This window comes from Thalassophryne amazonica, chromosome 3, assembly GCF_902500255.1.
Source record: "Thalassophryne amazonica chromosome 3, fThaAma1.1, whole genome shotgun sequence".
Lineage (NCBI taxonomy): Eukaryota > Metazoa > Chordata > Actinopteri > Batrachoidiformes > Batrachoididae > Thalassophryne > Thalassophryne amazonica.
Window position 1 is genome coordinate 11,750,465 of NC_047105.1, and position 72,089 is coordinate 11,822,553.

The window sequence follows — 72,089 nt, forward strand, 5'->3', positions numbered from 1 at the left end:
TCTGTTTTAAGAAACATTATAAGAAATTAATAATTTCTGGATATAAAGAAAATCATAATTTAAAAAAAAAAAAAGATGTATACATTTGTGGATGTATGTATTTAATTTGCTTATTTGTATATATAGGAGTGTGAGCATAAGTGTAATGATATGTTGGACTTGGACGTTTGGGATGGGGTATGAGGAGTGGGTAATTTATAAGCTTTGCTTCTTCCCACCCCCTTTTCAGGCACACGGTGTTAAATTTGGTCTTGTTTTTTTGATTTGTTTGATATGTTGTCTTTATGCTGCTGTGTTGTTGCTGAAATAAATAACCTGTTTAATGTTTTAATATCCTGATCAAAAATGACTCCAAGATTTCTCACAGTATTACTAGAGGTCAGGGTAATGCCATCCAGAGTAAGGATCTGGTTAGACACCATGTTTCTAAGATTTGTGGGGTCAAGTACAATAACTTCAGTTTTATCTGAGTTTAAAAGCAGGAAATTAGAGGTCATCCATGTCTTTATGTCTGTAAGACAATCCTGCAGTTTAGCTAATTGATGTGTGTCCTCTGGCTTCATGGATAGACAAAGCTGGGTATCATCTGCGTAACAATGAAAATTTAAGCAATGCTGTCTAATAATCCTGCCTAAGGGAAGCATGTATAAAGTGAATAAAATTGGTCCTAGCACAGAACCTTGTGGAACTCCATAATTAACCTTAATCTGTGAAGAAGATTCCCCATTTACATGAACAAATTGTAATCTATTAGATAAATATGATTCAAACCACTGCAGCGCAGTGCCTTTAATACCTATGGCATGCTCTAATCTCTGTAATAAAAATTTATGGTCAACAGTATCAAAAGCAGCACTGAGGTCTAACAGAACAAGCACAGAGATGAGTCCACTGTCTGAGGCCATAAGAAGATCATTTGTAACCTTCACTAATGCTGTTTCTGTACTATGATGAATTCTGAAACCTGACTGAAACTCTTCAAATAGGTCATTCCTCTGCAGATGATCAGTTAGCTGTTTTACAACTACCCTTTCAAGAATTTTTGAGAGAAAAGGAAGGTTGGAGATTGGCCTATAATTAGCTAAGATAGCTGGGTCAAGTGATGGCTTTTTAAGTAATGGTTTAATTACTGCCACCTTAAAAGCCTGTGGTACATAGCCAACTAATAAAGATACTGTAGATTGATCATATTTAAGATCGAAGCATTAATTAATGGTAGGGCTTCCTTGAGCAGCCTGGTAGGAATGGGGTCTAATAGACATGTTGATGGTTTGGAGGAAGTAACTAATGAAAATAACTCAGAACAATCGGAGAGAAAGAGTCTAACCAAATACCGGCATCACTGAAAGCAACCAAAGAGAACGATATGTCTTTGGGATGGTTATGAGTAATTTTTTCTCTAATAGTTAAAATTTTATTAGCAAAGAAAGTCATGAAGTCATTACTAGTTAAAGTTAAAGGAATACTTGGCTCAATAGAGTTCTGACTCTTTGTCAGCCTGGCTACAGTGCTGAAAAGAAACCTGGGGTTGTTCTTATTTTCTTCAATTAGTGATGAGTAGTAAGATGTCCTAGCTTTACGGAGGGCTTTTTTATAGAGCAACAGACTCTTTTTCCAGGCTAAGTGAAGAGCTTCTAAATTAGTGAGACGCCATTTCCTCTCCAACTTACGGGTTATCTGCTTTAAGCTGCGAGTTTGTGAGTTATACCATGGAGTCATGCACTTCTGATTTAATGCTCTCTTTTTCAGAGGAGCTACAGCATCCAAAGTTGTCCTCAAAGAGGATATAAAACTATTGACGAGATAATCTATCTCACTCACAGAGTTTAGGTAGCTACTCTGCCCTGTGTTGGTATATGGCATTGGAGAACATAAAGAAGGAATCATATCCTTAAACCTAGTTACAGCGCTTTCTGAAAGACTTCTACTGTAATGAAACTTATTCCCCACTGCTGGGTAGTCCATCAGAGTAAATGTAAATGTTATTAAGAAATGATCAGACAGAAGGGGGTTTTCAGGGAATACTGTTAAGTCTTCAATTTCCATACCATAAGTCAGAACAAGATCTAAGGTATGATAAAAGTGGTGGGTGGACTCATTTACATTTTGAGCAAAGCCAATCGAGTCTAACAATAGATTAAATGCAGTGTTGAGGCTGTCATTCTCAGCATCTGTGTGGATGTTAAAATTGCCCACTATAATTATCTTATCTGAGCTAAGCACTAAGTCAGACAAAAGGTCCAAAAATTCACAGAGAAACTCACAGTAACGATCAGGTGGACGATAGATAACAACAAATAAAACTGGTTTTTGGGACTTCCAATTTGGATGAAATTACGTTTACACTCCAATTACCTCAGACAAGATACAGCAATTAATTCACAATTATTACTTGTTTACCGTAATAATGGCACACGTCAAAATTAAAGACAACACATATACATTTGACATTGTTTATGTGCACTGAACTTGAAGTAGTCCGTCTTCTGAATTGAGGCAAAGTGGGTGAAGGCCACAGCAGGAGGGGCCCGCGCCGCCCACCCTGGGGGTTGAAGGCTGCAGCAGTAAGAACCGCGCTGCCTTCGAGGTGGCAAGGAGGAAGCCAGGGTGGGGGGAGTGGAGAGACACGGGAGGGGGGGCAATAGGGATGGAGGGAGGGAGACATGCGTCGTGTGCAGATGAGTTAAATTTCTGTCAATTTCTGTCCGTGTGTGTGTAAAGTCTGACAGTTTCTGTCCGTGTGTGTGTAAAGTCTGATGTTGCTCGGCAACAGCAGGCTGGGGGGGGGGAGATGAGAAGGGGAGGCGAATTCCTTCACCAAGGCTGTAGATCCTTCTGGGGGAAAAGCAGGGAATTTGGCCTTCAGGAGCCGATAAGGCTGCCATGTTGATGTTTGGCATAGAGATACAGAATTCTATTTACTGCACCCCTCACCGTCGAGAGTCCAAATTTATGAAGAATATTCTCTGGTCCTCAGCAGTACAATTCCTTTGCAATGCAGTGATTTGCTCCAAGATTGAATCCATTTTGCATTTGAGTTCAAGAGTTCACGCAGTCTGAGATTACCCAGCATTGCCCAACTCATTAATTATGACGGACTGATAACGGGACAAAATTCTGGAAGCAGCCATCTTGCTAATATTCCTGTGGGTCAGGGCAGTGCACAAACCAATCAGCACCAAACCTCCCACCATAAAAGTGAATACGAATGAATCCTCAACGTCTTCCACAGAGAGTGGAGCAGCATGTCACACTCCATTCTCTCAGCTGTCGAGAGCAAAGCCCGCTGGGTAGGTTCCATCAGGGCACGCAGGGTCCCCAAACCCTGATCTCCTTGTCGAAAACAAATGGTGTCAGTTGCGTTGAGAGACCAGCTGATCAATTCCATAGTTAATCCAAATCATAATTTGAAGAATTCACAGTCTGGTGAAGCTGGGACTTTGAAGGTTGGAGCAGAGATAGAGAGCAGAAAGGAGGAGAGGAGAGAGGAGGAATGCGACTGTCCTTACTGGAGTCCAAGCTGTTCTTATTCCATGTACAATGTAGAAATATTCATTACGGGACCTCTAATTCTATGTAAATAAGCAACAAATTAGTAACAGTTCACAGTATTTATATATTTAAAATGTTCATTATAGTACCTGCCATTATGAATAAGCAACAAATTACTAACAGTTCATACTATTCCTATATATCATAGAAATTTGATTATTTCTTCAAGATCTGTAATCAATGTCACAACAATATATATTATCTATGCCTAATTCAAAAATTTGATGATAAATGACTACCACTGAGCACTTTTTAGGAAGCTGATCCATTATATCAGATTTCAGGTGGATTCCTGGGAAATGTCATCATTGGAAGACTTATGCGACACATGAATAGATTACTAACAGGGCTTTATATTTGACTTTCAGATAAAAACATTACTAACCTGAATGTAGCTTGTTCTCTGTAGTGACAGTGACTAGATGAAATGTATCGATCCTTGGCAGACGACAGCTAATGTCATTTGAAGAGAAACTAAGAATTCTTTGCAAATCCTTTTAATAACCCCTCAGTCGGGTGAGAACAGGTAGTTGTACAAGTCCAGAGGGTAGTTTCATTAATATTCTGTTGCCTTTCATTATTATGTGAATGGCTAATTAATATAGTGTTCATAGCCCGATAATTTTGCTACTTTGTTTCCAAACACTGGAAATGGCTTGTAATAGAATGGAGCCTACGTAGTATAACTACTGACTTTAGAAATGTTTACATACCGTTTTCTGTCCACAGTGTAACTTCTTTTGGCTCTTTAAGCTGTGATTTTGCTTCAAAAACACTGTCTTCTTGCTAGCCTGAATGGCGTTGGCAGCCACTTTGTATGCACTGACCTGTGAACCGGAAGTGTTAGACACATCAGAGTGGCATTGGCGTAACATTGGAATAAGCAGGTATAGAAAATGAAATGTCGTTGTTGGTCTCCACTGGGTCGTAACAAGTCAACTGTCAGAGGCACTAGATCTATAAGACCAAACCTGTTGTTTTTGTACCTCTTGTTTTTTGTTTGTTTTTTGGGGGGCTCCAAATCTCAATAAGGCAGGTCAGACCTCCCCATTACCTCATAATTCACACCATGGCAGATGCTTTATGAGGACTGGGTAGTTTTTCCAGTGTAAACTTTTACTTTGCTCAACAACACTTATTCAGGCTGAAAGATGGAGGCTGTTACCATTTTTTGTAAATTAGATATAATCAGAGGATATAAGAGAAGAAATGGAGACTTGACTTTGCTTACTGGAAGTATACAATGGCTTGCAAATGTAATGGGCCCCTTGGCATTTCATGCATTTAAATTTGTTTATGCCATTTCAAATACAAAAAGTAAATCAGGTTTCTCTGTATAAAAATTTGGAAAATGATGTTCCTTAAACTCAAACTGAAAACAAATATCTACAACTTGATATAAATTATTAAAAAATATAAAAGCCAAGATGATGATTGCATAAGTAAGTTGGAAATGTTCATGTATCCATCCCCTGACTTGTCTGAAGAAAAATGGCAATAAAGCTGATTATTTACAGGTATTATACCAAAGGGGCTGATTACTTATGCAACCCATCATCTTGACTTTTATATTTTTTTTATTAATTTATATCAAGTTGTACAGATTTGTTTTCAGTTTGAGTTTAAGGAACATAATTTTCCAAATTTTTATATTGAGAAACCTGATTTACTTTTTGTATATGAAATGCCATAAACAAATTAAAATGCGTGAAACGTCAAGGGGCCAAATACTTTTGCAAGCTACTGTAAATGTTCAAAGAGCAGGACCGGTAAAAGGCTCGAAATAACAGCTAATAAATCGATTTCCCCAAACAAAAATAAAAAGCAAGATGATTCTTTCAACAACAATAATACCAACATCAAAAAGTCTTTAGCTTCAAAAGTCAAAGTGAAAAGAATTAATGTTTGCTGTTTATTAAACGATGCGGACATGTTGTTTATGGCGCCATCTGGAGGATTAGGAAGGTTCAACTCCTCACCCGGAGCATTCTGGGAACTGCAACAGGTGTTACAGGTTGATAATTGGGTCACACTTTGGTTTGGGACGCGATACGCGTTCTGTGCTGTAATTGTTTAATAAAGACTATTTTCTTTATTTTTATAACTCACACGCCTGGAACATAAGTTTTTAAAAAAACTCTTCTGTGAACATGTTGGATGGAAAACTCGCTGAAGCATTCAGTTCAGGTAAATCAGTGTGGTAACCATAGTAACCATTCAAAGTAATCCTAATCAGAGTGATACATTGTGAAAACATATTTTAAAGTTGGTCTTTTTGTACTCTTTTTAAATTATTATGGATGCAGATTATATATTTGTGCACTTTGAACATTTTTCTAGGTTGTGGTTACTTAGACGTGACTGTAACTTAACATCTACAAGCTATTTTTATGTGACATGCAGTTCCATATGCGCATCTCAAGAATTCACAATTTAGAATTTTTTTGTTTTCTTATTAAATTTGCTTAGAGCTTAATTTTTCTGAAGTATAAGATTTGGAAATTTCAGTAATATTTCTACTTCTTGGCCACGGCTTTGCACACGTTGTTTTGCCCTGTAGCAGAATTCCACTGTGGTCTAGGACCATCTTGGGAATAATTCTAATCTGCAGGTTAGATGTGTACTGATATGAGGTGTTGGACATGGTGCATTGGGTTGGTCAAGCATATAAACGTGTGCTCAAGATGCTAGTTTTTCCTGACTAAAGTCTACGTAGTTTAGGAAACATGTAAACTTAACAAAATTGCTGTAGATCACACAGGTTAAATTAATCAAAGACTTGTTGATGCTGTTTTCACATAAGCTGTGTTGCATGTTTTGGACTCTGGCAGCCAGCTGAAGAAAGTCATCATGTGGCCCCTTCCTGTAAACCATTTCTCCATGCGAGAGCTTCCCAGTCACACAGCTGGTTATGGACAATCTTTGTTTAGGTTGATCCTGATGTTTTCCTGCAAACCTCGAGGTGCTCATTGGCCAGCTTTTGGTTCTGAGTGTTTGGGGAGGTTTTGTGTGTCCGTGTGAATCATCCCTGTTACTTGGTGGGTCCATCTCAGCCTCTCAGTGTTTAATAATGGTGGTGGCAAGCCTGTTTTATTCCTATCTTTCCAGCTGTTATGTGAGACTTTTTTTTGCAAGAATCTCAGGCGGTAACAATCCCAGGCTCTTAATGCCATCTGGAGGCATTGCGTCTCTGCACCATCTAAAAATATGGGCAAAATAACTACCAGGTAGATCAGTTGGGTATTTGCAAGGTAGATTTTTCAGAATCTTCTACAGAACTTTCCAAAAGCCCCACCAGCACAGGAGAACAGATTGCATCTCTGTCTCTGAGGGAGGGTGATTTCCAATGTAGTTGTACTGGCCTTCATTTTCAAAGCTACAGTAAAATGTGCTAAGGGATTAGCTGGGACTGATGAAGAACCTCAGTCTATTTCATGTCCTTGGCCAAAGCAAGGATTGTGTACGCCAAATATTAGGAATGCACTCAAGAGCTTTGTCTGTGTTGACAACAATGCCATTATCATTTGCATATTGCAGCTCCACAGTGGATATGGGTAAAATATCTTGGACTTGGTTTCACTGATCTGAACAGTGACACACAGGGTCAGGCCGTTGATGTCTTCTCCGTGAGAGTTTTGAAACATGCTCCAACTGAAAGTCTGTGGTTCTGAAACAGTCCCTCAGCCTCTCAGTGGCCTCTTCAGTCCAGAGTTTCACCGAGCAAGTAGACGAGGTTGTGATCTGAGCGGGGGGGGGGTGTAAGCGTCCTCCACATTAGCATAAAAAAGGTCCAGTATTTTATTGTCCCTGGTTTTACACATGACGTACTGGGTGAACGTAGGGAGGGTGGCGGAATCCAACTTTTGGCGCTCTGAACTGTGACAAAGCTTCGCACTGTCCAATAGAAACGTGTTGGGTCCAAACATTGGAAGACTCGTGGAAGAAACCACTGATTTCTACAAAACAAACGCGTCACAAGACTGCTCATTTATACAGAGCAGTTTTCTGAAGAAAAATCCTTGCAAGTGTTTTTTAACCCAAAAATTAATTTTATTGTGAAATCAAATTGCTATATTAAAGCTTTTTCTTGGTTCATTGACACATATACAACATGGCAATCATTCAGCTTTCCTCTGGGGGGAAAAAAAAAAAAAAAATCAGAGTGAAAATCTCCACCCCCCTGCTGCATGCGTCACGTCAGGGCGCAGGGAGGCGTTGACACAACGTGACTGATGACACATTGGGAGTTGTTGCCTGACGCATATAAAGCATTAGTTACTAGTTTCCATAAATACAGCATGTTTATAATACACTGTGTAAAAAAAAAAAAAAAAAGGCAAAACTTTATTTAAGTGAAGAGGATCTAACAAACAGAAAACACATTAACTCACTTCTTTGAGTGACTTTACTGGAAGCCCCATTACTAGGCACTGCTTGTAACTGGCTCAAGCACACACTTCTGGTTTAGCTGGCCAACCTTCGGACAATCGTGTCAGCAGCGTCCACACTGTTCTCTCTCCTGGGGTGTCTGGGAACCGACACTTTCAGGGATGGTCCAAGGATGTAGAGCATCAACTTTGTCATTCAGCTGTTCGATACTGTGAATGATGTCATTCTGCTTCTCCTGGAACACAAAATGTATATAGATCCACATGTTACAACCTTAATATAGAAGTTCCCACTTTTTTATTAAATCCTATGCTTCACAAATGATTAAGCCAATGCTGTTGACCTTTCATCATGAGCACGGACAAATCTGTGAATGAACTGAGTGATGAAAGTGAGCTATCAATCAATCAATCAACTTTTTTCTTGTATAGCGCCAAATCACAACAAACAGTTGCCCCAAGGCGCTCCACATTGCAAGGCAAGGCCATACAATAATTATGAAACACAGTCTACGTCTAAAGCAACATAACCAAGGGATGGTCCAGGGTCACCCGATCCAGCCCTAACTATAAGCCTTAGCGAAAAGGAAAGTTTTAAGCCTAATCTTAAAAGTAGAGAGGGTATCTGTCTCCCTGATCTGAATTGGGAGCTGGTTCCACAGGAGAGGAGCCTGAAAGCTGAAGGCTCTGCCTCCCATTCTACTCTTACAAACCCTAGGAACTACAAGTAAGCCTGCAGTCTGAGAGCGAAGCGCTCTAATGGGGTAATATGGTACTATGAGGTCCCTAAGATAAGATGGGACCTGATTATTCAAAACCTTATAAGTAAGAAGAAGAATTTTAAATTCTATTCTAGCATTAACAGGAAGCCAATGAAGGGAGGCCAACACGGGTGAGATATGCTCTCTCCTGCTAGTCCCCGTCAGTACTCTAGCTGCAGCATTCTGAACCAACTGAAGGCTTTTTAGGGAACTTTTAGGACAACCTGATAATAATGAATTACAATAGTCCAGCCTAGAGGAAACAAATGCATGAATTAGTTTTTCAGCATCACTCTGAGACAAGACCTTTCTGATTTTAGAGATATTGCGTAAATGCAAAAAGGCAGTCCTACATATTTGTTTAATATGCGCTTTGAATGACATATCCTGATCAAAAATAACTCCAAGATTTCTCACAGTATTACTAGAGATCAGGGAAATGCCATCCAGAGTAACGATCTGGTTAGACACCATGCTTCTAAGATTTGTGGGGCCAAGTACAATAACTTCAGTTTTATCTGAGTTTAAAAGCAGGAAATTAGAGGTCATCCATGTCTTTATGTCTGTAAGACAATCCTGCAGTTTAGCTAATTGGTGCGTATCCTCTGGCTTCATGGATAGATAAAGCTGGGTATCATCTGCGTAACAATGAAAATTTAAGCAATACCGTCTAATAATACTGCCCAAGGGAAGCATGTATAAAGTGAATAAAATTGGTCCTAGCACAGAACCTTGTGGAACTCCATAATTAACTTTAGTCTGTGAAGAAGATTCCCCATTTACATGAACAAACTGTAATCTATTAGACAAATATGATTCAAACCACCGCAGCGCAATGCCTTTAATACCTATGACATGCTCTAATCTCTAATAAAATTTTATGGTCAACAGTATCAAAAGCAGCACTGAGGTCCAACAGAACAAGCACAGAGATAAGTCCACTGTCCGAAGCCATAAGAAGATCATTTGTAACCTTCACTAATGCTGTTTCTGTACTATGATGAATTCTAAAACCTGACTGAAACTCTTCAAATAGACCATTCCTCTGCAGGTGATCAGTTAGCTGTTTTACAACTACCCTCTCAAGAATCTTTGAGAGAAAAGGAAGGTTGGAGATTGGCCTATAATTAGCTAAGATAGCTGGGTCAAGTGATGGCTTTTTAAGTAATGGTTTAATTACTGCCACCTTAAAGGCCTGTGGTACATAACCAACTAACAAAGATAGATTGATCATATTTAAGATTGAAGCATTAAATAATGGTAGGACTTCCTTGAGCAGCCTGGCAGGAATGGGGTCTAATAAGCATGTTGATGGTTTGGATGAAGTAACTAATGAAAATAACTCAGACAGAACAATCGGAGAGAAAGAGTCTAACCAAATACTGGCATCAATGAAAGCAGCCAAAGAGAACGATACATCTTTGGGATGGTTATGAGTAATTTTTTCTCTAATAGTCAAAATTTTGTTAGCAAAGAAAGTCATGAAGTCATTACTAGTTAAAGTTAATGGAATACTCAGCTCAATAGAGCTCTGACTCTTTGTCAGCCTGGCTACAGTGCTGAAAAGAAACCTGGGGTTGTTCTTATTTTCTTCAATTAGTGATGAGTAGAAAGATGTCCTAGCTTCACGAAGGGCTTTCTTATAGAGCAACAAACTCTTTTTCCAGGCTAAGTGAAGATCTTCTAAATTAGTGAGACGCCATTTCCTCTCCAACTTACGGGTTATCTGCTTTAAGCTACGAGTTTGTGAGTTATACCACGGAGTCAGACACTTCTGATTTAAAGCTCTCTTTTTCAGAGGAGCTACAGCATCCAAAGTTGTCTTCAATGAGGATGTAAAACTATTGACAAGATACTCTAACTCCCTTACAGAGTTTAGGTAGCTACTCTGCTCTGTGTTGGTATATGACATTAGAGAACATAAAGAAGGAATCATATCCTTAAACCTAGTTACAGCGCTTTCTGAAAGACTTCTAGTGTAATGAAACTTATTCCCCACTGCAGGGTAGTCCATCAGGGTAAATGTAAATGTTATTAAAAAATGATCAGACAAAAGGGAGTTTTCAGGGAATACTGTTAAGTCTTCTATTTCCATACCATAAGTCAGAACAAGATCTAAAATATGATTAAAGTGGTGGGTGGACTCATTTACTTTTTGAGCAAAGCCGATAGAGTCTAATAATAGATTAAATGCAGTGTTGAGGCTGTCATTCTCAGCATCTGTGTGGATGTTAAAATCGCCCACTATAATTATCTTATCTGAGCTAAGCACTAAGTCAGACAAAAGGTCTGAAAATTCACAGAGAAACTCACAGTAACGACCAGGTGGACGATAGATAATAACAAATAAAACTGGTTTTTTTGGACTTCCAATTTGGATGGACAAGACTAAGAGACAAGCTTTCAAATGAATTAAAGCTCTGTCTAGGTTTTTGATTAATTAATAAGCTGGAATGGAAGATTGCTGCTAATCCTCCGCCCCGGCCCGTGCTACGAGCATTCTGACAGTTAGTGTGACTCGGGGGTGTTGACTCATTTAAACTAACATATTCATCCTGCTGTAACCAAGTTTCTGTTAGGCAGAATAAATCAATACGTTGATCAATTATTATATCATTTACCAACAGGGACTTAGAAGAAAGAGACCTAATGTTTAATAGACCACATTTAACTGTTTTAGTCTGTGGTGCAATTGAAGGTGCTATATTATTTTTTCTTTTTGAATTTTTATGCTTAAATAGATTTTTGCTAGTTATTGGTGGTCTGGGAGCAGGCACCGTCTCTACGGGGATGGGGTAATAGGGGGATGGCAGGGGGAGAGAAGCTGCAGAGAGGTGTATAAGACCACAGCTCTGCCTCCTGGTCCCAACGCTAGACAGTCACAGTTTGGAGGATCCCAAAAAATTGGCCAGATTTCTAGAAATGAGAGCTGCTCCCTCTAAAGTGGGATGGATGCCGTCTCTCCTAACAAGACCAGGTTTTCCCCAGAAGCTTTGCCAATTATCAATGAAGCCCACCTCATTTTTTGGACACCACTCAGACAGCCAGCAATTCAAGGAGAACATGCGGCTAAACATGTCACTCCCGGTCTGATTGGGGAGGGGCCCAGAGAAAACAACAGAGTCCGACATTGTTTTTGCAAAGTTACACACCGATTCAATGTTAATTTTAGTGACCTCCGATTGGCGTAACCGAGTGTCATTACTGCCGACGTGAATTACAATCTTACCAAATTTACGCTTAGCCTTAGCCAGCAATTTCAAATGTCCTTCGATGTCGCCTGCTCTGGCCCCCGGAAGACAATTGACAATGGTTGCTGGTGTCGCTAACTTCACATTTCTCAAAACAGAGTCGCCAATAAGCAGAGTTTGATCCTCGGCGAGTGTATCGTCGAGTGGGGAAAAACGGTTAGAGATGTGAACGGGTTGACGGTGTACACGGGGCTTCTGTTTAGGGCTACGCTTCCTCCTCACAGTCACCCAGTCAGCCTGCCTTCCCGACTGCACGGGGGGAACTAACGGCGGCTAAGCTACCTTGGTCCGCACCGACTACAGGGGCCTGGCTAGCTGTAGAATTTTCCACGGTGCGGAGCCGAGCCTCCAATTCGCCCAGCCTGGCCTCCAAAGCTACGAATAAGCTGCACTTATTACATGTACCGTTACTGCTAAAAGAGGCCGAGAAATAACTAAACATTTCACACCCAGAGCAGAAAAGTACGGGAGAGACAGGAGAAGCCGCCATGCTAAAACGGCTAAGAGCTAGTAGCTACGCTAAGCTAGCGGAGTCCCAAACAGGGAATCCGACACTAGACAGGCTGTGGAGCAGCACAGGTAACGCACGACAACAGTGCTAAAATAAAATAAAAATCCACTAGACAGGCTGTGGAGCAGCACAGGTAACGCACAACAACAGTGCTAAAAAATAAAATAAAATAAAAATAAAATCCACTGGACAGGCTGTGGAGCAGCACAGGCAACGCACGACAACAGTGCTAAAACAAAATAAAAATCCACTAGACAGGCTGTGGAGCAGCACAGGTAACGCACGACAACAGTGCTATAAAATAAAATAAAAATAAAAATCCACTGGACAGGCTGTGGAGCAGCACAGGCAACGCACGACAACAGTGCTAAAACAAAATAAAAATCCACTAGACAGGCTGTGGAGCAGCACAGGTAACGCACGACAACAGTGCTAAAAAATAAAATAAAAATCCACTGGACAGGCTGTGGAGCAGCACAGGTAACGCACGACAGTGATAAAAAAAAAAAATAAATAAATAAATAAAATAAAATAATAAAATAAAAATCCACTGGACAGGCTGCGGAGCAGCACAGGTAACACACGACAACAGTGGTAAAAAATAAAATAAAAATCCACTAGACAGGCTGTGGAGCAGCACAGGTAACACACGACAACAGTGCCAAAAAAAATAAAATCAAAATCAAAATCCACTGGACAGGCTGTGGAGCAGCACAGGCAACGCACGACAACAGTGCTAAAACAAAACAAAAATCCACTAGACAGGCTGTGGAGCAGCACAGGTAACGCACGACAACAGTGCCAAAACAAAACAAAAATCCACTAGACAGGCTGTGGAGCAGCACAGGTAACGCACAACAACAGTGCTAAAAAATAAAATAAAATAAAAATCCACTGGACAGGCTGTGGAGCAGCACAGGTAACGCACAACAACAGTGCTAAAAAATAAAATAAAATCCACTGGACAGGCTGTGGAGCAGCACAGGCAACGCACGACAACAGTGCTAAAACAAAATAAAAATCCACTAGACAGGCTGTGGAGCAGCACAGGTAACGCACGACAACAGCGCCAAATAAAAATCCACTGGACAGGCTGTGGAGCAGCACAGGTAACGCACGACAACAGCGCCCAAAAAAATAAAATAAAAATAAAAATCCACTGGACAGGCTGTGGAGCAGCACAGGTAACGCACGACAACAGTGCTAAAAAATAAAATAAAAATCCACTGGACAGGCTGTGGAGCAGCACAGGTAACGCACGACAACAGTGCTAAAAAAAAAAATAAAAAAAAATAAAAAAAATAATAAAATAAAAATCCACTGGACAGGCTGCGGAGCAGCACAGGTAACACACGACAACAGTGGTAAAAAATAAAATAAAAATCCACTGGACAGGCTGTGGAGCAGCACAGGTAACACACGACAACAGTGCCAAAAAACAAAACAAAAATCCACTGAACAGGCTGTGGAGCAGCACAGGTAACACACGACAACAGTGGTAAAAAATAAAATAAAAATCCACTGGACAGGCTGTGGAACACGCACGACAACAGTGGTAAAAAATAAAATAAAAATCCACTGAACAGGCTGTGGAGCAGCACAGGTAACACACGACAACAGTGCTAAAAATAAAATAAAAATCCACTGGACAGGCTGTGGAGCAGCACAGGTAACACACGACAACAGTGGTAAAAAATAAAATAAAAATCCACTGGACAGGCTGTGGAGCAGCACAGGCAACGCACGACAACAGCGCCAAAAAATAAAATAAAAATCCACTGAACAGGCTGTGGAGCAGCACAGGTAACACACGACAACAGTGCTAAAAATAAAATAAAAATCCACTGGACAGGCTGTGGAGCAGCACAGGTAACACACGACAACAGTGCTAAAAAATAAAATAAAAATCCACTGGACAGGCTGTGGAGCAGCACAGGTAACGCACGACAACAGTGCTAAAATAAAATAAAAATCCACTAGGCAGGCTGTGGAGCAGCACGACAACAGTGCTAAAAAATAAAATAAAAATAAAAACGAAAGCGTTAGCTATGGAAAAAAAAAACTTGAAAGATCTTGAAAAGGCCCTGGCGGGGTCTGGTGGTTGTCCCCCAGAAAAATGTGAAATCTCAAATGCATTCTGGTGCTTACTCAGGTCTATTCCAAAAGAATCTCAAAAAAATTATTTTTTTGTTGGCACAGGTCAGTTTTTCCACTCCAGATAAGGTGGTAAACCTCAGTAGTACAGCATAGAAGTCCTTCTGTTTCAAGTGTATGGTACCATAGACAGTATGCACACACTATGCAAATGAAACATTATGCAAGGGACACAGAATTTTTTATATAAGAAATTCTGAAACTTTATATCAGCAATAAATAAATATGTTTATTGAGTAACAGGGCCTGTAAATTATTTCTTTAAGGAAGGAAAGTTAGCATATACAACTTCATTACTGACAGATTTTACTCTATTTTCAAATTATATCCCAAATAGAACAGAGCATTTCTTGCCAGAGATGTTTGAATATTTTGCGTGCTGAACATGAATTTTAGAATCTACTGGCACAATCTTATTTAACGATTATAGTACAAACCTCGGGATAACTGGGGTGATGTGAATCAACTGCAGGCACACACTCAACCCACTGATCAGATGGAGGCTTCACTGATTCAACAACTCTTATGGCAGCTGGCGTGGTTGCTGTTGGGGAGGAAACAAGCAATAATCCAAAAATATTATCACAAGCTTATCTTCAGAAAGGCTATTTCTGGGCACTGACATTACTTAAATTTCAAATGCGTCAACACCTAATAAAAGAGTATATATTTTAGTCAACATATTAATTAGGCCTGTGCCTCTCTGTGGCTAACGTTAGCTCCATGCTAGTCAAAAATGTGTTGGTTCCCATTAATCCATGGCTGGCATAATCAAGCTTCAAGAAAGTTTTGTTATTTCTGGCTAAAACGAATTTGTGCTCACAACAGGTTCCGTTACCTTCTTTTGATAGCCACAGCGTCGATATCACGGCACAAAGGCCCAGCCATTTGAAGCTAACTGCTACCTCATGGGTAGCTATGTGGTGGTTCTTTGTGAGGAATCCCAGTCGACGAGCGTCCAGCGTTAGTCTCCTCGTCTGCTCTCAGTGGTCTCTTAATCACAGTATAAAGACTGAACAAGCAAATTAACTTGTGGAATACAAACTTCTATTTGCTATTTACTCAGCTAAGTCGTCTTCTTCTGCTCTGTTAAACAGCGGGTTTTAACCCAACTCGGTGCACTACTGCCACCAACTGGTGCGTGAGCAGCACCGCAAGCAACTGAAGCAGCAAGCATATTGTTAACAAAATAATTTAATAGTAAATAGATCTATGTACACAAACTACTTTAAATAAAATGAATTCATTTGAATTGTATCCTCTGATAATGCTGGTCAAACATGCTTTAAAATAAAGCACTATAGTGTTTCAGACGTTCTGACCCAATTATTACAGTAGTTTTGTGAGACAGCATTTCTCTGAGCTGATAAACCTGCTTTGGCTTTACCTTTAACCACGAAGGAACCAAACACTTATACTAGAAATTTGTTAACTTAATTGGCAATACCTGAATGTATAATGTGATTACAGGAAATTATATGCAATGATCACTGATGCTTTTTTATTTAATTATTTATTTTTAACCAGAATGAGTATGTTGCATTTTACATACAGAAATGATTGTATCAGGTCTTACAATTATATTGTGTACAATGTACATGTTTTACCCTGGATAACTATAATATCATGCCTCATTGCAAACATGAATTGCAATGGTAACATGAATTGTGGTAACAATTCCCACCAAACACTGTTCGACTGTGACATGAAGTCATCCTCAAATGAGGCCTGAGCGAAGCACTAAACCCTGGACAAATGTTCATTCTGGAAATGTGAAATCGAGTTGATTTCTGCCACTGTAATGTGTGTGACTGTTATATTCATCTCATGTTCAGCATGTTTGTTTAAAAACATGTTTTGAACTGCAAGTTGTGAAGTGACCAGTAAAAAATATTATTTGTCTGTGAGCTGTTTTATTTAAATGTCAATGCTTCCTGCTCATGCATGTTGAAAACATTATTTTGTAAATCAATTTTTAATAACTTTAATGTATTTTTCCTTATTTACAAAAATGCTAAAGATAGCCTTTTTTTTAAATTTGGCAAAATGTATGTAACTCAGGTCTGTGGGACGTCTGGATAATAAGATGCCACTGCAATCTGTTTCCATAAAAAACATATTTTGGTAGCTGACAATCACAGTCTGTAGTGATGTAAATTATTTTGCAAAAATTAATATTCCAATTAACAGAGTGCATGTTTATGCAAGTTGCACCAAGACATGTTTTGGAGTTAGCTCTGTCAGTTTATTACAGTAATCTTGAAATTATACAGTATATTCAGTAGGCCTGAATAAATCATAAATTGACAAATTCTTGGTTACCATGGTAGAGTGCTTAAATTATTTCCTATTGTTCATTCTACCTATGTTTGCACACATAATTTAAATGGAGTCCAACATTAACTTTCTGTATGCCGTAAATGATATTTAATGTTTTCCTATAATGTGAAATTTTACATATATATATATATATATATATATATATATATATATATATATATATATATATATATATATATATATATACACACACCCACACATACACACTTTTATTTAGAGGCAAGCTTTACACATAGAACATGAACATTATGTGAATGTTGAACATTAAGCATACATTCTATGAACATTTGATTGATTTTTGCAAATGTTTCCTTACATGTTTGTCTGTTTGCTTCCATGCAAACATTAGACAAACATCACAAACATTACATGAACGTTCACAAACTTGGTGAACAGTAAACAAACATTCTATGAACATTTGTTTGATGTTTGCAAATGTTTGCTTCCGGGTGGGTAAGGGATGGTTCAGGGTCACATGATCCAGCCCTAACTATAAGCTTTAGCAAAAAGGAAAGTTTTAAGCCTAATCTTAAAAGTAGAGAGGGTGTCTGTCTGCCTGATCTGAATTGGGAGCTGGTTCCAGAGGAGAGGAGCCTGAAAGCTGAAGGCTCTGCCTCCCATTCTACTCTTACAAACCCTAGGAACTACAAGTAAGCCTGCAGTCTGAAAGCAAAGCGCTCTATTGGGGTGATATGGTACTACGAGGTCCCTAAGATAAGATGGGACCTGATTATTCAAAACCTTATAAGTAAGAAGAAGAATTTTAAATTCTATTCTAGAATTAACAGGATGAAGAGAGGCCAATATGGGTGAGATATGCTCTCTCCTTCTAGTCCCTGTCAGTACTCTAGCTGCAGCATTTTGAATTAACTGAAGGCTTTTCAGGGAACTTTTAGGAAAACCTGATAATAATGAATTACAATAGTCCAGCCTAGAGGAAATAAATGCATGAATTAGTTTTTCAGCATCACTCTGAGACAAGACCTTTCTAATTTTAGAGATATTGCGCAAATGCAAAAAAGCAGTCCTACATATTTGTTTAATATGCGCATTGAATGACATATCCTGATCAAAAATGACTCCAAGATTTCTCACAGTATTACTAGAGGTCAGGGTAATGCCATCCAGAGTAAGGATCTGATTAGACACCATGTTTCTAAGATTTGTGGGGCCAAGTACAATAACTTCAGTTTTATCAGAGTTTAAAAGCAGGAAATTAGAGGTCATCCATGTCTTTATGTCTGTAAGACAATCCTGCAGTTTAGCTAATTGGTGTGTGTCCTCTGGCTTCATGGATAGATAAAGCTGGGTATCATCTGCGTAACAATGAAAATTTAAGCAATGCTGTCTAATAATACTGCCTAAGGGAAGCATGTATAAAGTGAATAAAATTGGTCCTAGCACAGAACCTTGTGGAACTCCATAATTAACCTTAGTCTGTGAAGAAGATTCCCCATTTACATGAACAAATTGTAATCTATTAGATAAATATGATTCAAACCACTGCAGCGCAGTGCCTTTAATACCTATGGCATGCTCTAATCTCTGTAATAAAATTTTATGGTCAACAGTATCAAAAGCAGCACTGAGGTCTAACAGAACAAGCACAGAGATGAGTCCACTGTCTGAGGCCATAAGAAGATCATTTGTAACCTTCACTAATGCTGTTTCTGTACTATGATGAATTCTAAACCCTGATTGAAACTCTTCAAATTGACCATTCCTCTGCAGATGATCAGTTAGCTGTTTTACAACTACCCTTTCAAGAATATTTCAGAGAAAAGGAAGGTTGGAGATTGGCCTATAATTAGCGAAGATAGCTGGGTCAAGTGATGGCTTTTTAAGTAATGGTTTAATTAGTGCCACCTTAAAAGCTTGTGGTACATAGCCAACTAATAAAGATAGATTGATCATATTTAAGATCAAAGCATTAATTAATGGTAGGGCTTCCTTGAGCAGCCTGGTAGGAATGGGTCTAATAGACATGTTGATGGTTTGGAGGAAGTAACTAATGAAAATAACTCAGACAGAACAATTGGAGAGAAAGAGTCTAACCAAATACCGGCATCACTGAAAGCAGCCAAAGAGAACGATATGTCTTTGGGATGGTTATGAGCAATTTTTTTCTCTAATAGTTAAAATTTTATTAGCAAAGAAAGTCATGAAGTCATTACTAGTTAAAGTTAAAGGAATACTCAGCTCAATAGAGCTCTGACTTTTTGTCAGCCTGGCTACAGTGCTGAAAAGAAACCTGGGGTTGTTCTTATTTTCTTCAATTAGTGATGAGTAGTAAGATGTCCTAGCTTTACGGAGGGCTTTTTTATAGAGCAACAGACTCTTTTTCCAGGCTAAGTGAAGATCTTCTAAATTAGTGAGACGCCATTTCCTATCCAACTTACGCGTTATCTGCTTTAAGCTGCGAGTTTGTGAGTTATACCACGGAGTCAGGCACTTCTGATTTAAGGCTCTCTTTTTCAGAGGAGCTACAGCATCCAGAGTTGTCTCACTCACAGAGTTTAGGTAGCTACTCTGCCCTGTGTTGGTATATGGCATTGGAGAACACAAAGAAGGAATCATATCCTTAAACCTAGCTACAGCGCTTTCTGAAAGACTTCTACTATAATGAAACTTATTCCCCACTGCTGGGTAGTCCATCAGAGTAAATGTAAATGTTATTAAGAAATGATCAGACAGAAGTGAGTTTTCAGGGAATACTGTTGTCTTCAATTTCCATACCATAAGTCAGAACAAGATCTAAGGTATGATTAAAGTGGTGGGTGAACTCATTACATTTTGAGCAAAGCCAATCGAGTCTAATAATAGATTAAATGCAGCGTTGAGGCTGTCATTCTCAGCATCTGTGTGGATGTTAAAATCTCCCACTATAATTATCTTATCTGAGCTAAGCACTAAGTCAGACAAAAGGTCCGAATATTCACAGAGAAACTCACAGTAACGACCAGGTGGACGATAGATAACAACAAATAAAACTGGTTTTTTGGGACTTCCAGCTTTCAAATGAATTAAAGCTCTGTGTGGGTTTTTGATTAATTAATAAGCTGGAGTGGAAGATTGCTGCTAATCCTTCGCCTCAGCCCATGCTACGAGCATTCTGGCAGTTAGTGTGACTCGGGGGTGTTGACTCATTTAAACTAACATATTCATCCTGCTGTAACCAGGTTTCTGTAAGGCAGAATAAATCAATATGTTGATCAATTATTATATCATTTACTAACAGGGACTTAGAAGAGAGAGATCTAATGTTTATTAGACCATATTTAACTGTTTTAGGCTGTGGTGCAGTTGAAGGTGCTATATTATTTTTTTCTTTTTGAATTTTTATGCTTAAATACATTTTTGCTGGTTATTGGTGGTCTGGGAGCAGGTACCGTCTCTACGGGGATGGGGTAATGAGGGGATGGTAGGGGGAGAGAAGCTGCAGAGAGGTGTGTAAGACTACAACTCTGCTTCCTGGTCCCAACCCTGGAAAGTCACAGTTTGGAGGATTTAAGAAAATTGGCCAGATTTCTAGAAATGAGAGCTGCTCCATCCAAAGTGGGATGGATGCCGTCTCTCCTAACAAGACCAGGTTTTCCGCAGAAGCTTTGCCAATTATCTATGAAGCCCACGTCATTTTTTGGACACCACTCAGACAGCCAGCAATTCAGGGAGAACATGCAGCTAAACATGTCACTCCTGGTCCGATTGTGGACAGGCCCAGAGAAAACTACAGAGTCCGACATTGTTTTTGCAAAGTTACACACCGATTCAATATTAATTTTAGTGACCTCCGATTGGCGTAACCGGGTGTCATTACTGCCGACGTGAATTACAATCTTACCAAATTTACGCTTAGCCTTAGCCAGCAGTTTCAAATTTCCTTCAATGTCGCCTGCTCTGGCCCCCGGAAGACAATTGACTATGGTTGCTGGTGTCGCTAACTTCACATTTCTCAAAAGAGTCGCCAATAACCAGAGTTTGTTCCTCGGCGGGTGTGTCGCTGAGTGGGGAAAAACGGTTAGAGATGTGAACGGGTTGGCGGTGTACACGGGGCTTCTGTTTAAGACTACGCTTCCTCCTCACAGTCACCCAGTCGGGCTGCTTTCCCGGCTGCTCGGGATCTGCTGGAGGGGAACTAACGGTGGCTAAGCTACCTTGGTCCGCACCGACTACAGCAGCGTGGCTAGCTGTAGGATTTTCCAAGGTGCGGAGCCGAGTCTCCAATTCGCCCAGCCTGGCCTCCAAAGCTACGAATAAGCTACACTTATTACAAGTACCGTTACTGCTAAAGGAGGCCGAGGAATAACTAAACATTTCACACCCAGAGCAGAGAAGTGCAGGAGAGAAGCCGCCATGCTAAACCGGCTAAGAGCTAGTAGCTGCGCTAAGCTAGCGGATTCCTAAAAACACACAAAGTGAATAATGTGAAAATAATTTAGAGGTGATTCAGCAGAGGGAGTGCTTTAGTTAAGGCACGTGAAGATTACACTGTGAAACAAATCATTATCTAGTTAACTAGATCAATCTAACTGCGCAGCTTAAACAGCTAACAGATACAGCAAAACACCGCTGTGCTCTGGAACAGGAAGTGATACAATACCGCAGTGAGAGACAACCACCAGTAGCGGCAGTAGAGATTACACACTGTTAAGCCATGAATTACACTTACTTTTATTTAATTACGTATTCTGGAAAATTGTGTTAAATTAGATATTTTTCTGTGACTGTAGATCTTATATCACTAACTCTAACCCTAATTTGTAGTCGTTAGCATTACGCTCTGTTAAAATGCACAGGAGTGCATCCCCCAGATCCCTCCCCCCAACTCAGTATTGCTCCCCCAACTTTAAAAAGGGTTCTGAATCCCAGGTGTGATCTAAGGTATACATGATTTAGACCTGGTTTGACTACGCATTAGAAAATTGGTGTTTCCGTTAATAAAAAAGAACATAACAGTGGGGGGCTTCAGTATGACTAGTACCTAGGGCCTAGAATTTGGTGCTACGCCCCTGAGCGGGACACACGTAAAGTCTGGCTGTGTGGACGTCCAGCCAGAAGTTGACTTTTTCTGCCTCCTTTTCACAACTTCTGACAATGTCTGAACTCAGATGGGATATTGTGACCTGAAGAATTTTCTCATCAAACACGAGCGGTCGACCACTCATATTCAAAGCCAGAAAAGCCTCCAAACATACAGTCAGAACAGGACTGATGAAGGATGACTTTCTTCCCTGGGAGTGATCTCCACTGAGACAGAGAGACTTTTAAAACTGAAGCAAGATAAGGAAGACTTCTACAAACAAGTCATCGATGCTTTTGTTCAGAAGGAGCGGCACATGAACTTCATTTATCAGTAAAGGTAAGAACATAATAAGGTTTTTTTTTATATTCAGTGTGCTTTTTTGTGTGCTATAGTTTGTATGTGTAAAGAATGCTATGAGATTTTAACCAGAACCCGTTAACTGCTGCCAATCAAACAGTGAATAAGTGACTCTGTGGGGTTTATATGTTTGTAAATCTGATTGTAATGAAGTCAGAGCCTCACCAGCTGTCAACCTCACCACACATCACTGTGTCCCACAGGTAGATTGTGAAAAGAAGGAGAAAAGACTTCGTGTGTTAGATGAGGTGGACCCCAGGATAAAAGAGTGGTGATTGGAGCAGACAGTCGCCGCTGGTCACCATTTACATATGGCAGCCAACGGGGATCAATGGTGTTGTTTTTCCAACCCTTAAAATTGTGTATTGTAGGAATATATTGTTGAATTTTATAATTATTTACAACATTAATTATTAGACTAATGACTAAATCTGCAGCACGGTGGCTTAGTGGTTAGCACTGTTGCCTCACAGCGAGAAGGTCATGGGTTTGATTCCCACCTGTGGCCTTTCTGTGTGGAGTTTGTGTGTTCTCCCTGTGTTTGTGTAGGTTCTCTCCGGGTGCTCCGGCTTCCTCCCACATCCAAAATACACGCTGGTTAGGTGGATTGGAAACTTTAAATCGTCTGTAGGTGTGAATTTGTTTGTCTATATGTGGCCCTGCAACAGACTGGTGTCCTGTCCCTGGTGTACCCCGCCTCACGCTCTATGACTGCTGGGATAGGCTCCAGCCCCCCGCGACCCTTAATCTGACTAATCGGTTGAAGCTGAGTGTGCGTGACTAAATTTGGGACACATAACGTTCTTGCATAATTCCTGTTATTGTACTCTTGGAGGACACCTGCTGGAGAGATTGATGTAGTACAGAGATGTAATGTGCAAAGACAAAGCACCAAAATTTCAGCGATTGTTCCTCAAAATAGAATTTATTCATGCTGCAGTTTTTGTCTAAGTTTTCTTATTTAAGACATTTTGCTGCCACAAATCCAATTACAACACAAACACCAGCAAAAACACACCAGCGGTTTTTAGTGGCTGCCAAGTCTGAGCAGAAACGCTCCTTTTGTGCTTTCACCTCTGTCTTCGAGATGTACTCCTTCATGTCCAGCTCCTTCTGGAAGTTGGACTCTTTCTCTTCCAGGATTTTTTGGAAGTGAGCTTCTTTAATATTCATCATTTTATGGAAGCTGGTGTCTTTTTTCCTCCAGCTTCCTCTGGAACTCTGCTTCCATGCTGTCCATCATATGACAGAAGTTGGCATCATTTTCCTCCAGCTTCCTTCGAAGTTCCGCTTCCTTGCTGTTCATCATTTTGTGGAAGCTGATGTCCTTTTCCTCCTGCATTTTTAAATATTCAGCCTCCTTTCTGTCCATCATCTCCTGGACCTTGATGTCCTTTTCCTCCATCTCTTGCTGGAAGCTGGTGTGTTTGTCTTCCAACATTTGGATCATTCTGTCCTTTTCTTTGAGTTTCTCCTCAAATGCAGCCTGTTTAAGTTCGTCCTGCCTTCTGTGACTGGCAGCGAGCACTTCGAGAACTCGCAGCTGCTTGGCTTCAGTGTCTTTTTGAAACTTGGCCCTCCATGAATCATCATCAGGAAGCTGTGTCTCCAGAGACTCTGGTCCTTCAGTCTCAGAGTCTGAGTCCAGCAGATTGGGGGGCTACAAACACAACAAGAGACAATCAATTAGCATCATGCATTCATTATGAAGTGTTTATTTTCAGCTGATGAAGCAGCTGCACTGAAACAACTAGAAGCACTCGGAGAGTGCAAACCTCCGCCAAGGCCATGGGGTCACTGACGCCATAACATCTACACGCTGTGGAATCATTGAACCTAAAAAAGTCTAACAATGATGATTGCTAGTAAAAAAAAGTTTCATCTGCTGTGACTGGATAGCATGTATCCTTAGCACTTGGCATCACAGTTTTATTGCAACTTGCACCTCTTGAGAGACGGCATCCATCCCACTTTGGATGGAGCAGCTCTCATTTCTAGAAATCTGGCCAATTTTCTTAAATCCTCCAAACTGTGACTATCCAGGGTTGGGACCAGGAAGCAGAGTTGTAGTCTTACACACCTCTCTGCAGCTTCTCTCCCCTGCCATCCCCTCATTACCCCATCCCCGTAGAGACGGTGTCTGCTCCCAGACCACCAATAACCAGCAAAAATCTATTTAAGCATAAAATTCAAAAAGAAAAATAATATAGCACCTTCAACTGCACCACAGACTAAAACAGTTAAATGTGGTCTATTAAACATTAGGTCTCTCTCTTCTAAGTCCCTGTTGGTAAATGATATAATAATTGATCAACATATTGATTTATTCTGCCTAACAGAAACCTGGTTACAGCAGGATGAATATGTTAGTTTAAATGAGTCAACACCCCCGAGTCACACTAACTGTCAGAATGCTCGTAGCACGGGCCGGGGCGGAGGATTAGCAGCAATCTTCCATTCCAGCTTATTAATTAATAAAAACCCAGACAGAGCTTTAATTCATTTGAAAGCTTGTCTCTTAGTCTTGTCCATCCAAATTGGAAGTCCCAAAAACCAGTTTTATTTGTTATTATCTATCGTCCACCTGGTCGTTACTGTGAGTTTCTCTGTGAATTTTCAGACCTTTTGTCTGACTTAGTGCTTAGCTCAGATAAGATAATTATAGTGGGCGATTTTAACATCCACACAGATGCTGAGAATGACAGCCTCAACACTGCATTTAATCTATTATTAGACTCTATTGGCTTTGCTCAAAAAGTAAATGAGTCCACCCACCACTTTAATCATATCTTAGATCTTGTTCTGACTTATGGTATGGAAATAGAAGACTTAACAGTATTCCCTGAAAACTCCCTTCTGTCTGATCATTCTTAATAACATTTACATTACTCTGATGGACTACCCAGCAGTGGGGAATAAGTTTCATTACACTAGAAGTCTTTCAGAAAGCGCTGTAACTAGGTTTAAGGATATGATTCCTTCTTTATGTTCTCTAATGCCATATACCAACACAGTGCAGAGTAGCTACCTAAACTCTGTAAGGGAGATAGAGTATCTCGTCAATAGTTTTACATCCTCATTGAAGACAACTTTGGATGCTGTAGCTCCTCTGAAAAAGAGAGCTTTAAATCAGAAGTGTCTGACTCCGTGGTATAACTCACAAACTCGTAGCTTAAAGCAGATAACCCGTAAGTTGGAGAGGAAATGGCGTCTCACTAATTTAGAAGATCTTCACTTAGCCTGGAAAAAGAGTCTGTTGCTCTATAAAAAAGCCCTCCGTAAAGCTAGGACATCTTTCTGCTCATCACTAATTGAAGAAAATAAGAACAACCCCAGGTTTCTTTTCAGCACTGTAGCCAGGCTGACAAAGAGTCAGAGCTCTATTGAGCTGAATATTCCATTAACTTTAACTAGTAATGACTTCATGACTTTCTTTGCTAACAAAATTTTAACTATTAGAGAAAAAATTACTCATAACCATCCCAAAGACGTATCGTTATCTTTGGCTGCTTTCAGTGATGCCGGTATTTGGTTAGACTCTTTCTCTCCGATTGTTCTGTCTGAGTTATTTTCATTAGTTACTTCATCCAAACCATCAACATGTTTATTAGACCCCATTCCTACCAGGCTGCTCAAGGAAGCCCTACCATTATTTAATGCTTCGATCTTAAATATGATCAATCTATCTTTGTTAGTTGGCTATGTACCACAGGCTTTTAAGGTGGCAGTAATTAAACCATTACTTAAAAAGCCATCACTTGACCCAGCTATCTTAGCTAATTATAGGCCAATCTCCAACCTTCCTTTTCTCTCAAAAATTCTTGAAAGGGTAGTTGTAAAACAGCTAACTGATCATCTGCAGAGGAATGGTCTATTTGAAGAGTTTCAGTCAGGTTTTAGAATTCATCATAGTACAGAAACAGCATTAGTGAAGGTTACAAATGATCTTCTTATGGCCTCGGACAGTGGACTCATCTCTGTGCTTGTTCTGTTGGACCTCAGTGCTGCTTTTGATACTGTTGACCATAAAATTTTATTACAGAGATTAGCGCATGCCATAGGTATTAAAGGCACTGCGCTGCGGTGGTTTGAATCATATTTGTCTAATAGATTACAATTTGTTCATGTAAATGGGGAATCTTCTTCACAGACTAAAGTTAATTATGGAGTTCCACAAGGTTCTGTGCTAGGACCAATTTTATTCACTTTATACATGCTTCCCTTAGGCAGTATTATTAGACGGTATTGCTTAAATTTTCATTGTTACGCAGATGATACCCAGCTTTATCTATCCATGAAGCCAGAGGACACACACCAATTAGCTAAACTGCAGGATTGTCTTACAGACATAAAGACATGGATGACCTCTAATTTCCTGCTTTTAAACTCAGATAAAATCTGAAGTTATTGTACTTGGCCCCACAAATCTTAGAAACATGGTGTCTAACCAGATCCTTACTCTGGATGGCATTACCCTGACCTCTAGTAATACTGTGAGAAATCTTGGAGTCATTTTTGATCAGGATATGCCATTCAAAGCGCATATTAAACAAATATGTAGGACTGCTTTTTGCATTTACGCAATATCTCTAAAATCAGAAAGGTCTTGTCTCAGAGTGATGCTGAAAAACTAATTCATGCATTTATTTCCTCTAGGCTGGACTATTGTAATTCATTATTATCAGGTTGTCCTAAAAGTTCCCTAAAAAGCCTTCAGTTAATTCAAAATGCTGCAGCTAGAGTACTGACGGGGACTAGAAGGAGAGAGCATATCTCACCCATATTGGCCTCTCTTCATTGGCTTCCTGTTAATTCTAGAATAGAATTTAAAATTCTTCTTCTTACTTATAAGGTTTTGAATAATCAGGTCCCATCTTATCTTAGGGACCTCGTAGTACCATATCACCCCAATAGAGCGCTTCGCTCTCAGACTGCAGGCTTACTTGTAGTTCCTAGGGTTTGTAAGAGTAGAATGGGAGGCAGAGCCTTCAGCTTTCAGGCTCCTCTCCTGTGGAACCAGCTCCCAATTCAGATCAGGGAGACAGACACCCTCTCTACTTTTAAGATTAGGCTTAAAACTTTCCTTTTTGCTAAAGCTTATAGTTAGGGCTGGATCAGGTGACCCTAAACCATCCCTTAGTTATGCTGCTATAGACGTAGACTGCTGGGGGGTTCCCATGATGCACTGTTTCTTTCTCTTTTTGCTCTGTATGCACCACTCTGCATTTAATCATTAGTGATCGATCTCTGCTCCCCTCCACAGCATGTCTTTTTCCTGGTTCTCTCCCTCAGCCCCAACCAGTCCCAGCAGAAGACTGCCCCTCCCTGAGCCTGGTTCTGCTGGAGGTTCTTCTTCCTGTTAAAAGGGAGTTTTTCCTTCCCACTGTAGCCAAGTGCTTGCTCACAGGGGGTCGTTTTGACCGTTGGGGTTTTACATAATTATTGTATGGCCTTGCCTTACAATATAAAGCGCCTTGGGGCAACTGTTTGTTGTGATTTGGCGCTATATATATAAAAAAAACAAAAAAAACAAACAAACCCCTGTCCCAGTGCTTATAGACAAAACAAATAAGAGACAAAATTCAATTTATTATTCAACTAAACTGAAAATATATGATTTTTTTTAACATTTATGAAACACTTCTCTAAATAAATAACAGTAAATTCTGAAACTATTTTTTAAGTGTTGCATGGCTACACAAGGCCATAGGGTCACTGACCCTAAAGAGATTCCCTCCTTGGCACAGGATCTATTCAACAATTCAGTGTTACAACCAAAACTATGATACATACACTTTTCTTACCTGTATATTTGACATCCTTGACCATTGAAAACATACCACTAGAACTTGGAATCACTTTTTAATCTTTATTAGTTCAAAAGTTATTGTATAAAAACGATTTTTTCGGTAATGGCGGTTTTCTTCTAGATGTAGCTCCATAACATTTGAAGCTACATCAAATCTGAAGACAACCTTACTGAATCAGTACAATTTCAGCCTACATTTGGTGTTAGTTGTGCATCTCTAGCTTCATTTGTCACCTCACACTGACACATTTTCTATTTTCCCTATATTTTGCACATTCTGGATCAGCAGATCCGGAATCCGGATCTGATCATCACCAAACTTTGTTGTTGATTAGAACATTTGACTATGTTACACCCTAATTTTTTTCAAGCCTTTCTGCCTTGTTTTTGTGGAGTTAGATACTAGAATGTCAAAATTCCCCCTATCCCGCAATGGTGAAGAATCCTTTAAAAAAAATTCCTGGATCCGGATCATGATCCAGATCACCACTAAAATTTAATCACTTGTTCCTCTTGTCATTTCCAACCACTCCACAAAATTTCATCAAAATCCATTCAAACTTTTGAGTTATCCTGCTGACAGACAGAGGGACAGACAGACAGACAAACAAACTTGACCAAAAACATAACCTCCTTGGCGGAGTTTCTGTGTAGGCTCTCAGTTGTCCAGGTGGTTTCCATAGTAGAGAAGCTTGAATCTTCGACTGGGACTGGGGGCTTGACGTGAGGACGTTTCGCTTCAAATCACAGAAGCTTCCTCAGCTAAAATTCTTGCTCTGGTAGTCTGACTTCTGTCTTGACTCTTGTAGAGAAGAATAAACCAGAAGCCAACAAAAGCTGGAGTTTTTAACCTAACCAGACCCCACCTACGAGAGGCCGACTGCTATAGGCTAGTGACTAAACAATAGCTCTAATTAGCACCTATTGTGCTCTAGTTAACACTCTCCTTATGATGGGATGGAAGCCTCCCCTGATGGCTCCCTTGACGACTCACCTGATAACGTGAATGACTCATTACCCATGAACAAAAGACTGAAACTGCTTTGACCTGAGTACCCCATTGTAAACAGGGGACAAAGCGTGTCTGAGACCCCGGCCCCCGGTTAAGGCTGGGTTTCAACTGTTTTACAAAGAATGCTTCCTTGACACCTCTCTCAAACCATTTCTTCTCTCTGGCTAAGATTTTAACTTCCTTGTTCCTCAAACGTGTGGTTAGTGTCTTTCAGGTGGAGATGAACTGCAGACTGAGGTTCCACTGGCGCCCTCTCTGCGGTGCTGGTATAGCCTCTTGTTTAAAGGTTGCTTAGTCTCACCTATGTAGTGTTCATTACAGTTTTCCTGACATCTGATAGAATACACTACATTGCTCTGTTTGTAACTAGGGATCCTGTCCTTAGGGTGAACTATACTCAACAAAAATATAAACGCAACACTTTTGGTTTTGCTTCCCATTTGTTTGAGATGAACTCAAAGATCTAAAACTTTTTCCACATACACAATATCACCATTTCCCTCAAATATTGTTCACAAACCAGTCTAAATCTGTGATAGTGAGCACTTCTCCTTTGCTGAGATAATCCATCCCACCTCACAGGTGTGCCATACCAAGATGCTGATTAGACACCAGGATTAGTGCACAGGTGTGCCTTAGACTGCCCACAATAAAAGGCCACTCTGAAAGGTGCAGTTTTATCACACAGCACAATGCCAGAGATGTCGCAAGATTTGAGGGAGCGTGCAATTGGCATGCTGACAGCAGGAATGTCAACCAGAGCTGTTGCTCGTGTATTGAATGTTCATTCTCTACCATAAGCCGGTCTCCAAAGGCGTTTCAGAGAATTTGGCAGTACATCCAACCAGCCTCACAACCGCAGACCACGTGTAACCACACCAGCCCAGGACCTCCACATCCAGCATGTCCACCTCCAAGATCATCTGAGACCAGCCACTTCGGACAGCTGCTGAAACAATCGTTTTGCATAACCAAAGAATTTCTGCACAAACTGTCAGAAATCGTCTCAGGGAAGCTCATCTGCATGCTCGTCGTCCTCATCGGGGTCTCCACCTGACTCCAGTTCGCCGTCGTAACCGACTTGAGTGGGCAAATGCTCACATTCGTTGGCGTTTGGCACATTGGAGAGGTGTTCTCTTCACGGATGATGCGAAGGAGGTGTGTTGCACTGCATGAGGCAAATGGTGGTCACACCAGATACTGACTGGTATCCCCCCCCCAATAAAACAAAAACTGCACCTTTCAGAGTGGCCTTTTATTGTGGGCAGTCTAAGGCAACACCTGTGCACTAATCATGTGTCTAATCAGCATCTTGATATGGCACACCTGTGAGGTGGGATGGATTATCTCACCAAAGGAGAAGTGCTCACTATCACAGATTTAGACTGGTTTGTGAACAATATTTGAGGGAAATGGTGATATTGTGTATGTGGAAAAAGTTTTTAGATCTTTGAGTTCATCTCATACAAAATGGGAGCAAAACCAAAAAGTGTTGCGTTTATATTTTGTTGAGTATAATTTCTGTCTCAGGTGTTAACCAGTTTAAAGTAAACTTGGATTTTGTGCTGTCTGAAGATCCTCTGTAGTTTTTCCCCCTACTCCTGCTAAATAAGGGAGAGACACTTCTCTTCTTCTTGTCTCCGTCTCCTGTCTGTCTGGTCTCTTTGTTTTCTGGGACTTCTGCACTTTGTCCAGGGACCATCGTGGGTACCCACATACTCCTTGGCGGAGGTAAAAACAGTCTGCAGAGCTTCTTTGCAGTCAATGTTGATTTTTCCCAAAATGTTGGATTCAGTTGATCGGACTGGGATGTCCTGAGAATTCGTGGGATCCCCAAGAAGTTACTGGACATCGTCAGACAAAACACAGACACTGTGAGTGCTGCACGGAGCTGAGGCAGAGACACACCGACCCAAGACAGCAAAACCACATGAGAATTAGTCACAACTTAGAATTATTTGAGTGGCAATAAATAGTTTGAATGAGTTGAATTTGTTCAAATGACTGTAAAATACTTTAAACTATATCGTTTCTTAAACTGAACGAAAATCAGCCAATTCCCAAGTTTGAATTATTTGAGTTCACGAAATGTTTTCATCATTTTCTTCAAATGGTTTGAACTCTCTCATCAGGTTTTACAGTGAAAATATGAACACATGAATAAAACATACAAGCCAAGAAAGACAGAACAAGAAATCACAGTCAAAATAAGAAAAACTTACTGGTTTTAGGACTTTACAAGGCATCCTCACTGACTGAGTTTGAATTGTTATTTCAAAGTAATTTCTCATATTTGGAGGTTTGTTTTCTTCAGTCTGATGTTTATGTTCACTGCTGTGTTCAGACTAAAACTGAACTGTTCACACACTGAGACATCTCATTTCATGTGAGCATTGAGCTTTGTGACGTTTGAGCTACTATGAACTTGAATAACCTTTAACAGTCTTTACGGCATCATCAGTTTGGCTCCATTTCATATTATGTATCTCCTTGTCCATGATCTGATCCAATGTATTAACTTTACTGAAATAGAAAATTCTCACTGAAATACTTCTGTGTCTAAAGTTTGTGTGGAATGATGGTTTTGTGAAATTTGTTTCATAACTAAATTAAATTCTTCATGTGAAGTCTTCATCCTTTTAATTATTATTAATTATTTATTTTCAATCATTTTCAGACCAGGATCATCTTGTGTTTTTAGTGTCTCATGAAGGACAGTGTCCCAAACCATCTGGCTGTGAAGATCTTGACCATTAGTGCTTTTACTGTCAACACATTAAATATTTGAATTTGTTACAGGAACGTTATAATGACTGTAAAATACTGCAAACTGTTTTGTTTAATGAACGGAAATGTAATTAAACTCAAATCAGGCAAGCTTATTTTAATTCAAATAATTTTGAAATTTGAGTTATTGAATATTCAATCGTTTAATACAGTGGTTCCCAAATAGCGATGGTACTGTTGATGAGTCACCTGTCGTTATTAAATTTAAAATAAATGAAATTAAAAATTGATTTTCAGTTTTGTTATGTTTGAAATATTTTAATATTTTAATAATGGAATCACATTAAACAAAATAAAGCCATGAGATTTACATTATGTGGAATGTTTCATTTGTGGGCCGAGTTTATCATATTGCACATATATGGAAATATTTAATCTTTGCTCTATTGTGTTGATCAGAAATGTGTTTAAAGATTTTGGCTTGGCCTCCGAACAATTTTCTGATTTCATAGTGGACACATGTAGTGGTGAGCACAGTTCCGATAATCCGATAACCAATAACCCCAGGTTTCTTTTCAGCACTGTAGCCAGGCTGACAGAGTCAGAGCTCTATTGAGCCGAGTATTCCATTAACTTTAACTAGTAATGACTTCATGACTTTCTTTGCTAACAAAATTTTAACTATTAGAGAAAAAATTACTCATAACCCCCAAAGACGTATCGTTATCTTTGGCTGCTTTCAGTGATGCCGGTATTTGGTTAGACTCTTTCTCTCCGATTGTTCTGAGTTATTTTCATTAGTTACTTCATCCAAACCATCAACATGTTATTAGACCCCATTCCTACCAGGCTGCTCAAGGAAGCCCTACCATTATTAATGCTTCGATCTTAAATATGATCAATCTATCTTTTTAGTTGGCTATGTACCACAGGCTTTTAAGGTGGCAGTAATTAAACCATTACTTAAAAAGCCATCACTTGACCCAGCTATCTTAGCTAATTATAGGCCAATCTCCAACCTTCCTTTTCTCTCAAAAATTCTTGAAAGGGTAGTTGTAAAACAGCTAACTGATCATCTGCAGAGGAATGGTCTATTTGAAGAGTTTCAGTCAGGTTTTAGAATTCATCATAGTACAGAAACAGCATTAGTGAAGGTTACAAATGATCTTCTTATGGCCTCGGACAGTGGACTCATCTCTGTGCTTGTTCTGTTAGACCTCAGTGCTGCTTTTGATACTGTTGACCATAAAATTTTATTACAGAGATTAGAGCATGCCATAGGTATTAAAGGCACTGCGCTGCGGTGGTTTGAATCATATTTGTCTAATAGATTACAATTTGTTCATGTAAATGGGGAATCTTCTTCACAGACTAAGTTAATTATGGAGTTCCACAAGGTTCTGTCTAGGACCTAAAGTTCCCTAAAAGCCTTCAGTTAATTCAAAATGCTGCAGCTAGAGTACTAACGGGGACTAGAAGGAGAGAGCATATCTCACCCATATTGGCCTCTCTTCATTGGCTTCCTGTTAATTCTAGAATAGAATTTAAAATTCTTTTCTTACTTATAAGGTTTTGAATAATCAGGTCCCATCTTATCTTAGGGACCTCATAGTACCATATCACCCCAATAGAGCGCTTCGCTCTCAGACTGCAGGCTTACTTGTAGTTCCTAGGGTTTGTAAGAGTAGAATGGGAGGCAGAGCCTTCAGCTTTCAGGCTCCTCTCCTGTGGAACCAGCTCCCAATTCAGATCAGGGAGACAGACACCCTCTCTACTTTTAAGATTAGGCTTAAAACTTTCCTTTTTGCTAAAGCTTATAGTTAGGGCTGGATCAGGTGACCCTGAACCATCCCTTAGTTATGCTGCTATAGACGTAGACTGCTGGGGGGTTCCCATGATGCACTGTTTCTTTCTCTTTTTGCTCTGTATGCACCACTGTGCATTTAATCATTAGTGATTGATCTCTGCTCCCCTCCACAGCATGTCTTTTTCCTGGTTCTCTCCCTCAGCCCCAACCAGTCCCAGAAGACTGCCCCTCCCTGAGCCTGGTTCTGCTGGAGGTTTCGTCCTGTTAAAAGGGAGTTTTTCCTTCCCACTGTAGCCAAGTGCTTGCTCACAGGGGGTCGTTTTGACCGTTGGGGTTTTACATAATTATTGTATGGCCTTGCCTTACAATATAAAGTGCCTTGGGGCAACTGTTTGTTGTGATTTGGCGCTATATAAAAAAAAAATTGAAATTGAATTGAATTAATTATCTAAGATAATATTTTCATTATCGGATTATATTTTCAGATAACTTTGAAAAACATTATCAGACTAATTATCTTCCGATAAATTTTTGTCTGATAATTTTAGACCATTAACGTGGTAAACAAAGCTGAACAGCTACAAACACTTATAAAATTTAAAATTAGTTGAGCGCCTACCTGTTAAATATATTGTAGCAGATGTGTAGTTCTACCCTGTGCAAACAGAGGCAAGCTACTTCTAGAAGAAACTGCTTCTATCTGCAGGCAAAGGAGAACTGGTCACCAAAACAAAAAAAAAAAATCATTTCTTTTAACCCCATACTGATATGCGGGTGATATCACCTAAGTCATCCAGAGGCATACATTTTTAACTTATGGTTCAAATTTTAACCAAACTAATTTCAGACAAGTTATTTAATGTCACGTCTGAAGTTAAGTGAAAATATCAGATATATGTTTTTGTTTTAAAGTAATGCGCTATTTTTTAAGGTTTAGTGTGGACATGCTGTGCCCAGCAGTGCATTATGGGTAGGATAGGGTAATCTCAGTACGTTCACGACATGAGAAATGCATTTCAGACACTCTGATCAGGCTCCACGGACAACAGCATTAAACTCTAGTGCCTAAAACTCTTGTGTATATATTCTCTGGGTAGATGTTGCTATTGTGTTTCCATTTATTAAGTTCCACACATCTTAAATGTACCAGACACAGATTATCTGGAATTTTGTTTTGGCAAGTTTTCAAGGTCTCTACTGCCATCTACTGGCCAGTAGTGTTCATGAAAATTCACTCGTATTATATTCCAGTTCTAAGGTGGAACTATGCCAGTATACAAAGGTATATCTAAATATCTGAAAAGGAAGAGTAAAATAGGAGACTAGAAAAGAGTAAAGTAGAGCCACTTAGGTGCCTGGTCTTGAGAACCAGGGATGGTAGGTCATGGCAGTATTCGCCCTGAAGCTGGACTGATATATTCTCACTGTACTCGGTTCCAGCTCAAACTGTACGACAGAACCGCACGGTGTAAAAATTCAGAGCGCACGATTTATATTCTCACACATCATACGTTCAAAACCACACGTCGGACTCCTGTTTCCAGAAGCAAAACATAACAGAAGTTTGTTTTTCAAACTTAATTTACAAAAACTCTCGATGGGAGACATCAAAGTTTAAAAAAACAAAACAAAATAATAACATTACAAGACAGGTCTGCGGTGTTTGCACAGGCACAGTGCGAGAGTTTGGATGCTTGTAACGATTCAGCAGTGGGATACCCTCACGACGGCCGACCAGAATATCAAACAGGTTTGATTTTCATCTGACCATATGATCGCCGATCAGGAGGTCGTCGTGTGATGTTAAACGCAACTCGTTACTCCATGTTTACTAAACGATGCAGGACGTGCGATTAACCTTAAACTCGGTGCAATCCAAAAAATTCTTGCACAAATGAAAAATCAGATGAAAAAGGGCCAAAACTCGCACAGTGTAAACCCAGCTTAAGTACTGAATGTCTGACACCCGTAGATCATCGCAGTGTTTATTTATTTTGACACCAATTATATCAGACGGTTATCTAATTACAACTTGGCTTTTTTTTTTTTTTTTAAATGCCTTTTTTTTTTTACAAATAAAAAATGGCATATTTTACAAAAGCACATTTATCTGTAAACACCAACACACCTCACATTAACATGTTGGTTTACATAGAATGAATGAGTCAACCAGTGTTAGCGGAGGCACATTTTACCCAGAATGCCATCTGTCTGTGTTTGTTACAAAACTTCAGAATTAGTGCATTATTCAACATTAAAGATAGATATATCTTAACTTTGCACAAATGACAGAATTGACATTAATGGAGTTATTCTATCAGTATTCATTTTATTTATACACCAAACCATAACTCAGCACTGCTTTATTTTCCAAGACCCCGCCTGATGGCAGCGTTGTGATTGAGTAGAGAGTTGAGCTTTATGGCTCCTCTCAGTTGCATCTGTGCTGGAAGCCATGTAGTAAACTAGAGCTTCCAGCAGGGGGCAGGATGCTCAAAGACAGAAGTGCTGTTATGAGTCGGACGCAGCTCGGAGAACCGACCAGCGTTTGAAGGACCCAGTATGAAATAAGCAGAGCATGGTACAAAGGCTAACTGAATTTAATACATAACAGTGATACAAAAAATACAAAAGAAAGTGCGGTCTGGCGTGGTGCGCTCCCAGCAGCGCTAACGGTCCGGAGCCAGAAGCTGTTCGGACCCAAGGACCCCGCCGACACCCCCCAGGTGGCCGCAACAAACCGAGTCTGTGAAAGAAGGAACCATTATGTGAGTCCACACTCTACACACAGAGAACCCTTAAAGGTGTACAAACAGCAAACACTTCCTGGCTTGATTACTAATCACTTCCCAACCTGCAGGCATGGAACATCCAGTTCACAAAACTCCACTGCAGTGGAAGCCGATACATGACTAACGTACAGCTCAATATAAAAAGGTGTGAGGGACCACATTTACTGACTGTATAAATGTTAGTCACAAAATCTAACGTACCTCAGGAAGTGCTGACGAGCGTGAGACCTCACCCCCTCCTCTTTCACAGACCGTGCATCAAACCTGGATGTTCTCTGCATCCACTGATGATGAGATGGCTCCCGAGACGACGATCTCACCCGTCTGGTCACAAGGTCGAGTCTCTGGCAAATACACACTGCATACTCCAGTCTTAAATGCCACCATGTTCCAATCCATATAGATGCACCTCAGCTGTGAGTCCTGACGAGCCGCAGGTGATCAGGGTGAGGTCCTGATCACCTCAGCAACACAGCCACTCAGTCCCACATGCAAGCCACCTGGAAGGAGAAACAAAGGACAGAAACAAAAGGCAGCCAGGCCCCCCCAGCCATATAACAGTACCCCACCCTCACGGGAAGCCTCCCGGCGACCACACAAACCTGGCCCAGGAGAAACACCCCCCTCCAGGGACCATGGCTGGAAACCGCATCTGCATTCGTCTTCCAACAGAATGGTTGATGTCCTCTCCTCTGGCTGCATCCTTGCCTTTGTTTCAGTCAGTCCCTTAGCACAGGTGTGGCCAGGAGTTCTTAAACCTGTGCAGTCAGCCTTTATCCAACCATGTTCGGTCTTTAGTCATAAAACAAAAAAGACAAACACAACAACCAAAACATCCCCCCTCCCCAGGGACCGTCCCATCAACCCCGGAAGAGGAGAAAAAAAACCCCAAACTTAAGCTTACAAATAAAAGTGCTAAAACACCCCCCCCCCCAAACGACATGTAGGGACCAACACCCCCCAGAGGACTTCCCGCCAGCTCCAGGAGTAATAACCACAGCCGAGGTCCCTGGGATCCAACGTCACCCACGGGGACTCCCAGCGCCTCCCAGAGGACCACTTGTCAACCCCAGGAGACGCCTCCCCTCATGACCAACGGACCCAGCCTCGGCCGACTATGGCTAGATGGACCCACAGCCCTTTCCCCCCCAGAGGACACCACAGTCAAACCCTGAGGGCGGAAACTGGGGGGGAAAAAAAAAACAAAAGGAGAAACCCCCCCCCCCCCAGGTGCAGAGGTTACCTGGGAAACGCCCAGCATAACCAAACTGCACCACTCCAGCAACGCCGACACTACGGCTCACCCAGCTGGAGTCAGAGGAGAAGGGGAACAAAAAGAAAACACCCCCCCCCCCCCCCCTCCCCAGGTGCAGAGGTTATCCGGGAAACGCCCAGCATAACCAACCTGCACCACTCCAGCAACGCCGACTCTACGGCTCACCTGGCTGGAGTCAGAGGAGAAGAGGGCACAACAAAAAACAAAAACACAACCCAATTACCCCCCCATGACCCCCCAGGGGACCGTCCCATCAAACCCTGGGAGGTGAAACTGAAAGAAATAAAAAGAAAGACTACATACAGTTGCTCGGGTCTTTTTTTTTTTTTTTTTGGCAGAACTGCAGGGTCACGACCCCAGACACTAAATAGTAAAAAACAAAATAAAATCCCACACAAAAACCAACTCAAAAAACCCACACAAAATGAACTAACACAAAACAAATAAGTGATTTATACCGTCAAGCTCAAACAAATGGAACACACCTGTTCCAACTTAAGAGCTTGACGGTAATGTGACTCAGTCACCAACAGAGGGAGCCAGAGTGCTAAAAACAAAAAACCCCTTTGGTGACAGAGAAAACAAACGAGCTGCTTTTCTGTGCGCAGCTGTGAGCAACACACAACCAAAAAAGTGATTAAACTAAATAACGCCGGAGCTGATACAACAGACGCAGTAGTTATCTTTATCCGGGGAAACGGGGCTACAACTATAACACAGGAAGCTCAGCGACCCGTGCCACAGAGCTCCGCCGTGCGCGTGCACCCATTACAGACACACTCTTGCAGCTCCCGTTTAAACCTCTTATCCGGTCGGAGTGTGACGCGAAGCCGTCGCCAGTCACACTCCACCACGACCCACGGATAAGGCACAAACACAGGAACACGGCTGCAAGAGAGCACAAATCAGTATTCAGCAATGGGTCTCAAACACGCACCATCCGGGCGGAGAGCACCGCAATTGTCTGAAGAAAATGGCAATAAAGCTGATTATTTACAGGTATTATACCAAAGGGGCTGATTACTTATGCAACCCATCATCTTGACTTTTATATTTTTTTTATTAATTTATATCAAGTTGTACAGATTTGTTTTCAGTTTGAGTTTAAGGAACATAATTTTCCAAATTTTTATATTGAGAAACCTGATTTACTTTTTGTATATGAAATGCCATAAACAAATTAAAATGCGTGAAACGTCAAGGGGCCAAATACTTTTGCAAGCTACTGTAAATGTTCAAAGAGCAGGACCGGTAAAAGGCTCGAAATAACAGCTAATAAATCGATTTCCCCAAACAAAAATAAAAAGCAAGATGATTCTTTCAACAACAATAATACCAACATCAAAAAGTCTTTAGCTTCAAAAGTCAAAGTGAAAAGAATTAATGTTTGCTGTTTATTAAACGATGCGGACATGTTGTTTATGGCGCCATCTGGAGGATTAGGAAGGTTCAACTCCTCACCCGGAGCATTCTGGGAACTGCAACAGGTGTTACAGGTTGATAATTGGGTCACACTTTGGTTTGGGACGCGATACGCGTTCTGTGCTGTAATTGTTTAATAAAGATTTTCTTTATTTTTATAACTCACACGCCTGGAACATAAGTTTTTAAAAAAACTCTTCTGTGAACATGTTGGATGGAAAACTCGCTGAAGCATTCAGTTCAGGTAAATCAGTGTGGTAACCATAGTAACCATTCAAAGTAATCCTAATCAGAGTGATACATTGTGAAAACATATTTTAAAGTTGTTCTTTTTGTACTCTTTTTAAATTATTATGGATGCAGATTATTATGTGCACTTTGAACATTTTTCTAGGTTGTGGTTACTTAGACGTGACTGTAACTTAACATCTACAAGCTATTTTTATGTGACATGCAGTTCCATATGCGCATCTCAAGAATTCACAATTTAGAATTTTTTTGTTTTCTTATTAAATTTGCTTAGAGCTTAATTTTTCTGAAGTATAAGATTTGGAAATTTCAGTAATATTTCTACTTCTTGGCCACGGCTTTGCACACGTTGTTTTGCCCTGTAGCAGAATTCCACTGTGGTCTAGGACCATCTTGGGAATAATTCTAATCTGCAGGTTAGATGTGTACTGATATGAGGTGTTGGACATGGTGCATTGGGTTGGTCAAGCATATAAACGTGTGCTCAAGATGCTAGTTTTTCCTGACTAAAGTCTACGTAGTTTAGGAAACATGTAAACTTAACAAAATTGCTGTAGATCACACAGGTTAAATTAATCAAAGACTTGTTGATGCTGTTTTCACATAAGCTGTGTTGCATGTTTTGGACTCTGGCAGCCAGCTGAAGAAAGTCATCATGTGGCCCCTTCCTGTAAACCATTTCTCCATGCGAGAGCTTCCCAGTCACACAGCTGGTTATGGACAATCTTTGTTTAGGTTGATCCTGATGTTTTCCTGCAAACCTCGAGGTGCTCATTGGCCAGCTTTTGGTTCTGAGTGTTTGGGGAGGTTTTGTGTGTCCGTGTGAATCATCCCTGTTACTTGGTGGGTCCATCTCAGCCTCTCAGTGTTTAATAATGGTGGTGGCAAGCCTGTTTTATTCCTATCTTTCCAGCTGTTATGTGAGACTTTTTTTGCAAGAATCTCAGGCGGTAACAATCCCAGGCTCTTAATGCCATCTGGAGGCATTGCGTCTCTGCACCATCTAAAAATATGGGCAAAATAACTACCAGGTAGATCAGTTGGGTATTTGCAAGGTAGATTTTTCAGAATCTTCTACAGAACTTTCCAAAAGCCCCACCAGCACAGGAGAACAGATTGCATCTCTGTCTCTGAGGGAGGGTGATTTCCAATGTAGTTGTACTGGCCTTCATTTTCAAAGCTACAGTAAAATGTGCTAAGGGATTAGCTGGGACTGATGAAGAACCTCAGTCTATTTCATGTCCTTGGCCAAAGCAAGGATTGTGTACGCCAAATATTAGGAATGCACTCAAGAGCTTTGTCTGTGTTGACAACAATGCCATTATCATTTGCATATTGCAGCTCCACAGTGGATATGGGTAAAATATCTTGGACTTGGTTTCACTGATCTGAACAGTGACACACAGGGTCAGGCCGTTGATGTCTTCTCCGTGAGAGTTTTGAAACATGCTCCAACTGAAAGTCTGTGGTTCTGAAACAGTCCCTCAGCCTCTCAGTGGCCTCTTCAGTCCAGAGTTTCACCGAGCAAGTAGACGAGGTTGTGATCTGAGCGGGGGGGGGGTGTAAGCGTCCTCCACATTAGCATAAAAAAGGTCCAGTATTTTATTGTCCCTGGTTTTACACATGACGTACTGGGTGAACGTAGGGAGGGTGGCGGAATCCAACTTTTGGCGCTCTGAACTGTGACAAAGCTTCGCACTGTCCAATAGAAACGTGTTGGGTCCAAACATTGGAAGACTCGTGGAAGAAACCACTGATTTCTACAAAACAAACGCGTCACAAGACTGCTCATTTATACAGAGCAGTTTCTGAAGAAAATCCTTGGCAAGTGTTTTTTTAACCCAAAAAATTAATTTTATTGTGAAATCAATTGCTATATTAAAGCTTTTTCTTGGTTCATTGACACATATACAACATGGCAATCATTCCAGCTTTCCTCTGGGGGGAAAAAAAAAAAAAAAAATCAGAGTGAAAATCTCCACCCCCCTGCTGCATGCGTCACGTCAGGGCGCAGGGAGGCGTTGACACAACGGACTGATGACACATTGGGAGTTGTTGCCTGACGCATATAAAGCATTAGTTACTAGTTTCCATAAATACAGCATGTGTATAATACACTGTGTAAAAAAAAAAAAAAAAAAGGCAAAACTTTATTTAAGTGAAGAGGATCTAACAAACAGAAAACACATTAACTCACTTCTTTGAGTGACTTTACTGGAAGCCCCATTACTAGGCACTGCTTGTAACTGGCTCAAGCACACACTTCTGGTTTAGCTGGCCAACCTTCGGACAATCGTGTCAGCAGCGTCCACACTGTTCTCTCTCCTGGGGGTGTCTGGAACCGACACTTCAGGGATGGTCCAAGGATGTAGAGCATCAACTTTGTCATTCAGCTGTTCGATACTGTGAATGATGTCATTCTGCTTCTCCTGGAACACAAAATGTATATAGATCCACATGTTACAACCTTAATATAGAAGGTCCCACTTTTTTATTAAATCCTATGCTTCACAAATGATTAAGCCAATGCTGTTGACCTTTCATCATGAGCACGGACAAATCTGTGAATGAACTGAGTGATGAAAGTGAGCTATCAATCAATCAATCAACTTTTTTCTTGTATAGCGCCAAATCACAACAAACAGTTGCCCCAAGGCGCTCCACATTGCAAGGCAAGGCCATACAATAATTATGAAACACAGTCTACGTCTAAAGCAACATAACCAAGGGATGGTCCAGGGTCACCCGATCCAGCCCTAACTATAAGCCTTAGCGAAAAGGAAAGTTTTAAGCCTAATCTTAAAAGTAGAGAGGGTATCTGTCTCCCTGATCTGAATTGGGAGCTGGTTCCACAGGAGAGGAGCCTGAAAGCTGAAGGCTCTGCCTCCCATTCTACTCTTACAAACCCTAGGAACTACAAGTAAGCCCGCAGTCTGAGAGCGAAGCGCTCTAATGGGGTAATATGGTTACTATGAGGTCCCTAAGATAAGATGGGACCTGATTATTCAAAACCTTATAAGTAAGAAGAAGAATTTTAAATTCTATTCTAGCATTACAGGAAGCCAATGAAGGGAGGCCAACACGGTGAGATATGCTCTCTCCTGCTAGTCCCCGTCAGTACTCTAGCTGCAGCATTCTGAACCAACTGAAGGCTTTTTAGGGAACTTTTAGGACAACCTGATAATAATGAATTACAATAGTCCAGCCTAGAGGAAACAAATGCATGAATTAGTTTTTCAGCATCACTCTGAGACAAGACCTTTCTGATTTTAGAGATATTGCGTAAATGCAAAAAGGCAGTCCTACATATTTGTTTAATATGCGCTTTGAATGACATATCCTGATCAAAAATAACTCCAAGATTTCTCACAGTATTACTAGAGATCAGGGAAATGCCATCCAGAGTAACGATCTGGTTAGACACCATGCTTCTAAGATTTGTGGGGCCAAGTACAATAACTTCAGTTTTATCTGAGTTTAAAAGCAGGAAATTAGAGGTCATCCATGTCTTTATGTCTGTAAGACAATCCTGCAGTTTAGCTAATTGGTGCGTATCCTCTGGCTTCATGGATAGATAAAGCTGGGTATCATCTGCGTAACAATGAAAATTTAAGCAATACCGTCTAATAATACTGCCCAAGGGAAGCATGTATAAAGTGAATAAAATTGGTCCTAGCACAGAACCTTGTGGAACTCCATAATTAACTTTAGTCTGTGAAGAAGATTCCCCATTTACATGAACAAACTGTAATCTATTAGACAAATATGATTCAAACCACCGCAGCGCAATGCCTTTAATACCTATGACATGCTCTAATCTCTAATAAAATTTTATGGTCAACAGTATCAAAAGCAGCACTGAGGTCCAACAGAACAAGCACAGAGATAAGTCCACTGTCCGAAGCCATAAGAAGATCATTTGTAACCTTCACTAATGCTGTTTCTGTACTATGATGAATTCTAAAACCTGACTGAAACTCTTCAAATAGACCATTCCTCTGCAGGTGATCAGTTAGCTGTTTTACAACTACCCTCTCAAGAATCTTTGAGAGAAAAGGAAGGTTGGAGATTGGCCTATAATTAGCTAAGATAGCTGGGTCAAGTGATGGCTTTTTAAGTAATGGTTTAATTACTGCCACCTTAAAGGCCTGTGGTACATAACCAACTAACAAAGATAGATTGATCATATTTAAGATTGAAGCATTAAATAATGGTAGGACTTCCTTGAGCAGCCTGGCAGGAATGGGGTCTAATAAGCATGTTGATGGTTTGGATGAAGTAACTAATGAAAATAACTCAGACAGAACAATCGGAGAGAAAGAGTCTAACCAAATACTGGCATCAATGAAAGCAGCCAAAGAGAACGATACATCTTTGGGATGGTTATGAGTAATTTTTTCTCTAATAGTCAAAATTTTGTTAGCAAAGAAAGTCATGAAGTCATTACTAGTTAAAGTTAATGGAATACTCAGCTCAATAGAGCTCTGACTCTTTGTCAGCCTGGCTACAGTGCTGAAAAGAAACCTGGGGTTGTTCTTATTTTCTTCAATTAGTGATGAGTAGAAAGATGTCCTAGCTTCACGAAGGGCTTTCTTATAGAGCAACAAACTCTTTTCCAGGCTAAGTGAAGATCTTCTAAATTAGTGAGACGCCATTTCCTCTCCAACTTACGGGTTATCTGCTTTAAGCTACGAGTTTGTGAGTTATACCACGGAGTCAGACACTTCTGATTTAAAGCTCTCTTTTTCAGAGGAGCTACAGCATCCAAAGTTGTCTTCAATGAGGATGTAAAACTATTGACAAGATACTCTAACTCCCTTACAGAGTTTAGGTAGCTACTCTGCTCTGTGTTGGTATATGACATTAGAGAACATAAAGAAGGAATCATATCCTTAAACCTAGTTACAGCGCTTTCTGAAAGACTTCTAGTGTAATGAAACTTATTCCCCACTGCAGGGTAGTCCATCAGGGTAAATGTAAATGTTATTAAAAAATGATCAGACAAAAGGGAGTTTTCAGGGAATACTGTTAAGTCTTCTATTTCCATACCATAAGTCAGAACAAGATCTAAAATATGATTAAAGTGGTGGGTGGACTCATTTACTTTTTGAGCAAAGCCGATAGAGTCTAATAATAGATTAAATGCAGTGTTGAGGCTGTCATTCTCAGCATCTGTGTGGATGTTAAAATCGCCCACTATAATTATCTTATCTGAGCTAAGCACTAAGTCAGACAAAAGGTCTGAAAATTCACAGAGAAACTCACAGTAACGACCAGGTGGACGATAGATAATAACAAATAAAACTGGTTTTTGGACTTCCAATTTGGATGGACAAGACTAAGAGACAAGCTTTCAAATGATTAAAGCTCTGTCTAGGTTTTTGATTAATTAATAAGCTGGAATGGAAGATTGCTGCTAATCCTCCGCCCCGGCCCGTGCTACGAGCATTCTGACAGTTAGTGTGACTCGGGGGTGTTGACTCATTTAAACTAACATATTCATCCTGCTGTAACCAAGTTTCTGTTAGGCAGAATAAATCAATACGTTGATCAATTATTATATCATTTACCAACAGGGACTTAGAAGAAAGAGACCTAATGTTTAATAGACCACATTTAACTGTTTTAGTCTGTGGTGCAATTGAAGGTGCTATATTATTTTTTCTTTTTGAATTTTTATGCTTAAATAGATTTTTGCTAGTTATTGGTGGTCTGGGAGCAGGCACCGTCTCTACGGGGATGGGGTAATAGGGGGATGGCAGGGGGAGAGAAGCTGCAGAGAGGTGTATAAGACCACAGCTCTGCCTCCTGGTCCCAACGCTAGACAGTCACAGTTTGGAGGATCCCAAAAAATTGGCCAGATTTCTAGAAATGAGAGCTGCTCCCTCTAAAGTGGGATGGATGCCGTCTCTCCTAACAAGACCAGGTTTTCCCCAGAAGCTTTGCCAATTATCAATGAAGCCCACCTCATTTTTTGGACACCACTCAGACAGCCAGCAATTCAAGGAGAACATGCGGCTAAACATGTCACTCCCGGTCTGATTGGGGAGGGGCCCAGAGAAAACAACAGAGTCCGACATGTTTTTGCAAAGTTACACACCGATTCAATGTTAATTTTAGTGACCTCCGATTGGCGTAACCGAGTGTCATTACTGCCGACGTGAATTACAATCTTACCAAATTTACGCTTAGCCTTAGCCAGCAATTTCAAATGTCCTTCGATGTCGCCTGCTCTGGCCCCCGGAAGACAATTGACAATGGTTGCTGGTGTCGCTAACTTCACATTTCTCAAAACAGAGTCGCCAATAAGCAGAGTTTGATCCTCGGCGAGTGTATCGTCGAGTGGGGAAAAACGGTTAGAGATGTGAACGGGTTGACGGTGTACACGGGGCTTCTGTTTAGGGCTACGCTTCCTCCTCACAGTCACCCAGTCAGCCTGCCTTCCCGACTGCACGGGGGGGAACTAACGGCGGCTAAGCTACCTTGGTCCGCACCGACTACAGGGGCCTGGCTAGCTGTAGAATTTTCCACGGTGCGGAGCCGAGCCTCCAATTCGCCCCGCCTGGCCTCCAAAGCTACGAATAAGCTGCACTTATTACATGTACCGTTACTGCTAAAAGAGGCCGAGAAATAACTAACATTTCACACCCAGAGCAGAAAAGTACGGGAGAGACAGGAGAAGCCGCCATGCTAAAACGGCTAAGAGCTAGTAGCTACGCTAAGCTAGCGGAGTCCCAAACAGGGAATCCGACACTAGACAGGCTGTGGAGCAGCACAGGTAACGCACGACAACAGTGCTAAAATAAAATAAAAATCCACTAGACAGGCTGTGGAGCAGCACAGGTAACGCACAACAACAGTGCTAAAAAATAAAATAAAATAAAAATAAAAATCCACTGGACAGGCTGTGGAGCAGCACAGGCAACGCACGACAACAGTGCTAAAACAAAATAAAAATCCACTAGACAGGCTGTGGAGCAGCACAGGTAACGCACGACAACAGTGCTATAAAATAAAATAAAAATAAAAATCCACTGGACAGGCTGTGGAGCAGCACAGGCAACGCACGACAACAGTGCTAAAACAAAATAAAAATCCACTAGACAGGCTGTGGAGCAGCACAGGTAACGCACGACAACAGTGCTAAAACAAAATAGAAATCCACTAGACAGGCTGTGGAGCAGCACAGGTAACGCACAACAACAGTGCTAAAACAAAATAAAATCCACTAGACAGGCTGTGGAGCAGCACAGGTAACGCACAACAACAGTGCTAAAACAAAATAAAAATCCACTAGACAGGCTGTGGAGCAGCACAGGTAACGCACGACAACAGTGCTAAAACAAAATAAAAATCCACTAGACAGGCTGTGGAGCAGCACAGGTAACGCACAACAACAGTGCTAAAACAAATAAAAATCCACTGGACAGGCTGTGGAGCAGCACAGGTAACGCACAACAACAGTGCTAAAAAATAAAAATAAAAATCCACTGGACAGGCTGTGGAGCAGCACAGGCAACGCACGACAACAGTGCTAAAACAAAATAAAAATCCACTAGACAGGCTGTGGAGCAGCACAGGTAACGCACGACAACAGCGCTAAATAAAAATCCACTGGACAGGCTGTGGAGCAGCACAGGTAACGCACGACAACAGCGCCCAAAAAAATAAAATCAAAATCAAAATCCACTGGACAGGCTGTGGAGCAGCACAGGTAACGCACGACAACAGTGCTAAAAAATAAAATAAAAATCCACTGGACAGGCTGTGGAGCAGCACAGGTAACGCACGACAACAGTGCTAAAAAATAAAATAAAAATCCACTGGACAGGCTGTGGAGCAGCACAGGTAACGCACGACAGTGATAAAAAAAATAAATAAATAATAATAAAATAAAATAATAAAATAAAAGCCACTGGACAGGCTGCGGAGCAGCACAGGTAACACACGACAACAGTGGTAAAAAATAAAATAAAAATCCACTAGACAGGCTGTGGAGCAGCACAGGTAACACACGACAACAGTGCCAAAAAAAATAAAATCAAAATCAAAATCCACTGGACAGGCTGTGGAGCAGCACAGGCAACGCACGACAACAGTGCTAAAACAAAACAAAAATCCACTAGACAGGCTGTGGAGCAGCACAGGTAACGCACGACAACAGTGCCAAAACAAAACAAAAATCCACTAGACAGGCTGTGGAGCAGCACAGGTAACGCACAACAACAGTGCTAAAAAATAAAATAAAATAAAAATCCACTGGACAGGCTGTGGAGCAGCACAGGTAACGCACAACAACAGTGCTAAAAAATAAAATAAAAATCCACTGGACAGGCTGTGGAGCAGCACAGGCAACGCACGACAACAGTGCTAAAACAAAATAAAATCCACTAGACAGGCTGTGGAGCAGCACAGGTAACGCACGACAACAGCGCCAAATAAAAATCCACTGGACAGGCTGTGGAGCAGCACAGGTAACGCACGACAACAGCGCCCAAAAAAATAAAATAAAAATAAAAATCCACTGGACAGGCTGTGGAGCAGCACAGGTAACGCACGACAACAGTGCTAAAAAATAAAATAAAAATAAAAACGAAAGCGTTAGCTATGGAAAAAAAAAACTTGAAAGATCTTGAAAAGGCCCTGGCGGGGTCTGGTGGTTGTCCCCCAGAAAAATGTGAAAATCTCAAATGCATTCTGGTGCTTACTCAGGTCTATTCCAAAAGAATCTCAAAAAATTATTTTTTTGTTGGCACAGGTCAGTTTTTCCCACTCCAGATAAGGTGGTAAACCTCAGTAGTACAGCATAGAAGTCCTTCTGTTTCAAGTGTATGGTACCATAGACAGTATGCACACACTATGCAAATGAAACATTATGCAAGGGACACAGAATTTTTTATATAAGAAATTCTGAAACTTTATATCAGCAATAAATAAATATGTTTATTGAGTAACAGGGGCCTGTAAATTATTTCTTTAAGGAAGGAAAGTTAGCATATACAACTTCATTACTGACAGATTTTACTCTATTTTCAAATTATATCCCAAATAGAACAGAGCATTTCTTGCCAGAGATGTTTGAATATTTTGCGTGCTGAACATGAATTTTAGAATCTACTGGCACAATCTTATTTAAACGAGTATAGTACAAACCTCGGGATAACTGGGGTGATGTGAATCAACTGCAGGCACACACTCAACCACTGATCAGATGGAGGCTTCACTGATTCAACACTCTTATGGCAGCTGGCGTGGTTGCTGTTGGGGAGGAAACAAGCAATAATCCAAAAATATATCACAAGCTTATCTTCAGAAAGGCTAGTTCTGGGCACTGACATTACTTAATTTCAAATGCGTCAACACCTAATAAAAGAGTATATATTTTAGTCAACATATTAATTAGGCCTGATGCCTCTCTGTGGCTAACGTTAGCTCCATGCTAGTCAAAAATGTGTTGGTTTGGTTCCCATTAATCCATGGCTGGCATAATCAAGCTTCAAGAAAGTTTTGTTATTTCTGGCTAAAACGAATTTGTGCTCACAACAGGTTCCGTTACCTTCTTTTGATAGCCACAGCGTCGATATCACGGCACAAAGGCCCAGCCATTTGAAGCTAACTGCTACCTCATGGGTAGCTATGTGGTGGTTCTTTGTGAGGAATCCCAGTCGACGAGCGTCCAGCGTTAGTCTCCTCGTCTGCTCTCAGTGGTCTCTTAATCACAGTATAAAGACTGAACAAGCAAATTAACTTGTGGAATACAAACTTCTATTGCTATTTACTCAGCTAAGTCGTCTTCTTCTGCTCTGGTTAAACAGCGGGTTTTAACCCAACTCGTGCACTACTGCCACCAACTGGTGCGTGAGCAGCACCGCAAGCAACTGAAGCAGCAAGCATATTGTTAACAAATAATTTAATAGTAAATAGATCTATGTACACAAACTACTTTAAATAAAATGAATTCATTTGAATTGTATCCTCTGATAATGCTGGTCAAACATGCTTTAAAATAAAGCACTATAGTGTTTCAGACGTTCTGACCCAATTATTACAGTAGTTTGTGAGACAGCATTCTCTGAGCTGATAAACCTGCTTTGGCTTTACCTTTAACCACGAAGGAACCAAACACTTATGCTAGAAATTTGTTAACTTAATTGGCAATACCTGAATGTATATGTGATTACAGGAAATTATATGCAATGATCACTGATGCTTTTTTATTTAATTATTTATTTTTAACCAGAATGAGTATGTTGCATTTTACATACAGAAATGATTGTATCAGGTCTTACAATATATTGTGTACAATGTACATGTTTTACCCTGGATAACTATAATATCATGCCTCATTGCAAACATGAATTGCAATGGTAACATGAATTGTGGTAACAATTCCCACCAAACACTGTTCGACTGTGACATGAAGTCATCCTCAAATGAGGCCTGAGCGAAGCACTAAACCCTGGACAAATGTTCATTCTGGAAATGTGAAATCGAGTTGATTTCTGCCACTGTACGTGTGGGACTGTTATATTCATCTCATGTTCAGCATGTTTGTTTAAAACATGTTTTGAACTGCAAGTTGTGAAGTGACCAGTAAAAAATATTATTTGTCTGTGAGCTGTTTTATTTAAATGTCAATGCTTCCTGCTCATGCATGTTGAAAACATTATTTTGTAAATCAATTTTTAATAACTTTAATGTATTTTTCCTTATTACAAAAATGCTAAAGATAGCCTTTTTTTTAAATTTGGCAAAATGTATGTAACTCAGGTCTGTGGGACGTCTGGATAATAAGATGCCACTGCAATCTGTTTCCATAAAAAACATATTTTGGGTAGCTGACAATCACAGTCTGTAGTGATGTAAATTATTTTGCAAAAATTAATATTCCAATTAACAGAGTGCATGTTTATGCAAGTTGCACCAAGACATGTTTGGAGTTAGCTCTGTCAGTTTATTACAGTAATCTTGAAATTATACAGTATATTCAGTAGGCCTGAATAAATCATAAATTGACAAATTCTTGGTTACCATGGTAGAGTGCTTAAATTATTTCCTATTGTTTCATTCTACCTATGTTTGCACACATATTTAAATGGAGTCCAACATTAACTTTCTGTATGCCGTAAATGATATTTAATGTTTCCTATAATGTGAAATTTACATATATATATATATATATATTATATATATATATACACACACCCACCATACACACTTTTATTTAGAGGCAAGCTTTACACATAGAACATGAACATTATTGAATGTTGAACATTAAGCATACATTCTATGACCATTTGATGGATTTTTGCAAATGTTTCCTTACATGTTTGTCTGTTTGCTTCCATGCAAACATTAGACAACATCACAACATTACATGAACGTTCACAAACTTGGTGAACCGTAAACAAACATTCTATGAACATTTGTTTGATGTTTGCAAATGTTTGGCGTCCGGGTGGGTAAGGGATGGTTTCAGGGTCACCTGATCCAGCCCTAACTAGAAGCTTTAGCAAAAAGGAAGTTTTAAGCCTATCTTAAAAGTAGAGAGGGGTTTCCTGTCTGCCTGATCTGAATTGGGAGCTGGTTCCAGAGGAGAGGAGCCTGAAAGCTGAAGGCTCTGCCCTCCATTCTACTCTTACAAACCCTAGGAACTACAAGTAAGCCTGCAGTCTGAAAGCGAAGCGCTCTATTGGGGTGATATGGTACTACGAGGTCCCTAAGATAGATGGGACCTGATTATTCAAAACCTTATAAGTAAGAAGAAGAATTTTAAATTCTATTCTAGAATTAACAGGATGAAGAGAGGCCAATATGGGTGAGATATGCTCTCTCCTTCTAGCCCTGTCAGTACTCTAGCTGCAGCATTTTGAATTAACTGAAGGCTTTCAGGGAACTTTTAGGAAAACCTGATAATAATGAATTACAATAGTCCAGCCTAGAGGAAATAAATGCATGAATTAGTTTTTCAGCATCACTCTGAACAAGACCTTTCTAATTTTAGAGATATTGCGCAAATGCAAAAAAGCAGTCCTACATATTTGTTTAATATGCGCATTTGAATGACATATCCTGATCAAAATGACTCCAAGATTTCTCACAGTATTACTAGAGGTCAGGGTAATGCCATCCAGAGTAAGGATCTGATTAGGACCACATGTTTCTAAGATTTGTGGGGCCAAGTACAATAACTTCAGTTTTATCAGAGTTTAAAAGCAGGAAATTAGAGGTCATCCATGTCTTTATGTCTGTAAGACAATCCTGCAGTTTAGCTAATTGGTGGTGTCCTCTGGCTTCATGGATAGATAAAGCTGGGTATCATCTGCGTAACAATGAAAATTTAAGCAATGCTGTCTAATAATACTGCCTAAGGGAAGCATGTATAAAGTGAATAAAATTGGTCCTAGCACAGAACCTTGTGGAACTCCATAATTAACCTTAGTCTGTGAAAGAAGAGTCCCCATTACATGAACAAATTGTAATCTATTAGAAAAATATGATTCAAACCACCTGCAGCGCAGTGCCTTTAATACCTATGGCTGCTCTAATCTCTGTAATAAAATTTATGGTCAACAGTATCAAAAGCAGCACTGAGGTCTAACAGAACAAGCACAGAGATGAGTCCACTGTCTGAGGCCATAAGAAGATCATTTGTAACCTTCACTAATGCTGTTGTCTGTACTATGATGATTCTAAACCCTGATTGAAACTCTTCAAATTGACCATTCCTCTGCAGATGATCAGGTTAGCTGTTTACAACTACCCTTTCAAGAAATTTCAGAGAAAAGGAAGGTTGGAGATTGGCCTATAATTAGCGAAGATAGCTGGGTCAAGTGATGGCTTTTTAAGTAATGGTTTAATTAGTGCCACCTTAAAAGCTTGTGGTACATATCCAACTAATAAAGATAGCTTGATCATATTTAAGATCAAAGCATTAATTAATGGTAGGGCTTCCTTGAGCAGCCTGGTAGGAATGGGTCTAATAGACATGTTGATGGTTTGGAGGAAGTAACTAATGAAAATAACTCAGACAGAACAATTGGAGAGAAAGAGTCTAACCAAATACCGGCATCACTGAAAGCAGCCAAAGAGAACGATATGTCTTTGGGATGGTTATGAGCAATTTTTTTCTCTAATAGTTAAAATTTTATTAGCAAAGAAAGTCATGAAGTCATTACTAGTTAAAGTTAAAGGAATACTCAGCTCAATAGAGCTCTGACTTTTGTCAGCCTGGCTACAGTGCTGAAAAGAAACCTGGGGTTGTTCTTATTTTCTTCAATTAGTGATGAGTAGTAGATGTCCTAGCTTTACGGAGGGCTTTTTATAGAGCAACAGACTCTTTTGCCAGGCTAGTGAAGATCTTCTAAATTAGTGAGACGCCATTCTATCCAACTTACGCTGTTATCTGCTTTACGCTGCGAGTTGTGAGTTATACCACGGAGTCAGGCACTTCTGATTAAGGCTCTCTTTTTCAGAGGAGCTACAGCATCCAGAGTGTCTCACTCACAGAGTTTAGTAGCTACTTCGCCTGTGTTGGTATATGGCCTTGGAGAACACAAGAAGGAATCATATCCTAACCTAGCTACAGCGCTTTCGGAAGACTTCTACTATAATGAAACTTATTCCCCACTGCTGGGTAGTCATCAGAGGTAATGTAAATGTTATTAAGAAATGATCAGACAGAAGTGAGTTTTCAGGGAATACTGTTGTCTTCAATTTCCATACCATAAGTCAGAACAAGATCTAAGGTATGATTAAAGTGTGGGGTGAACTCATTACATTTTGAGCAAAGCCAATCGAGTTAATAATAGATTAAATGCAGCGTTGAGGCTGTCATTCTCAGCATCTGTGTGGATGTTAAAATCTCCCACTATAATTATCTTATCTGAGCTAAGCACTAAGTCAGACAAAAGGTCCGAATATTCACAGAGAAACTCACAGTAACGACCAGGTGGACGATAGATAACAACAAATAAAACTGGTTTTTGGGACTTCCAGCTTTCAATGAATTAAAGCTCTGTGTGGGTTTTTGATTAATTAATAAGCTGGAGTGGAAGATTGCTGCTAATCTTCGCCTCAGCCCATGCTACGGCATTCTGGCAGTTAGTGTGACTCGGGGGTGTTGACTCATTTAAACTAACATATTCATCCTGCTGTAACCAGGTTTCTGTAAGGCAGAATAAATCAATATGTTGATCAATTATTATATCATTTACTAACAGGGACTTAGAAGAGAGAGATCTAATGTTTATTAGACCATATTTAACTGTTTTAGGCTGTGGTGCAGTTGAAGGTGCTATATTATTTTTTTCTTTTTGAATTTTATGCTTAAATACATTTTTGCTGGTTATTGGTGGTCTGGGAGCAGGTACCGTCTCTACGGGGATGGGGTAATGAGGGGTGGTAGGGGGAGAGAAGCTGCAGAGAGGTGTGTAAGACTACAACTCTGCTTCCTGGTCCCAACCCTGGAAAGTCACAGTTTGGAGGATTTAAGAAAATTGGCCAGATTTCTAGAAATGAGAGCTGCTCCATCCAAAGTGGGATGGATGCCGTCTCCTAACAGACCAGGTTTTCCGCAGAAGCTTTGCCAATTATCTATGAAGCCCACGTCATTTTTTGGACACACTCAGACAGCCAGCATTCAGGGAGAACATGCAGCTAAACATGTCACTCCTGGTCCGATTGTGGACAGGCCCAGAGAAAACTACAGAGTCCGACATTGTTTTTGCAAAGTTACACACCGATTCAATATTAATTTTAGTGACCTCCGATTGGCGTAACCGGGTGTCATTACTGCCGACGTGAATTACAATCTTACCAAATTTACGCTTAGCCTTAGCCAGCAGTTTCAAATTTCCTTCAATGTCGCCTGCTCTGGCCCCGGAAGACAATTGACTATGGTTGCTGGTGTCGCTAACTTCACATTTCTCAAAAGAGTCGCCAATAACCAGAGTTTGTTCCTCGGGGTGTGTCGCTGAGTGGGGAAAAACGGTTAGAGATGTGAACGGGTTGGCGGTGTACACGGGGCTTCTGTTTAAGACTACGCTTCCTCCTCACACCCAGTCGGGCTGCTTTCCCGGCTGCTCGGGATCTGCTGGAGGGGAACTAACGGTGGCTAAGCTACCTTGGTCCGCACCGACTACAGCAGCGTGGCTAGCTGTAGGATTTTCCAAGGTGCGGAGCCGAGTCTCCAATTCGCCCAGCCTGGCCTCCAAAGCTACGAATAAGCTACACTTATTACAAGTACCGTTACTGCTAAAGGAGGCCGAGGAATAACTAACATTTCACACCCAGAGCAGAGAAGTGCAGGAGAGAAGCCGCCATGCTAAACCGGCTAAGAGCTAGTAGCTGCGCTAAGCTAGCGGATTCCTAAAAACACACAAAGTGAATAATGTGAAAATTTAGAGGTGATTCAGCAGAGGGAGTGCTTTAGTTAAGGCACGTGAAGATTACACTGTGAAACAAATCTTATTCTAGTTAACTAGATCAATCTAACTGCGCAGCTAAACAGCTAACAGATACAGCAAAACACCGCTGTGCTCTGGAACAGGAAGTGATACAATACCGCAGTGAGAGACAACCACCAGTAGCGGCAGTAGAGATTACACACTGTTAAGCCATGAATTACACTTACTTTTATTTAATTACGTATTCTGGAAAATTGTGTTAAATTAGATATTTTTCTGTGACTGTAGATCTTATATCACTAACTCTAACCCTAATTTGTAGTCGTTAGCATTACGCTCTGTTAAAATGCACAGGAGTGCATCCCCAGATCCTCCCCCAACTCAGTATTGCTCCCCCCAACTTTAAAAGGGTTCTGAATCCCAGGTGTGATCTAAGGTATACATGATTTAGACCTGGTTTGTCTACGCATTAGAAAATTGGTGTTTCCGTTAATAAAAAAGAACATAACAGTGGGGGGCTTCAGTATGACTAGTACCTAGGGCCTAGAATTTGGTGCTACGCCCCTGAGCGGGACAACGTAAAGTCTGGCTGTGTGGACGTCCAGCCAGAAGTTGACTTTTTCTGCCTCCTTTTCACAACTTCTGACAATGTCTGAACTCAGATGGGATATTGTGACCTGAAGAATTTTCTCATCAAACACGAGCGGTCGACCACTCATATTCAAAGCCAGAAAAGCCTCCAAACATACAGTCAGAACAGGACTGATGAAGGATGACTTCTTCCCTGGGAGTGATCTCCACTGAGACAGAGAGACTTTTAAAACTGAAGCAAGATAAGGAAGACTTCTACAAACAAGTCATCGATGCTTTTGTTCAGAAGGAGCGGCACATGAACTTCATTTATCAGTAAAGGTAGAACATAATAAGGTTTTTTTTTTATATTCAGTGTGCTTTTTGTGTGCTATAGTTTGTATGTGTAAAGAATGCTATGAGATTTTAACCAGAACCCGTTAACTGCTGCCAATCAAACAGTGAATAAGGACTCTGTGGGGTTTATATGTTGTAAATCTGATTGTAATGAAGTCAGAGCACCAGCTGTCAACCTCACCACACATCACTGTGTCCCACAGGTAGATTGTGAAAAGAAGGAGAAAAGACTTCGTGTGTTAGATGAGGTGGACCCAGGATAAAAGAGGGTGATTGGAGCAGACAGTCGCCGCTGGTCACCATTTACATATGGCAGCCAACGGGGATCAATGGTGTGTTTTTCCAACCCTTAAAATTGTGTATTGTAGGAATATATTGTGAATTTTATAATTATTTACAACATTAATTATTAGACTAATGACTAAATCTGCAGCACAGGGTATTTGTGGTTAGCACTGTTGCCTCACAGCGAGAAGGTCATGGGTTTGATTCCCACGTGTGGCCTTTCGGTGTGGACTTTGCGTGTTCTCCCCATGTTTGTGTGGGTTCTCTCTGGGTGCTCTGGCTTCCTCCCATATCCAAAAGACACGCGGGTTAGGTGAATTGCAAACTTTAAATTGTCCGTCGGTGTGCGTACGGGTGTGAATGTGTTTGTCTATATGTGGCCCTGCAACAGACTGGCGTCCTGTCCAGGGTGTACCCCGCCTCACGCTCTATGACTGCTGGATAGGCTCCAGCCCCCCGCGACCCTTAATCTGACTAATCGGTTGAAGCTGAGTGTGCGTGACTAAATTTGGGACACATAACGTTCTTGCATAATTCCTGTTATTGTACTTGGAGGACACCTGCTGGAGAGATGATGTAGTACAGAGATGTAATGTGCAAAGACAAAGCACCAAAATTTCAGCGATTGTTCCTCAAAATAGAATTTATTCATGCTGCAGTTTTGTCTAAGTTTCTTATTTAAGACATTTTGCTGCCAAATCCAATTACAACACAAACACCAGCAAAAACACACCAGCGGTTTTTAGTGGCTGCCAAGTCTGAGCAGAAACGCTCCTTTGTGCTTTCACCTCTGTCTTCGAGATGTACTCCTTCATGTCCAGCTCCTTCGGAAGTTGGACTCTTTCTCTTCCAGGATTTTTTGGAAGTGAGCTTCTTTAATATTCATCATTTTATGGAAGCTGGTGTCTTTTTTCCTCCAGCTCCTCTGGAACTCTGCTTCCATGCTGTCCATCATATGACAGAAGTGGCATCATTTTCCTCCAGCTTCCTTCGAAGTTCCGCTTCCTTGCTGTTCATCATTTTGTGGAAGCTGATGTCCTTTTCCTCCTGCATTTTTAAATATTCAGCCTCCTTTCTGTCCATCATCTCCTGGACCTTGATGTCCTTTTCCTCCATCTCTTGCTGGAAGCTGGTGTGTTTGTCTTCCAACATTTGGATCATTCTGTCCTTTTCTTTGAGTTTCTCCTCAAATGCAGCCTGTTTAAGTTCGTCCTGCCTTCTGTGACTGGCAGCGAGCACTTCGAGAACTCGCAGCTGCTTGGCTTCAGTGTCTTTTTGAAACTTGGCCTCCATGAATCATCATCAGGAAGCTGTGTCTCCAGAGACTCTGGTCCTTCAGTCTCAGAGTCTGAGTCCAGCAGATTGGGGGGCTACAAACACAACAAGAGACAATCAATTAGCATCATGCATTCATTATGAAGTGTTTATTTTCAGCTGATGAAGCAGATGCACTGAAACAACTAGAAGCACTCGGAGAGTGCAAACCTCCGCCAAGGCCATGGGGTCACTGACGCCATAACATCTACACGCTGTGGAATCATTGAACCTAAAAAAGTCTAACAATGATGATTGCTAGTAAAAAAAAAGTTTCATCTGCTGTGACTGGATAGCATGTATCCTTAGCACTTGGCATCACAGTTTATTGCAACTTGCACCTCTTGAGAGACGGCATCCATCCCACTTTGGATGGAGCAGCTCTCATTTCTAGAAATCTGGCCAATTTTCTTAAATCCTCCAAACTGTGACTATCCAGGGTTGGGACCAGGAAGCAGAGTTGTAGTCTTACACACCTCTCTGCAGCTTCTCTCCCCCTGCCATCCCCTCATTACCCCATCCCCGTAGAGACGGTGTCTGCTCCCAGACCACCAATAACCAGCAAAAATCTATTTAAGCATAAAAATTCAAAAAGAAAAAATAATATAGCACCTTCAACTGCAACAGACTAAAACAGTTAAATGTGGTCTATTAAACATTAGGTCTCTCTCTTCTAAGTCCCTGTTGGTAAATGATATAATAATTGATCAACATATTGATTTATTCTGCCTAACAGAAACCTGGTTACAGCAGGATGAATATGTTAGTTTAAATGAGTCAACCCCCCGAGTCACACTAACTGTCAGAATGCTCGTAGCACGGGCCGGGGCGGAGGATTAGCAGCAATCTTCCATTCCAGCTTATTAATTAATTAAAAACCCAGACAGAGCTTTAATTCATTTGAAAGCTTGTCTCTTAGTCTTGTCCATCCAAATTGGAAGTCCCAAAAACCAGTTTTATTTGTTATTATCTATCGTCCACCTGGTCGTTACTGTGAGTTCTCTGTGAATTTTCAGACCTTTTGTCTGACTTAGTGCTTAGCTCAGATAAGATAATTATAGTGGGCGATTTTAACATCCACACAGATGCTGAGAATGACAGCCTCAACACTGCATTTAATCTATTATTAGACTCTATTGGCTTTGCTCAAAAGTAAATGAGTCCACCCACCACTTTAATCATATCTTAGATCTTGTTCTGACTTATGGTATGGAAATAGAAGACTTAACAGTATTCCCTGAAAACTCCCTTCTGTCTGATCATTTCTTAATAACATTTACATTTACTCTGATGGACTACCCAGCAGTGGGGAATAAGTTTCATTACACTAGAAGTCTTTCAGAAAGCGCTGTAACTAGGTTTAAGGATATGATTCCTTCTTTATGTTCTCTAATGCCATATACCAACACAGTGCAGAGTAGCTACCTAAACTCTGTAAGGGAGATAGAGTATCTCGTCAATAGTTTTACATCCTCATTGAAGACAACTTTGGATGCTGTAGCTCCTCTGAAAAAGAGAGCTTTAAATCAGAAGTGTCTGACTCCGTGGTATAACTCACAAACTCGTAGCTTAAAGCAGATAACCCGTAAGTTGGAGAGGAAATGGCGTCTCACTAATTAGAAGATCTTCACTTAGCCTGGAAAAAGAGTCTGTTGCGCTATAAAAAAGCCCTCCGTAAAGCTAGGACATCTTTCTGCTCATCACTAATTGAAGAAAATAAGAACAACCCCAGGTTTCTTTTCAGCACTGTAGCCAGGCTGACAAAGAGTCAGAGCTCATTGAGCTGAATATTCCATTAACTTTAACTAGTAATGACTTCATGACTTTCTTTGCTAACAAAATTTTAACTATTAGAGAAAAAATTACTCATAACCATCCCAAAGACGTATCGTTATCTTTGGCTGCTTTCAGTGATGCCGGTATTTGGTTAGACTCTTTCTCTCCGATTGTTCTGTCTGAGTTATTTTCATTAGTTACTTCATCCAAACCATCAACATGTTTATTAGACCCCATTCCTACCAGGCTGCTCAAGGAAGCCCTACCATTATTTAATGCTTCGATCTTAAATATGATCAATCTATCTTTGTTAGTTGGCTATGTACCACAGGCTTTTAAGGTGGCAGTAATTAAACCATTACTTAAAAAGCCATCACTTGACCCAGCTATCTTAGCTAATTATAGGCCAATCTCCAACCTTCCTTTTCTCTCAAAAATTCTTGAAAGGGTAGTTGTAAAACAGCTAACTGATCATCTGCAGAGGAATGGTCTATTTGAAGAGTTTCAGTCAGGTTTTAGAATTCATCATAGTACAGAACAGCATTAGTGAAGGTTACTTACAAATGATCTTCTTATGGCCTCGGACAGTGGACTCATCTCTGTGCTTGTTCTGTTGGACCTCAGTGCTGCTTTTGATACTGTTGACCATAAAATTTTATTACAGAGATTAGCGCATGCCATAGGTATTAAAGGCACTGCGCTGCGGTGGTTTGAATCATTTGTCTAATAGATTACAATTTTTCATGTAAATGGGGAATCTTCTTCACAGACTAAAGTTAATTATGGAGTTCCACAAGGTTCTGTGCTAGGACCAATTTTATTCACTTTATACATGCTTCCCTTAGGCAGTATTATTAGACGGTATTGCTTAAATTTTCATTGTTACGCAGATGATACCCAGCTTTATCTATCCATGAAGCCAGAGGACACACACCAATTAGCTAAACTGCAGGATTGTCTTACAGACATAAAGACATGGATGACCTCTAATTTCCTGCTTTTAAACTCAGATAAATCTGAAGTTATTGTACTTGGCCCACAAATCTTAGAAACATGGTGTCTAACCAGATCCTTACTCTGGATGGCATTACCCTGACCTCTAGTAATACTGTGAGAAATCTTGGAGTCATTTTTGATCAGGATATGCCATTCAAAGCGCATATTAAACAAATATGTAGGACTGCTTTTTTGCATTTACGCAATATCTCTAAAATCAGAAAGGTCTTGTCTCAGAGTGATGCTGAAAAACTAATTCATGCATTTATTTCCTCTAGGCTGGACTATTGTAATTCATTATTATCAGGTTGTCCTAAAAGTTCCCTAAAAAGCCTTCAGTTAATTCAAAATGCTGCAGCTAGAGTACTGACGGGGACTAGAAGAGAGAGCATATCTCACCCATATTGGCCTCTCTTCATTGGCTTCCTGTTAATTCTAGAATAGAATTTAAAATTCTTCTTCTTACTTATAAGGTTTGAATAATCAGGTCCCATCTTATCTTAGGGACCTCGTAGTACCATATCACCCCAATAGAGCGCTTCGCTCTCAGACTGCAGGCTTACTTGTAGTTCCTAGGGTTTGTAAGAGTAGAATGGGAGGCAGAGCCTTCAGCTTTCAGGCTCCTCTCCTGTGGAACCAGCTCCCAATTCAGATCAGGGAGACCGACACCCTCTCTACTTTTAAGATTAGGCTTAAAACTTTCCTTTTTGCTAAAGCTTATAGTTAGGGCTGGATCAGGTGACCCTAACCATCCCTTAGTTATGCTGCTATAGACGTAGACTGCTGGGGGGTTCCCATGATGCACTGTTTCTTTCTCTTTTTGCTCTGTATGCACCACTCTGCATTTAATCATTAGTGATCGATCTCTGCTCCCCTCCACAGCATGTCTTTTTCCTGGTTCTCTCCCTCAGCCCCAACCAGTCCCAGCAGAAGACTGCCCCTCCCTGAGCCTGGTTCTGCTGGAGGTTTCTTCCTGTTAAAAGGGAGTTTTTCCTTCCCACTGTAGCCAAGTGCTTGCTCACAGGGGGTCGTTTTGACCGTTGGGGTTTTACATAATTATTGTATGGCCTTGCCTTACAATATAAAGCGCCTTGGGGCAACTGTTTGTTGTGATTTGGCGCTATATATAAAAAAAAACAAAAAAACAAACAAACCCCTGTTCCAGTGCTTATAGACAAAAAAATAAGAGACAAATTCAATTTATTATTCAACTAAACTGAAAATATATGATTTTTTTTAACATTTATGAAACACTTCTCTAAATAAATAACAGTAAATTCTGAAACTATTTTTTAAGTGTTGCATGTGCTACACAAGGCCATAGGGTCACTGACCCTAAAGAGATTCCCTCCTTGGCACAGTGATCTATTCAACAATTCAGTGTTACAACCAAAACTATGATACATACACTTTCTTACCTGTATATTGACATCCTTGACCATGAAAACATACCACTAGAACTTGGAATCACTTTTATCTCTTTATTGTTCAAAGTTATTGTATAAAAACGATTTTTCGGTAATGGCGGTTTTCTTCTAGATGTAGCTCCATAACATTTGAAGCTACATCAAATCTGAAGACACCTTACTGAATCAGTACAGATTCAGCTACAATTTGGTGTTAGTTGTGCATCTCTAGCTTCATTTGTCACCTCACACTGACACATTTTCTATTTTCCCTATATTTTTGCACATTCTGGATCAGCAGATCCGGAATCCGGATCTGATCATCACCAAACTTTGTTGTTTGATAGAACATTTGACTATGTTACACCCTAATTTTTTTCAAGCCTTTCTGCCTTGTTTTTGTGGAGTTAGATACTAGAATGTCAAAATTCCCCCTATCCCGCAATGGTGAAGAATCCTTTAAAAAAAATTCCTGGATCCGGATCATGATCCAGATCACCACTAAAATTTAATCACTTGTTCCTCTTGTCATTTCCAACCACTCCACAAAATTTCATCAAAATCCATTCAAAACTTTTTGAGTTATCCTGCTGACAGACAGAGGGACAGACAGACAGACAAACAAACTTGACCAAAAACATAACCTCCTTGGCGGAGTTTCTGTGTAGGCTCTCAGTTGTCCAGGTGGTTTCCATAGTAGAGAAGCTTGAATCTTCGACTGGACTGGGGGCTTGACGTGAGGACGTTTCGCTTCAAATCACAGAAGCTTCCTCAGCTAAAATTCTTGCTCTGGTAGTCTGACTTCTGTCTTGACTCTTGTAGAGAAGAATAAACCAGAAGCCAACAAAAGCTGGAGTTTTTAACCTAACCAGACCCCACCTACCGAGAGGCCGACTGCTATAGGCTAGTGACTAAACAATAGCTCTAATTAGCACCTATTGTGCTCTAGTTAACACTCTCCTTATGATGGGATGGAAGCCTCCCCTGATGGCTCCCTTGACGACTCACTGATAACGTGAATGACTCATTACCATGAACAAAAGACTGAAACTGCTTTGACCTGAGTACCCCATTGTAAACAGGGGACAAAGCGTGTCTGAGACCCGGCCCCGGTTAAGGCTGGGTTTCAACGTTTTACAAAGAATGCTTCCTTGACACCTCTCTCAAACCATTTCTTCTCTCTGGCTAAGATTTTAACTTCCTTGCTCAAACGTGTGGTTAGTGTCTTTCAGGTGGAGATGAACTGCAGACTGAGGTCCACTGGCGCCCTCTCTGCGGTGCTGGTATAGCCTCTTGTTTAAAGGTTGCTTAGTCTCACCTATGTAGTGTTCATTACAGTTTTCCTGACATCTGATAGAATACACTACATTGCTCTGTTTGTAACTAGGGATCCTGTCCTTAGGGTGAACTATACTCAACAAAAATATAAACGCAACACTTTTGGTTTTGCTCCCATTTTGTTTGAGATGAACTCAAAGATCTAAAACTTTTTCCACATACACAATATCACCATTCCCTCAAATATTGTTCACAAACCAGTCTAAATCTGTGATAGTGAGCACTTCTCCTTTGCTGAGATAATCCATCCCACCTCACAGGTGTGCCATACCAAGATGCTGATTAGACACCATGATTAGTGCACAGGTGTGCCTTAGACTGCCCACAATAAAAGGCCACTCTGAAAGGTGCAGTTTTATCACACAGCACAATGCCAGAGATGTCGCAAGATTTGAGGGAGCGTGCAATTGGCATGCTGACAGCAGGAATGTCAACCAGAGCTGTTGCTCGTGTATTGAATGTTCATTTCTCTACCATAAGCCGTCTCCAAAGGCGTTTCAGAGAATTTGGCAGTACATCCAACCAGCCTCACAACCGCAGACCACGTGTAACCACACCAGCCCAGGACCTCCACATCCAGCATGTCCACCTCCAAGATCATCTGAGACCAGCCACTCGGACAGCTGCTGAAACAATCGGTTTGCATAACCAAAGAATTTCTGCACAAACTGTCAGAAATCGTCTCAGGGAAGCTCATCTGCATGCTCGTCGTCCTCATCGGGGTCTCCACCTGACTCCAGTTCGCCGTCGTAACCGACTTGAGTGGGCAAATGCTCACATTCGTTGGCGTTTGGCACATTGGAGAGGTGTTCTCTTCACGGATGATGCGAAGGAGGTGTGTTGCACTGCATGAGGCAAATGGTGGTCACACCAGATACTGACTGGTATCCCCCCCCAATAAAACAAAACTGCACCTTTCAGAGTGGCCTTTTATTGTGGGCAGTCTAAGGCACACCTGTGCACTAATCATGGTGTCTAATCAGCATCTTGATATGGCACACCTGTGAGGTGGGATGGATTATCTCACCAAAGGAGAAGTGCTCACTATCACAGATTTAGACTGGTTTGTGAACAATATTTGAGGGAAATGGTGATATTGTGTATGTGGAAAAAGTTTTAGATCTTTGAGTTCATCTCATACAAAATGGGAGCAAAACCAAAAGTGTTGCGTTTATATTTTTGTTGAGTAATTTCTGTCTCAAGGTGTTAACCAGTTTAAAGTAAACTGGGATTTTGTGCTGTCTGAAGATCCTCTGTAGTTTTTCCCTACTCCTGCTAAATAAGGGAGAGACACTTCTCTTCTTGTCTCCGTCTCCTGTCTGTCTGGTCTCTTTGTTTTCTGGGACTTCTGCACTTTGTCCAGGGACCATCGTGGGTACCCACATACCTTGGCGGAGGTAAAAACAGTCTGCAGAGCTTCTTTGCAGTCAATGTTGATTTTTCCCAAAATGTTGGATTCAGTTGATCGGACTGGGATGTCCTGAGAATTCGTGGGATCCCCAAGAAGTTACTGGACATCGTCAGACAAAACACAGACACTGTGAGTGCTGCACGGAGCGAGGCAGAGACACACCGACCAAGACAGCAAAACCACATGAGAATTAGTCACAACTTAGAATTATTTGAGTGGCAATAATAGTTTGAATGAGTTGAATTGTTCAAATGACTGTAAAATACTTTAAACTATATCGTTTCTTAAACTGAACGAAAATCAGCCAATTCCCAAGTTTGAATTATTTGAGTTCACGAAATGTTTTCATCATTTTCTTCAAATGGTTTGAACTCTCTCATCAGGTTTTACAGTGAAAATATGAACACATGAATAAAACATACAAGCCAAGAAAGACAGAACAAGAAATCACAGTCAAAATAAGAAAAACTTACTGGTTTTAGGACTTTACAAGGCATCATCACTGACTGAGTTTGAATTGTTATTTCAAAGTAATTTCTCATATTTGGAGGTTTGTTTTCTTCAGTCTGATGTTTATGTTCACTGCTGTGTTCAGACTAAAACTGAACTGTTCACACACTGAGACATCTCATTTCATGTGAGCATTGAGCTTTGTGACGTTTGAGCTACTATGAACTTGAATAACCTTTAACAGTCTTTACGGCATCATCAGTTTGGCTCCATTTCATTATTATGTATCTCCTTGTCCATGATCTGATCCAATATGTATTAACTTTACTGAAATAGAAAATTCTCACTGAAATACTTCTGTGTCTAAAGTTTGTGTGGAACTGATGGTTTTGTGAAATTTGTTTCATAACTAAATTAAATTCTTCATGTGAAGTCTTCATCCTTTTAATTATTATTAATTATTTATTTTCAATCATTTTCAGACCAGGATCATCTTGTGTTTTTAGTGTCTCACTGAAGGACAGTGTCCCAAACACATCTGGCTGTGAAGATCTTGACCATTAGTGCTTTTACTGTCAACACATTAAATATTTTGAATTTGTTACAGGAACGTTATAAATGACTGTAAAATACTGCAAACTGTTTTGTTTAATGAACGGAAATGTAATTAAACTCAAATCAGGCAAGCTTATTTTAATTCAAATAATTTTTGAAATTTGAGTTATTGAATTAATTCAATCGTTTAATACAGTGGTTCCCAAATAGCGATGGTACTGTTGATGAGTCACCTGTCGTTATTAAATTTAAAATAAATGAAATTAAAAATTGATTTCAGTTTTGTTATGTTTGAAATATTTTAATATTTTAATAATGGAATCACATTAAACAAAATAAAGCCATGAGATTTACATTATGTGGAATGTTTCATTTTGTGGGCCGAGTTTATCATATTGCACATATATGGAAATATTTAATCTTTGCTCTATTGTGTTGATCAGAAATGTGTTTAAAGATTTTGGCTTGGCCTCCGAACAATTTTCTGATTTCATAGTGGACACGTAGTGGTGAGCACAGTTCCGATAATCCGATAACCAATAACCCCAGGTTTCTTTTCAGCACTGTAGCCAGGCTGAAGAGTCAGAGCTCTATTGACCGAGTATTCCATTAACTTTAACTAGTAATGACTTCATGACTTTCTTTGCTAACAAAATTTTAACTATTAGAGAAAAAAATTACTCATAACCATCCCAAAGACGTATCGTTATCTTTGGCTGCTTTCAGTGATGCCGGTATTTGGTTAGACTCTTTCTCTCCGATTGTCTGAGTTATTTTCATTAGTTACTTCATCCAAACCATCAACATGTCTATTAGACCCCATTCCTACCAGGCTGCTCAAGGAAGCCCTACCATTATTTAATGCTTCGATCTTAAATATGATCAATCTATCTTTATTAGTTGGCTATGTACCACAGGCTTTTAAGGTGGCAGTAATTAAACCATTACTTAAAAAGCCATCACTTGACCCAGCTATCTTAGCTAATTATAGGCCAATCTCCAACCTTCCTTTTCTCTCAAAAATTCTTGAAAGGGTAGTTGTAAAACAGCTAACTGATCATCTGCAGAGGAATGGTCTATTTGAAGAGTTTCAGTCAGGTTTTAGAATTCATCATAGTACAGAAACAGCATTAGTGAAGGTTACAAATGATCTTCTTATGGCCTCAGACAGTGGACTCATCTCTGTGCTTGTTCTGTTAGACCTCAGTGCTGCTTTTGATACTGTTGACCATAAAATTTTATTACAGAGATTAGAGCATGCCATAGGTATTAAAGGCACTGCGCTGCGGTGGTTTGAATCATATTTGTCTAATAGATTACAATTTGTTCATGTAAATGGGGAATCTTCTTCACAGACTAAGTTAATTATGGAGTTCCACAAGGTTCTGTGCTAGGACCTAAAGTTCCCTAAAAGCCTTCAGTTAATTCAAAATGCTGCAGCTAGAGTACTAACGGGGACTAGAAGGAGAGCATATCTCACCCATATTGGCCTCTCTTCATTGGCTTCCTGTTAATTCTAGAATAGAATTTAAAATTCTTCTTCTTACTTATAAGGTTTTGAATAATCAGGTCCCATCTTATCTTAGGGACCTCATAGTACCATATCACCCCAATAGAGCGCTTCGCTCTCAGACTGCAGGCTTACTTGTAGTTCCTAGGGTTTGTAAGAGTAGAATGGGAGGCAGAGCCTTCAGCTTTCAGGCTCCTCTCCTGTGGAACCAGCTCCCAATTCAGATCAGGGAGACAGACACCTCTCTACTTTTAAGATTAGGCTTAAAACTTTCCTTTTTGCTAAAGCTTATAGTTAGGGCTGGATCAGGTGACCCTGAACCATCCCTTAGTTATGCTGCTATAGTAGACTGCTGGGGGGTTCCCATTGCACTGTTTCTTTCTCTTTTTGCTCTGTATGCACCACTCTGCATTTAATCATTAGTGATGATCTCTGCTCCCCTCCACAGCATGTCTTTTTCCTGGTTCTCTCCCTCAGCCCCAACCAGTCCCAGCAGAAGACTGCCCCTCCCTGAGCCTGGTTCTGCTGGAGGTTTCTTCCTGTTAAAAGGGAGTTTTTCCTTCCCACTGTAGCCAAGTGCTTGCTCACAGGGGGTCGTTTTGACCGTTGGGGTTTTACATAATTATTGTATGGCCTTGCCTTACAATATAAGCGCCTTGGGGCAACTGTTTGTTGTGATTTGGCGCTATATAAAAAAAAAATTGAAATTGAATTGAATTAATTATCTAAGATAATATTTTCATTATCGGATTATATTTTCAGATAACTTTGAAAAACATTATCAGACTAATTATCTTCCGATAAATTTTTGTCTGATAATTTAGACCATTAACGTGGTAAACAAAGCTGACAGCTACAAACACTTATAAAATTTAAAATTAGTTGAGCGCCTACCTGTTAAATATATTGTAGCAGATGTGTAGTTCTACCCTGTGCAAACAGAGGCAAGCTACTTCTAGAAGAAACTGCTCTATCCTCTGCAGGCAAAGGAGAACTGGTCACCAAAACAAAAAAAAAAAATCATTTCTTTTAACCCCATACTGATATGCGGGTGATATCACCTAAGTCATCCAGAGGCATACATTTTTAACTTATGGTTCAAATTTTAACCAAACTAATTTCAGACAAGTTATTTAATGTCATGTCTGAAGTTAAGTGAAAATATCAGATATATGTTTTTGTTTTAAAGTAATGCGCTATTTTTTAAGGTTTAGTGTGGACATGCTGTGCCCAGCAGTGCATTATGGGTAGGATAGGGTAATCTCAGTACGTTCACGACATGAGAAATGCATTTCAGACACTCTGATCAGGCTCCACGGACAACAGCATTAAACTCTAGTGCCTAAAACTCTTGTGTATATATTCTCTGGGTAGATGTTGCTATTGTGTTTCCATTTATTAAGTTCCACACATCTTAAATGTACCAGACACAGATTATCTGGAATTTTGTTTTGGCAAGTTTTCAAGGTCTCTACTGCCATCTACTGGCCAGTAGTGTTCATGAAAATTCACTCGTATTATATTCCAGTTCTAAGGTGGAACTATGCCAGTATACAAAGGTATATCTAAATATCTGAAAGGAAGAGTAAAATAGGAGACTAGAAAAGAGTAAAGTAGAGCCACTTAGGTGCCTGGTCTTGAGAACCAGGGATGGTAGGTCATGGCAGTATTCGCCCTGAAGCTGGACTGATATATTCTCACTGTACTCGGTTCCAGCTCAAACTGTACGACAGAACCGCACGGTGTAAAAATTCAGAGCGCACGATTTATATTCTCACACACATCATACGTTCAAAAACCACACGTCGGACTCCTGTTTCCAGAAGCAAAACATAAACAGAAGTTTGTTTTTCAAACTTAATTTACAAAAACTCTCGATGGGAGACATCAAAGTTTAAAAAAACAAAACAAATAATAACATACAAGACAGGTCTGCGGTGTTTGCACAGGCACAGTGCGAGAGTTTGGATGCTTGTAACGATTCAGCAGTGGGATACCCTCACGACGGCCGACCAGAATATCAAACAGGTTTGATTTTCATCTGACCATATGATCGCCGATCAGGAGGTCGTCGTGTGATGTTAAACGCAACTCGTTACTCCATGTTTACTAAACGATGCAGGACGTGCGATTAACCTTAAACTCGGTGCAATCCAAAAAATTCTTGCACAAATGAAAAATCAGATGAAAAAGGGCCAAAACTCGGACAGTGTAAACCCAGCTTAAGTACTGAATGTCTGACACCCGTAGATCATCGCAGTGTTTATTTATTTTGACACCAATTATATCAGACGGTTATCTAATTACAACTTGGCTTTTTTTTTTTTTAAATGCCTTTTTTTTTTTTACAAATAAAAAATGGCATATTTTACAAAAGCACATTTATCTGTAAACACCAACACACAACACACCTCACATTAACATGTTGGTTTACATAGAATGAATGAGTCAACCAGTGTTAGCGGAGGCACATTTTACCCAGAATGCCATCTGTCTGTGTTTGTTACAAAACTTCAGAATTAGTGCATTATTCAACATTAAAAGATATATATATCTTAACTTTGCACAAATGACAGAATTGACATTAATGGAGTTATTCTATCAGTATTCATTTTATTTATACACCAAACCATAACTCAGCACTGCTTTATTTTCCAAGACCTCCGCCTGATGGCAGCGTTGTGATTGAGTAGAGAGTTGAGCTTTATGGCTCCTCTCAGTTGCATCTGTGCTGGAAGCCATGTAGTAAACTAGAGCTTCCAGCAGGGGGCAGGATGCTCAAAGACAGAAGTGCTGTTATGAGTCGGACGCAGCTCGGAGAACCGACCAGCGTTTGAAGGACCCAGTATGAAATAAGCAGAGCACGGTACAAAGGCTAACTGAATTTAATACATAACAGTGATACAAAAAATACAAAAGAAAGTGCGGTCTGGCGTGGTGCGCTCCCAGCAGCGCTAACGGTCCGGAGCCAGAAGCTGTTCGGACCCAAGGACCCCGCCGACACCCCCCAGGTGGCCGCAACAAACCGAGTCTGTGAAAGAAGGAACCATTATGTGAGTCCACACTCTACACACAGAGAGAACCCTTAAAAGGTGTACAAACAGCAAACACTTCCTGGCTTGATTACTAATCAGCTTCCCAACCTGCAGGCATGGAACATCCAGTTCACAAAACTCCACTGCAGTGGAAGCCGATACATGACTAACGTACAGCTCAATATAAAAAGGTGTGAGGGACACCACATTTACTGACTGTATAAATGTTAGTCACAAAATCTAACGTACCTCAGGAAGTGTGCTGACGAGCGTGAGACCTCACCCCCTCCTCTTTCACAGACCGTGCATCAAACCTGGATGTTCTCTGCATCCACTGATGATGAGATGGCTCCCGAGACGACGATCTCACCCGTCTGGTCACAAGGTCGAGTCTCTGGCAAATACACACTGCATACTCCAGTCTTAAATGCCACCATGTTCCAATCCATATAGATGCACCTCAGCTGTGAGTCCTGACGAGCCGCAGGTGATCAGGGTGAGGTCCTGATAACCTCAGCAACACAGCCACTCAGTCCCACATGCAAGCCACCTGGAAGGAGAAACAAAGGACAGAAACAAAAAGGCAGCCAGGCCCCCCCAGCCATATAACAGTACCCCACCCTCACGGGAAGCCTCCCGGCGACCACACAAACCTGGCCCAGGAGAAACACCCCCCTCCAGGGACCATGGCTGGAAACCGCATCTGCATTCGTCTTCCAACAGAATGGTTGATGTCCTCTCCTCTGGCTGCATCCTTGCCTTTGTTTCAGTCAGTCCCTTAGCACAGGTGTGGCCAGGAGTTCTTAAACCTGTGCAGTCAGCCTTTATCCAACCATGTTCGGTCTTTAGTCATAAAACAAAAAAGACAAACACAAACAACCAAAACATCCCCCCTCCCCAGGGGACCGTCCCATCAAACCCCGGGAAGAGGAGAAAAGAAAAACCCCAAACTTAAGCTTACAAATAAAAGTGCTAAAACACCCCCCCCCCAAACGACATGTAGGGACCAACACCCCCCAGAGGACTTCCCGCCAGCTCCAGGAGTAATAACCACAGCCGAGGTCCCTCTGGGATCCAACGTCACCCACGGGGACTCCCAGCGCCTCCCAGAGGACCACTTGTCAACCCCAGGAGACGCCTCCCCTCATGACCAACGGACCCAGCCTCGGCCGACTATGGCTAGATGGACCCACAGCCCTTTCCCCCCATAGGACACCACAGTCAAACCCTGAGGGCGGAAACTGGGGGGGAAAAAAAAACAAAAGGAGAACCCCCCCCCCCCCCCCCCCCAGTGCAGAGGTTACCTGGGAAACGCCCAGCATAACCAAACTGCACCACTCCAGCAACGCCGACACTACGGCTCACCCAGCTGGAGTCAGAGGAGAAGAGAGGGAACAAAAAGAAAACACCCCCCCCCCCCCCATCCCCAGGGTGCAGAGGTTATCCGGGAAACGCCCAGCATAACCAACCTGCACCACTCCAGCAACGCCGACTCTACGGCTCACCTGGCTGGAGTCAGAGGAGAAGAGGGCACAACAAAAAACAAAACAAACAAAAAAAAACAACCCAATTACCCCCCCATGACCCCCCAGGGGACCGTCCCATCAAACCCTGGGAGGTGAAACTGAAAGAAATAAAAAGAAAGACTAACAGACTAACATACAGTTGCTCGGGTCTTTTTTTTTTTTTTTTTTTTTTTTTGGCAGAACTGCAGGGTCACGACCCCAGACACTAAATAGTAAAAAACAAAAAATAAAATCCCACACAAAAACCAACTCAAAAAACACCCACACAAAATGAACTAACACAAAACAAATAAGTGATTTATACCGTCAAGCTCAAACAAATGGAACACACCTGTTCCAACTTAAGAGCTTGACGGTAATGTGACTCAGTCACCAACAGAGGGAGCCAGAGTGCTAAAAACAAAAAAACCCCTTTGGTGACAGAGAAAACAAACGAGCTGCTTTTCTGTGCGCAGCTGTGAGCAACACACAACCAAAAAAGTGATTAAACTAAATAACGCCGGAGCTGATACAACAGACGCAGTAGTTATCTTTATCCGGGGAAACGGGGCTACAACTATAACACAGGAAGCTCAGCGACCCGTGCCACAGAGCTCCGCCGTGCGCGTGCACCCATTACAGACACACTCTTGCAGCTCCCGTTTAAACCTCTTATCCGGTCGGAGTGTGACGCGAAGCCGTCGCCAGTCACACTCCACCACGACCCACGGATAAGGCACAAA

General features: G+C 40.7%; 2 long non-coding RNA genes across 2 annotated transcripts in view; both read right to left on the reverse strand.

Annotated features, from left to right (window-relative positions):
- Positions 1-8,114, reverse strand: part of LOC117507872 — a 12,262-nt gene extending 4,148 nt beyond the window's left edge. Inside the window, exons 1-2 of the long non-coding RNA XR_004559858.1 lie at positions 7,944-8,114; positions 4,266-4,379 (exon numbers count right to left, since the gene is read on the reverse strand). This is a non-coding gene — a long non-coding RNA (uncharacterized LOC117507872). The remainder of the gene's footprint in view (positions 1-4,265; positions 4,380-7,943) is intronic.
- A 33,696-nt stretch (positions 8,115-41,810) lies between these two features.
- LOC117507873 lies at positions 41,811-49,195 on the reverse strand. Its single transcript, XR_004559859.1, has 3 exons — positions 48,988-49,195; positions 48,585-48,689; positions 41,811-41,860 (listed from the first exon to the last, which is right to left on the reverse strand). It is a non-coding gene; the product is annotated as an uncharacterized LOC117507873 (long non-coding RNA).
- Positions 49,196-72,089: the final 22,894 nt, after the last annotated feature.